This window comes from Trachemys scripta, chromosome 1 (genome assembly GCF_013100865.1).
Source record: "Trachemys scripta elegans isolate TJP31775 chromosome 1, CAS_Tse_1.0, whole genome shotgun sequence".
NCBI classification, from domain to species: domain Eukaryota; kingdom Metazoa; phylum Chordata; order Testudines; family Emydidae; genus Trachemys; species Trachemys scripta.
The window spans coordinates 29,424,914-29,496,025 of record NC_048298.1 but is presented as its reverse complement, the minus strand read 5'-3'; the positions used below and the strand labels follow the sequence as shown (position 1 = coordinate 29,496,025).

General features: G+C 42.1%; 3 protein-coding genes and 1 long non-coding RNA gene across 13 annotated transcripts in view; 2 read left to right on the top strand and 2 right to left on the bottom strand.

The window, feature by feature from the left end:
* Positions 1-3,119, bottom strand: part of GTSE1 (G2 and S-phase expressed 1) — a 21,519-nt gene extending 18,400 nt beyond the window's left edge. Inside the window, exons 1-2 of one of the 2 annotated variants that reach the window (XM_034767006.1) lie at positions 3,068-3,119; positions 1,662-1,745 (exon numbers count right to left, since the gene is read on the bottom strand). In XM_034767006.1, coding sequence (XP_034622897.1) covers positions 1,662-1,740 — 79 coding nt within the window. In that variant the 5' untranslated portion in view covers positions 1,741-1,745; positions 3,068-3,119. Of the gene's footprint in view, positions 1-1,661; positions 1,746-3,067 lie in introns of those variants that run through there. The other variant, XM_034767014.1, reaches the window with a different exon arrangement.
* Positions 3,120-14,558: 11,439 nt separating this feature from the next.
* On the top strand, positions 14,559-17,391 carry LOC117875654. Its single transcript, XR_004645312.1, has 2 exons — positions 14,559-15,085; positions 16,629-17,391. It is a non-coding gene; the product is annotated as an uncharacterized LOC117875654 (long non-coding RNA).
* Positions 17,392-34,950: 17,559 nt separating this feature from the next.
* Positions 34,951-42,339, bottom strand: TPRKB (TP53RK binding protein). 7 transcript variants are annotated; one of them, XM_034766999.1, is made up of 7 exons: positions 41,639-41,691; positions 41,428-41,492; positions 40,055-40,248; positions 39,863-39,931; positions 39,105-39,227; positions 37,760-37,936; positions 34,951-36,370 (listed from the first exon to the last, which is right to left on the bottom strand). In XM_034766999.1, exons 3-7 carry the CDS (start codon positions 40,196-40,198, stop codon positions 36,284-36,286), a joined length of 600 nt encoding a protein of 199 aa, XP_034622890.1. In that variant the 5' UTR covers positions 40,199-40,248; positions 41,428-41,492; positions 41,639-41,691; the 3' UTR covers positions 34,951-36,283. The 7 variants fall into 7 exon arrangements, with proteins under 7 accessions (XP_034622890.1, XP_034622869.1, XP_034622875.1 ...); XM_034766978.1 differs by lacking the exons at positions 41,428-41,492; positions 41,639-41,691 and adding an exon at positions 42,130-42,339; XM_034766984.1 differs by lacking the exons at positions 41,428-41,492; positions 41,639-41,691 and adding an exon at positions 41,945-42,067.
* LOC117875565 (putative Dol-P-Glc:Glc(2)Man(9)GlcNAc(2)-PP-Dol alpha-1,2-glucosyltransferase) lies at positions 41,852-53,743 on the top strand. Of its 3 annotated transcripts, XR_004645282.1 has the most exons (4): positions 41,852-42,046; positions 44,992-45,189; positions 46,915-52,501; positions 53,305-53,732. XR_004645282.1 is itself a non-coding variant. In XM_034766954.1 (3 exons), the coding sequence occupies exons 1-3, from the start codon at positions 41,882-41,884 to the stop codon at positions 53,311-53,313; spliced, it is 372 nt and encodes a 123-aa protein (XP_034622845.1). In that variant the 5' UTR covers positions 41,852-41,881; the 3' UTR covers positions 53,314-53,743. The 3 variants fall into 3 exon arrangements, 2 of the variants coding, with proteins under 2 accessions (XP_034622845.1, XP_034622835.1); XM_034766954.1 differs by lacking the exon at positions 46,915-52,501 and having other exon boundaries at positions 53,305-53,743; XM_034766944.1 differs by having other exon boundaries at positions 46,915-53,732.
* Positions 53,744-71,112: the final 17,369 nt, after the last annotated feature.

Sequence of the window (71,112 nt, the reverse complement as noted above, 5' to 3'; positions counted from 1 at the left end):
TTGGCACTGACAAGCACCTAAAAGGTTTGGGGGCAGCTGAGCAGGGGTTCTGTGAATCCAATTGGGGCCTGATTCTGGGATTTAGGTGCCAAAAGTGGCAGTTAGGCAGCTAAGTGCTTTTGTGAATCTAGCCCTTAGACACTAAAGTGGTAAGTGCCAAAGATAGAGGCATGGGAATCTGAATAGGAGTAGTAGCAACCTCTGGCGAAGGATGGTGTGTGGCAAGAGAGAATAAGCACTGAATTGAGGGAGACAGTTAATTATTAATCCACAGCAGAGGAGCTTTAACAGGAGAGATTGAGGAAGCTGCATAACGGTGTGACTTTCCCCAGTCATCCAATGGAACATGTGCAGGAACAAAAGGACACAGTTGAAGGGGTTAGAAAGACCCATGGGAATGACAAGTACCGTATATACTCGTTCATTAGCCCGTTCGTTTATAAGCCAACCCCCAAAAATGGATAGGTAAAAATAGCAAAAACTGTATGACCCTTTCATAAGCCAACCCTATATTTTAGGGGTTGGAAAACTTTGGCTCCCAGCCCATCAGGGTAAGCCGCTGGCGGGTTGGGACGTTTTATTTACCTGGAGCATCTGCAGGCATGGAGCCCCTCAGCTCCCTGTGGCTGTGGTTCGGCTGGGTTCTGCGGCCACAGGGAGCTGAGGGGCTCCATGCCTGGAGATGCTCCAGGTAAATAAAATGACAATGTATTAGATATTCAATTAAATGATTCCATAGAGTTTAAAATCATCAAATTTTGGTGTAGACCCGTTTATAAGCCGACCCCCATTCTTTGATGCGTCATTTTTTTACCAAAAATATTGTTCTTATGAACAAGTATATACAGTATCAGAGGGGTAGCCGAGTTAGTCTGAATCTGTAAAAAGCAACAGAGGGTCCTGTAGCTTGCATCTGAAGAAGTGAGGTTCTTACCCACGAAAGCTTATGCTCCCAATACTTCTGTTAGTCTCAAAGGTGCCACAGGACCCTCTGTTGCTTTTTATATACAGTATGTCAAGCATCAGGTATTTACATCAGTTAACAAGGAAGTTAAACTGATGGATGACAAACTCTGGGATATGGAAAGAAGAAATTGTTAGAGCAGACTTCAGAGTAGAAAAAGGAGGGAGATTAGAAAGCCCTAAATGCCGCCATCACCACATGTTGCAGAGGCTACCAGTGGTTCAAAGAACTCTTATAGAGCTCTGCAGTAAATCACTAAGATCTAAGTAGTGGGAAACAGCAGGTTATGGAACAGATGTGACAGAATCACTGATTTAAATAATCAGAACATGTGGGGTACATCTGCACTGTAGTTGGAGGTAGAATTTCCAGCTCAGGTTGACATACATGCTCTATCTTTGATCAAGCTAGCATGCTACAAACATTAGTGTTGCCATAGCTAAATAGCCCAAGTACAATCCCGTCCAAGACCGTAAGTATGTATTTGGGCAGCTAGCCTGTTCTGCTGCCTGCACTACTGTGACTACACTCCTATTTTTAGCCTATTAGCTCATTCAAATCCTGCGTGTGTATGTCTACCTGAGCTAGAAATTGCACCCCCAACTGCAGCGTAGCTGTATCTTAGAAAGTAGCTTAGGCTTGTATATCCCTTACTAAAAGTTATAATAAAATAATTAAACAATAGTTTTCCACCTACCACTGTTCTTGCAAACATCCAGTTTTTCTTCAGTCATATCACTTGACCAGCCTACTGACATTTCCTTTCCTTCCTCCATAGCGTCTGCAAAATAAGAGAGTTCAAAAAGGTTCACAAAAATTTAATTTTGCAGGCATGTTTTGAAGTACAGGAATCAAGTTGTTGACAAGGTTTGCATTTAGGGAATCACATGTAGTGCAGTTCAATGAAGTGCAAACTCTGAAATCCGTAATTTCAAATAGCTGGATTAACTTCAGCAATAGCCCTGCAAATGACTGCAAGGTTCAGAAATTCTACAAATCTCAAGTCTCCCTTCTTGTCAAATGAGATAGTGCTGAAGAACTTACAAATATAGTGGCGGGGACTCTGTAAAACAAAGCTCCAAGCCCAGCACACAGATGAGAGTTCATGGAGTTCTGCAATGTTACACCTAAGCAATTTGATCTCCAGTACAGAAATGCAGGTTTAAACTATTCATGTAATCTAAGTTAGTGTGACCATACCTCCCACTTTGACCAGGAGAGTCTCTTTTTTAAGCCCAACTTGATGAGTTGGCAAGAGTAAACAGGACATGCAGGGGGACAAGCGGTTCGGACCAGCCCAGGGGATGGGGACTCAGGCAAGCGGCTTGGGCCAGCTCCGCACAGTGTCCCCTTTCCCTTTGGGAACTATCTAAGTAGCTTCTGTGGGCTACCTAGATAGATATTTGTACTAAGTACCATGGTACTTATACATTGTCTTTTTTAAAAACATGTCTTAGTGAAAACTAAAGCAAGTGAGCCTCTGCACAGTAAAGATTAAACAGGGTCCATCGTATAGAAGATAGGTGCACTCCTTTAATTCATGGAAAGAAAAGCAGCAAATGTATCTCTCAGGTAAGCAAAGTTAGAATTGTCCCCCCAGCTTAGCAGAATTTAAACACTGGTTAGGGTTCGGTTATAAGTTGTTTTCTGAGGAAACTGTAGAGATTATGTGGCTAAGGCAAACAGTGCCTTAAACTCCCTCCTCTCTACTAGCTCGCAGCTCAGTCTGCGTATTAAGTCCCCATCCACTCGCCCCGCCTGGGGGGAGGCGGCCTGCCCTCGAGCCGCTCCTTCACCCCACGGCGGAGGGGGCCGCCGCGCCTTCAACCCGCTCCGGGGACCCCCCTCCCGCTCCTTGACCCCACCCGGAGGCCCCCCCCCCACTTTGCCCCTTCACCGCCGGTCACCCGCCGCAGCTGCCTCACTCCCCAGTCCGCCGCGTCAACCCACCCAGGGCCTCCCCACTGCCCCCGACAGGCCACCTGGCCACCCTCACCCTCACCCCCGGCTCTAGCCCTCCGGCCGCACCGTGCACCCCTAGGCCCGCTGGCGACCCCCGCTCCTTTAAAAGGGAAGCGGCGCGCAGCAGCACATTTGAATTACTCGCGGCCAAGCGCACGTAGAACTGTCACAGATCGAGCTTCCTCATTGGTAGGTTTAAACGAGGTCACAGCCTCGTGACCCTGGGCTGACGGCGTTCGGGTGGCGCGAGAACCCAATGCATGGTGGGACTCGTAGTTCAGGAGGGATGACTCTGCTGAGGCGCAGCGTCCCTGGCCCTGGTTTGCTCCAGGCTCCCCGGGGGTCCCTCGGTCCCTGCCCCAGCCAGCACCAGAGTGAGGCTCTCGCCGCCGTTACCCTCCACTCACGGCCTGGGCCGGCCCCAAGTCGGCGTACGGCGCGCCTGCCTGGCAGGCCTGCGCCAAGTCGAGGCTGTCATGAGAGCCAGCCTCTGTTCGTCTCATGTCGCAACGGTCTTCCAACCAGACCAGAGCGGGGCTCCTGCAGGTACACTTCGGCCTCGTGCCCTGAGGGCCTCGCTGACCCCACCCCCGGGTCCGCCCGCCCAGCGTGGGGACACACAGTCTGCGGGTGTCTGGCACCTGATGTGGAGACATCCTTTGCCTGCAGGGCCCATGGGCATCGTCGTGCTCCGTGGTGGCTATCCATGACCTCCGTCCTCCTGCACATGAGTCTACATCACCCCCTCCAGTGCTGGACTATGCAGCAGCGCGAGCCGGTGAGAGGAAGGGTGGCCAGTGGTCAGGGTGCAGCCGGGTGTGACTGGGGCCCTAGTGGGGAGCCAGCTATGGCCACTCAATTAGGGTGAACTGCAAAGAATGGGGCAGACAATCCCCATAAAGCTGGTGGATAGTCCAATACCTAGATTTACCAAGCCAGCATAAAATAGCTTCTTTATTACTTTACTCGTTACTCAGAAGTCCAAACAACACAATTCCCTTAAAGTGATCCAGCCTCAGGCCTCCATCCAGGTACCCACATCAAATATGATGACAATTTCTGTAAATCTTATTTCATCATATAAAAGAAAAGGTTCTACCAATCCCAAAGGATCGGACGCATTACCTCCCAGCTTAATGAATGTTTCAGATCTTACCCAAATACATGCTATGGCCAATTCTTACTAACTAAACTAAATGTTATTAAAAAACAATGGTTAAAATATTAATATACATACAGACATAAGTTCAATCCATTGAGGTGCAGATTTATAGCAGAGATGGTGAGCTTTGTAGTTGCAAAGAGTTCTTTCAGAAATAGTTCATAACTTATAGTCCAGTGTCCAAATCTCATATTCAGGGCGTATCAGTATAACTGGAACTTCATTCTTGTGACTCAAACTTCCCCTGATGCAGCCTAAGCAGATCTGAGATGACAGAATCAGGACCCAAGGATCTTTCATACAATTTCATGTCCTCTTTGACAAGTTGGGATTTCCTTGGGGAACAAAAGGTAATTAGGATGACTTTGAAGGACGTCCATCACCGGTACTTAGCTATACGAATTAACATAAGGCCATTTGCTTTTTCCTCCACCAATCACAATACTTTTCAAAGAGAGATGAATACCAAGATATCCTGTATTTACAATTCATTTAAATGATATCAGAATACAGCATAGACAGGGACTGTTGATTACATCGTTGCCCCTACTCATACATATATAAATACACAAAAACACAAACATCTCCACACATGTCTTTTGAGGGTTATTTATTTTGCAGGCTGTTTAACCCTTTCTAGCCATGTGTCACAGCGCCAACATGAGACTGGTGTGGAAGGGTGAAATTAGAGCTCCTGGATACACCTTAAGGACCTTCCAACATTGATATGAGCTGTGTTTATATTGAATTCTTTGTAAGGCCAAATTATTGATGCATGCTTTGGCCCCAGCCAAAAACTTAGTCCATACTTTGTGAAACACTTTAGTGATTCCAGGGTTTGGTCTATGTGTTAACATAGCCATTAATGTTCTTCAGAGAGCACTTACTCTGGTATTCAGCCATGAAGGCTGTGAGGTGTTGTACTTCAGTTTCCCTTTGTGCACAGCAGTTCAAGCTTGTAGTGTTTTTTCTGCTGTGGAAAGTTTTAGAAATACATCTATGCATTAGTTGTGAAGCCTCAACATTATTAGTCTTTTTAACACAAAGTGTGTTCTTGTTGAACCAAACAGCATAATCATAAATGCTTTGCTCTGGGGCATGCTTCCTGTGGGACTTGGGCAAGTTACTTAGTTTCTCTGGGTCTGTGTTCCATGTCGGTAAATGGGGGTAACAGTAGCCCCCTATGTCCCCGGTGTGGTCTGCAAATAAATACATTACAGATTGTTAGATGCTCAGCTACTGTGGTAATGGAGGTAACATAATGTCTATGAGAGCCTGAAGGGCTCGGGGAGTAAAAAATAAATCAAATAGATCAGCATCTGTCAGAGGTACAGAATTTACTAAAACAAAACTCTGAATGGTGTCCTCTGACCACACCTCTGTATTGGAGGTAAGGCTACGCAGGGGGCCATATCTGGCCTGACTAAGCCTACACTAGTAATGTACAGCCAATATTTTATCAAGCAGCTCCCACAAATGTGCTCCATTTCCCTGGTTGTGGATGGTGTAGAAAGGAGAGATGAGTGATTAGGGAATATATGCAGTGAGTTTTCACTCGGCACAATAGAGTGGCAAGTTGTAAGGGAGGATTTTACAGTTTCCCAATACTCCAGATATAGCTACACTACCCTAGCCCTGGTGTACACCAGTTAGCAATAGACCCTAAATGGCAGCTTTTGAAATCTGGCGCACCGCATGCTCTGGAGGTGCCTCTTCCCCACTTTGCCACTGAAATGCTCCCCATGCCAGGGCTGGATGAGGGGGATGGCACAAGCAATGCGTATGGTGCTTTTCTACAAGCTGAAAGTTTCCCCCATGTCTGGGAAATTCTCAACTGGCCAAGTCTGGTTGATTTCTGCCTAATCCCCGGACTACAGAGTCATTCCCACTCTCCCCCTGATCCAGTGACTTTTACATTATAAATAAATACTTAAATAGCCATTAGGCCAGAGGGAGGGGGAATGGGGAATGATTCTGTAGTCCAGGGATTAGGGCACCACCCACCTCAGAAGTGGGAGACCCTGAGTCCTGACCCCTTGCTCCAATCATACTTTCATTATTTATCCACAGTGGAACAGCTTCAATAGGAATGACTGAGAAAGACCCCTATCAGAATATCCATAGCTCAGTAGTTAGTGTACACTCCTAAGAGGCTGGAGACTCCCTGTTCAAATCCTTTGAATTGAATCTGGGTCTCCCATGTTCCAGGTGAACGCTCTAACTATTTGGCTGGAAATTATAAGGTGGAGGCACCACCTCTGTCTCCTCCGGCCATTTTGTGTGGAGTGAGGTAGGCACGTAAGTCATACCCATGAGAATTGCCTTAGGTGCCTAAACCTACCTGACTTCAGGAGGGAATTCCATTCATAGATTGCTAAGCAGAGATAGTCACCTTCCTGGAGCCTGGATTTAGGTGCTTATCTCCATGAGAGGTGTGGGGCTTAGGACACAAACCTCTTATCAGCATTTCCCATTGGCTACCTTAGGTGACTCCATGCTGGCTGTTGTGGATCACATTCTTAGGTGCCTATCTCTCCTCATTCATTATATAGGGAATCTAGACACTTAACTCAGCTCTGGGAATCTCAGTGTTGTTCCTGTGGTTTTCTAAGCACTTTAAGTTAGGTTCTGTGTGACTCTCAGCATTGCAACACCTAAGTCCCTTCATGGATCTCACCCTTAAACACAAGCTTAATTTTAAGCATGTGAATTATCCAATTGAACTCAATGGGACTACTCACATGCTTAAAGGTATGCATGTGCTTAAGTAACTTGCTGAACTGGGGCCTGAGTCAGCAAGTTGAGTTCAATGCAAGGATATATCAAAGTGGTATTAGAGCAGAATCTTCATGAGACATTTCTATTCCAGGTTTGAAAGTGTTGTAGGAAATTTCAAAGCATGCACTGTAGGGGGGAAGTCTTCCCGAAGTATGACTTGGTCAACTCAAGACAGCCTCAAACTCAAGTTTATCAGTGCATGTTGTCATGAAACTTCAGACATATGTATTTCTGGGGGAATTCAGCACCATTGCGTGTGCGCAGAATTCATGTTCCCCCAGATTTCTTTGCTTCCCCGCAGAAAAATAACTTTCTGACATGGAAGCTGCAAGAGCAATCACACACCACTCCCTAGCTGCGCAGGTATATTGTTTCAGGAACCCAGAGCAGCCAGCAGAGAGGTAAATCACCGCAGGGCTGGGGACAGCCCAGCCAGCGGCTCCTAACCTGAGCCGGGATCAGCTGCTAGTCCTGGCTGGGCTGGAGGCAGAAGAGGATGGGACGGTGACCGAACCCATCACAGTGGCGGGTTCGGTCACAGGGACTTCCTCTTCCCCTGCAAGGAGTGGCTGGGGCTGTGTCAGACACACCCCCATAAGCCTTCCTCAGATGCAGGAAGCTCAGCATCCTCCTCCGCTTCCTGCCCCCATCACTCAATTGCAGGGGAGGGGGTCACTGTACATGGAGCTGTTCCCTTATCCACCCCACCCCCATACATCCAGATCTCCCATACTCAGACAGTCCACCAAGCCTTACCCCATACACCTAGAACCCCCCTAACGCTCCATACCTGAACCCCACCTCATTGATCCTCAATCCCTGCACCCACAACCCCTGCCTCCGGATCCCAACGCCTGCACCCAGACCATCCCCCCACTGAGCTCCCTGCACTCAAACCTCCACCCTGACAAGCCCCACTCCTCTGCACCACCCTGAGCCCCCACATCCAGACCCCCATGCATCTGACCCCAAATTAGCTGCACCCAGACCTCCATCCCACTAAGTCCCACTCCCCCAGCACCCAGACTCCCCTGCTGAGACCCCCACACTCTGACCCCTCTGCTGAGCCCCAATCACTTTCACTTGGAAGACCCTGCAGAGTCCCATTGCCCCTGCACCTGGAACCTTCCCAATGAGCCTCTGTGCCTCCAGAGCTCCCCCCACCTAGACCCCCTATTGAGCTGCCTGCACCCCCCCAGATTTTTCCACATGGAATCCTCTCACCCCATACCTTAATCCCTCCACACTGAGCCCCTCCACACTTGGATCCTGCCTGGTTGAGCCTGCCTCACACCTGGTGCGCCTCGCGCAGAGGGGCAGGGCCCCAGGGTGTTTCTGGGGCAGTCCTAGGCCTTGTGCTGTGTCAGGGTCGGGTGCAGCCTCACCACTGAGTCCATGTCCCTGGGGTAGGAGTGGTGAGGCTATGCTGGCCACGACAAATAAAACTTGCAGAATTTTGCAGAATTTTAAAATATTGTGTGCAGAATTAAATATTTTTTGGTGCAGGATTTTTACTTTTTTGGCCTAGAATGCCCTCAGGACTAACATATAACATCCCTCAAAAAGCTTTGATCCAAGGCGTCGGGATTTTGTCAGAACATCAGGAGGCTCAGAGATAAATCAGTCTGCCCTTTTAAGGCGTTATGGGATGAACACATTTGTCATCTCTATAGGTTACATAGCCATCTATTCATGGTACTTCTTAGTATTTAATTTTTCTGTCTGTAAAAGGGAGATAATGATACTGCACTCCTTTGTAAAGCACTTGAGAGCTACTGATCAAAAGTGCTAAGTATTAGGAGGAGTAGCAGGCAGAGCCTCTAGCGCTATCATCTTACACATAAAAAAATAATAATAGTAGTACTATAGAAAATGCTGGACTTCACTATCCAGAATCCTCAACAGTATGTTAGATATGTCTGTTTTGTGAGTGGAAAATTGAAGTGTGATGGATGTTAACCGTACATTTCCAGATCTCTGACTTTCCTTACAAAAAATCAAATACTGCATGTGGAGAGTGTACCACAGTCATATTTTACGGTGCCAAGATACAATGATATAAGGCATTCATAGAATGACTGCCCAACACCACATTTTTGCTAGTGTGTGCATTATGAGCATAGTACGATGGAGGGCATTCGGTAATAAGGAAAAAACTAAACCTGATGCAGTGTCAGTTGAATCATTATACTTCTTTGATTGATATACTAATTGTTCCTTTGAAGTTTCTACAATATTATTTTTGTTGCATTTTAAATATTAATAAAATACAGCGTGGCATGGCATTTTTAATGACTCCTTTGGCCACGTGCTGACATTAGGAATTATATGCACTGGACATTTATATTGAAATTAGGGCTGTCAATTAATCGCAGTTAACTCACACGATTAACTAAAAAAAATGAATTGCACTGTTAAACAATAGAATACCAATTGAAATTTTAGTAAATATTTTGGATGTTTTTCTGTATTTTCATATATTGTATTCTGTGTTGTAATTGAAATCAAAGTGTGTATTTTTGATTACAAATATTTGCACTATAAAAATGATAAAAAAATAGTATTTTTCAATTAATCTCATTCAAATACTATAATGCAATCTCTTTATTGTGAAAGTGCAATTTACAAATGTAGATTTTTTTATTACATAACTGCACTCAAAAACAAAACAATGTAAAACGTCAGAGCCTACAAGTCCACTCAGTCCTACTTCTTGTTCAGCCAGTCGTTAAGGCAAACAAGTTTGTTTACATTTACAGGAGATAATACTGCCATCTTCTTATTTACAATGTCACCCTAGAAAGCGAGAACAGGCATTTCAATGGCACTTTTGTAAACGGCATTGCAAGGTATTTATGTGCCAGATATGCTAAATATTCGTATGCCCTTTCAAACTTCAGCCGCCATTCTAGAGGACATGCTTTCTGCTGATGACGGTCGTTAAAAAAATAATGCGTTAATTAAATTTGTGACTGAACTCCTTGGGGGAGAATTGTATGTCCCCTGCTCTGTTTTACCCGCATTCTGCCATATATTTCATGTTATAGCAGTCTCAGATGATGACTCAGCACATGTTGTTCATTTTAAGAACATTTTCACTGCAGATTTGACAAAACGCAAAGAAGGTACCAATGTGAGATTTATAAAGATAGCTACAGCTCTCAATCCAAGGTTTAAGAATCTGAAGTGTCTTCCAAAATCTGAGAGGGACAAGGTATGTAGCATGCTTTCAGAAGTCTTAAAAGAACAACATTCGGAAACCAATTTGCGGAAACTACAGAACCCAAACCACCAAAAAGGAAAATCAACCTTCTGCTGGTGGCATCTGACTCAGATAATGAAAATGAATATGTGTCGGTCCGCACTGCTTTAGATTGTTATCAAGCAGAACCATCAGGATGGATGCATGTCCCCTGGAATAGTGGTTGAAGCATGAAGGGTCATGTGAATCTTTAGTGCATCTGGCACGTAAATATCTTGCGATGCCGGCTACAACAGTGCCACCTTACTTTCAGGTGACATTGGAAAGAAGAAGTGGACAGCGTTATCTCCTGCAAATGTAAACAAACTTATTTGTCTCATGGTAGGCTTCTTATGCTACTCCTCCATGCTGGAGGTGTTTGAGGCGGCACAGGACCTCATGAGGCTCACGGCACCATCCTCCCCCTGAAGAGAGACAAGTCACTGGTGACTGCCCGATTCCTGATATCATAAGGGGCAAGCCGGCGATGATGGTGTGCCACTCTCCATCCCTTGCTCGCCACTCCCCGACTGTTGGGTGCTTTGCATGGTAGAGAGGGGATACTCCCTCCAATTCTCTGCCCTCCTACCCTTCTACTCCCCTTCCCCGTCCCTCTTCAGGGACGCTTCTCATGGGCAACTCCTCGTACAGGAGGTGCAATCTCTTCTATTGCTGGGGACAGTGGAGGAGGTTCCTCAGGAGCTAAAGGGCAAGGGCTTCTATTCCTGGTATTTTGTAATACCGAAAGCCAAAGGTGGCCTCAGGCCCATCCTAGACCTGCGAGATCTCAACAGATTCATGAAGGAACGGAAGTTCCGCATGGTCTCTTTGGCCTCCGTTATCTCTTCCTTGGATCCAGGGGACTGGTATGCCGCCCTCAACTTGAAGGATCCGTACTTTCATATAGCGATCAAACCATCCCACAGAAGATACCTCAGGTTTGTGGTCAACCACACCCATTACCAGTTCACAGTCCTCCCATTCAGCGTGTTAGCGGCACCTTGAGTGTTTGCCAAGTGCATGGCAGTCATGGCTGCATTCCTGTGCAAGTGGCAGGTACAGGTGTTTCCTTACCTCAATGACTGGCTGATCAAGGGCCACTCCAGGGTTCAAGTGGAGGCACAAGTCGACTTCACAAGAACGAAGTTCAACGAACTGGGCCTTCTCCTGAACATGGGGAAATCAAAACTGTCGCTGGTTCATCGGATAGAATTTATAGGGGTGGTGTTGACAACAGGGGGCACTATTACCCCTGAAATGGATCTTTACTGTCTCACAGTGGAGCAGATTACTGTCACAGTGAAAAAGGTTCACAGCAATTATCTTCAATACACAGCAGTTTATTGAGAAGGAATTACACACGCGGTAAAGGGTTATATTAAGCACATAATTCCTATGTTAGACATTAAAGCTATACATTCCTCTTGACGAGTCTCTCTTTCACAAACATATACAAACAGGCCCTACACTAGCCTCATGCAGTTCCTGCTTGGTAAACAGAGAAGGTGATTACCAATTTTATAGACAGCTTCTTTCCTCCAGGTCTGTTCTTCTCAACCCTCTGGTCTGTCTTGGATACCCTCGAGGCAAGGCCTTGGCTGCCTTGAGACCCCTCTGGTTCACAGTCCAACTTGAGCCCATAGAGCAGAGTTTTGGCTACTCTGTCTAACAGCATTGCTTCTTCAAGTGTTAATTAAGGAATCCCAACCACAGTAATTTACTTTGCTTGATTCTTATACTCTTTTTCCTCAAAGGAGTCACATGTCTTAAAAGCATGCCCAGTGGTGTGTGGTTATTAATTTTATCTGATCAGTATTTTAGAAGGGACTGTGGGGGTGGTACCAAAGGAAGATCACCCTATGTTTACTCACTCATCAATCATTCACTCTGGCTCTCTGCATGGTGTCCTTGCTGTATGGTCACTGTAACCATGCTGGAACATTATACATGGGATATTTACTTTTGCATGGGCCCATATTTGCTGACCAGTAGGTTCAATATTGATCGCACATGCAGGCTTTGCCAGTCCTTTATCAGATCTGCTTCTGCTTAAAAGGAACCCTGCTCCCAGGATCCTCTGAAGCCACTCAGCCACGTTTAAGTCATGTCAAGTTATGCTCAAACCATTCATTCTGTATGACCACACCAATTTGGCACCATCCCAACAGGCGGGACTGGACTGGACACAGGCCAGGGCATACCTCCCAGAAACGAGATTCTGGTCCCTAGGTGATATCATGCAAAATCTCAGGCTGTTCCCTACCACCACAGCACCAGATGTCATGAACACGGCACACGCACACCTAATTGGAATGGACATGAGCAACACATCTCAAACAACAACGGTTACTAGAAGGTTAGTAACGTTTTTTTATTGCATACAGTTATTTATTATGTTCTTCCCTCTCATTTCAAACATTACATATTTTATTGTAAATAATTATTATTTGAATTGTGGAAACACCTAGGAGCCCCAGTCGCCGATCAGGATCCCATTGCGCTCTGTGCTGAACAAATACAGAACAAAAAGATAGTCCCTGCCTCAAAAAGTTTACAAGCTAAGTATTAGACTAGTGACAGCAGGTGGATGTAGACAGATGGGGGAGCACAAACAAACAATGAGACAATACTGATAATTGTTTTAATAGTTCAAAAATGTTAAAAAATTACCCCTAAAGATTTAATTGCCTAATACTTTGTGGGTTTTTTGCATTTTAAAATTGTATATTAAAGGTATTGAAAGTGGAAAGTGGACTGAAGAATAAAGTTGGTAGACCTAAGGTACAAACACTGGGTGAAAAATCCACATTATGAGCTTATAGACTACTACTTTTTCTTCTTCTTTCACTCTTTGCTGTCCCTGCAGTTACTCACTACTCTCAGCTCCTTCCAACCCTTTTTACTGTTAACATTGCTTCCCATTTTCCCTCCTGCTGCCTTCTGCACTTCCTCATGCTGCCCTTTGTCTTTCACTTTGTGTTCTCAATCCAAACTTCTGCCACCATCTACTCTTACCGCAACCATCTGTCCGATTTTCTGTCCTTCCTCATCCTATCCTCTGTCAACTACTCTGTGCTCTCCATCCAACCTCCCTTCACCCTCTCTTCTTCCTGCTACAATCTACCTTTCATCTTTTTCCCAGCTACCTATTTCCCTGTCTTTCCTCATCACATTCCCCAATGCTGTGAACTACTGAGTAGAACAAAGAAAGTGGAGCATTTAGAGTCGGCATATGTTACACACAATGTAGTGCTTTCTCAAGCCAGTGACAAATTTAAATGAAAAGAAGGTTTCAAAACATGAGAATGAATTTGTAAATGTCTCAGTGAAACACATACATAGCACAGTCCTCCTTCCCAAAGCATGACAGATATGTGGACAGAGTTGGCAACGGGCTTTGTTGCAAGGATAGGTTCCTGGGTTAGTGTTTTAGTTGTGTGGTGTATGGTTGCTGGTGAGTACACCTCTACCCCAATATAACGCTGTCCTCGGGAGCCAAAAAATCTTACCATGTTATAGGTGAAACCGCGTTATATTGAACTTGCTTTGATCCACCGGAGTGCGCAGCCCTGCCCCCCTGAAGTGCTGCTTTACCACGTTATATCCGAATTCGTGTTATATTGGGTCGCGTTATATCGGCGTAGAGGTGTATTTGCTTCAGGTTGCCAATGCCTGAGATGATGGAGCGTCCAGGATTTCCAGGTTTATGGATCTTGGGTAGCAGATAGAATACCCATGGTCACTTACAGACAGCCCCCAACCTGAAGGAAATAAGCCCGTTGCCAACTCTGTCCATATATCTATTCAAAGGATACAATCATAGGACGTAATCACATCAGCCACACCATCAGAGGCTTGTTCACCTGCACATCTACCAATGTGATATATGCCATCATGTGTCAGCAACGCCCCTTTGCCATGTACATTGGCCAAACCGGACAGTCTCTACGCAAAAGAATAAATGGACACAAATCAGATGTCAAGAATTATAACATTCAAAAACCAGTCAGAGAACACTTCAACCTCCTTGGTCACTCAATTACAGACCTAAAAGTCGCAATTTTCCAACAAATTCAAACTTCAAAAACAGACTCCAACGAGAAACTGCAGAACTGGGAATTAATTTGCAAATTGGACACCATTAAAATAGGCTTGAATAAAGACTGGGAGTAGATGGGTCATTACACAAAGTAAAAACTATTTGCCCATGCTTATTTTTCCCCACTGTTACTCACACCTTCTTGTCAACTGTTTGAAATGGGCCATCCTGATTATCATTACAAAAGTTTTGTTCTCCTGCTGATAATAGCCCACCTTAATTGATTAGTCTCATTAAAGTTGGTATGGCAACACCGATTTTTTCATGTTCTCCGTGTATATATATCTTCCTACTGTATTTTCCCCTGCATGCATCCGATGAAGTGGGTTTCATCCCACGAAAGTGTATGCCCAAATAAATTTGTTAGTCTCTAAAGTGCCACAAGTACTCCTCGTTTATTTTAAAAGACAGGCTGCACTGTATTAGAGATCTGTTTAGGTTTTCACATGCTGTGTTTGGTTGGACTGAAACAGCTCTGAGCTACACTTCATCCTTCTGTATTTTCCATTTCTAGCACCCTCCCCTGCACATAACTCCATGGGGCGGGCTGCTTCTGCAAATTTGGCAACATCTTAGCTGCTTCTGTTTATAAGGAAAGATCCCAGCAGCTAGAAGGGAGAGAAAGCATGACTGAGATTGCTCATTATATTCCTCTTGAGCAGCTCCAGAGCATTTCCTGGGTGACTACCACGTTATTAAGTGCCAAGCTGGCTTTTTGTGTGCCAAGTGCAGATCGTTCCCTCATGTGGGAGGGAGCAAAGGGATAGAAAGGACATCTTTACCCACCTACACCACAAACACCTTCCCCCACCTCAGAGGGATTGGAAGCCTGTCTTCTTGAGAGCTTAATCACTGGGATATCATGAATGTTTCCAGGAGGTAAGTTACACATGTTACATTCCACCAGTCAGACAGGTAGCAGGGGAGGAGGGAGGACAAACTGCTTGATAAGGATAGCACTTTTCTTGTGCTCTTAAAAATGCTACTGGTAGGTATTATTATTAATTATTGGTATTTGTTGCTGTACAAGATAGAAGACAGTCCATGCCCATTAAATAGTTAATTTCAGGATAATAGGATCATTTTCCATCTATTGGAAAATAACGTATGCAGAGCTCTTGCTTCAAAGATGAAATTCCTTCAGCAGACTACATTTCCTATTAGCCTTCTGTCTTTAATCGTTAGCTCTAGAAACTCTTTCTGAGTGTATGATAGTCCTATATCTTTGTGCTTAAGAAGTCTTTACCCGAAGCCTGTGTCTGCATTGGCTTTTTTCTTAAATCTCCCTCTGTCGTACTACTTCTGGTGCCAGTGCTTAATTTGTAATAAAAGAGGTGCTGGGACTCCAGCAATTTTTTTTACTTTCATAACTGATGCGGCAAGCCCAGAGGTGCCGGGGCTATGAACTGCCAAGCCTAGAGCCCTGGCAACCCTGGCACAAATTAAGCACTACCTGGTGCTCTCGCACCAGTGCTAGTAATGGTGGGAACACTAGTGTAGACTAGAGTTTTACCACCATATCATCTAGTCCTTCTCAGGGCAATTTTAGGCATGATGATGGTTAAAACACTGGTGGCTGGTCTGCTCTGTCATTTCCATTGCATTGTATTCAGATGGAGTTGTGGATACTCAGCATTTCTCAAAATCAGGCCTATGGTATCTGTAGTGGCCACCTAAAACTGAGGCATCAGTAGTCATAAGTCATCTATGAAAAATTTAGCCTTAATATCCCTGTGCTTCAGGTTCCTTCTCTATAAAATGGGGATAATCATATCTCACAAAAGTGTTGCAACATTTAATGTCTGCAAAGTGTTTTGAAACCAGATGCGGAAGGTGGCATAAAAGTGCAAAATATTATAATTCTCAGTATAGTTACTAGTGGTTATGCTCACAGCGCAGTTGCCACTGACTGGTATCTTTGGCCAAGGATTACATTGGCATGGAGATTGAAGTCTTTTTTCAGGAGTGTCCCCTGTACAGTAGAATAGAGTTGGAAATACATTGCCAGGGCAGCATGGGGAAGCTTACATGGCAATGCTGTACCAGTTCCTGTGGATAAAAGAGGATTTTGGTTTCCAGAGCTGTCAATTTGATGAACACTGAAAAACAAAAGAAAGAAAAATGTGTCACAAAGTTGATTTGAATCAACAAAGAAATGAATAATAATTTTTGCCAAGAGTACGGTATGTCGACTAACATTTACTCAGCCTCTTCTGCCTGTCAGTGTTACAGATGTGCCAAATGGCTGGCAAATGTTCTATATTTCCAATTATGGAGATTTCCCAACTAACTCTGTACAGTTTGAGGAGCTGTTTACCAACTCTGTTTAGTGGTTTAATTTGTCTCCTGGACTTCACTATCGCACCCTAGTACTCTTAATAAAAAAGAGTTATTTTTAATCCTAATCTTTTTGTTTTGGCAGAATACATTCTCTCCGTGCTCACAGACAGAAAGCTCCAGCAAACACTGGGGAGAACTGGCAGAATTCCTGTGGCTCCAAACAGTGGTGTAAAGATGAACTAGCTACACTCCATACACTCCTCTACACAGTGATCATCATGGTTATCCTAATGGCAATTTGGGGAGCCTGGGCAAGGAAAGACGTCTACTCATAGCTGCAAAATGCTGTCTTTGATAAAAACTTAGAGACACTCATGAGGATTAAAAATACAAAGGAAGGGACATAACTCATGGTCTTTGCAAATTATAGCTCATCTTTAATTTAAAGGCAGAACTGCTTCTGCCAGTGGATTTGAACCAGTGAACCCACTTTGTGGACGAAGTACAGAACACAACTTCAATGAGAAAGTGGAATATTAGTAATGTAACACTGTTTGGTGTAACATATGTAAATGAAACTGTATGTTAAATACAGTCTGATGGGGAGAATGTGATTAATACTTTTGCTGATCAAAATATTTTTACATCTGTCCCACTTTCCATTTTTGACTTGAGTTGCTCGTTTGCTTGTTGTTTTATATTATAGCAGGGAGTTGTGATAATGCTGGAGGGGGCCTACCTGATTATGAGCAAGCAAAGACCTCTGATCTAGATGAGTTCCCAACTCAGTTGCTAGAGAGAAGCATTGTAGTTTGAGTTAGGTAGTTCTGTTTGATTTTATGTTTATGTAAACATCTCTTTTTGTTAAAATCTGCACAGCCTCAGGAATAAACTGTGGGGAAAACTATATTTGTAAGAGTCTTTTGTTAATGGACCAGCTAGCCCATTACCAGTTTATATCAATGTGTGTAATCTCATCCTTAACCACTGCCTGCTCTATACCAATGCTTTATTTACCTCAGCCAGGTAATAGTGGCCCACATACCAACAACACGTTAATACATTATATGCCTGCAAGACATTTTGAATACTTCATACACGAAACTTCAGAGATGTATGGTTATATAAGTATTTTAATAATTAATGATTAGCTATTGACATTTTTCTTCAGAGTTTGGACACACAAATTTACCTGCTTTAAAAGTATGACATTTTACATTTTGTTTCTTTACCCATCACTTGTTCCTTTTTTAATAGGTGTTAATTCGTTTGCACAGTACGTGTGTGTCATAAATATAAAGGGAAGGGTAACAACCTTTATGTATGCAGTAACATCAAATCCCTCCTGGCCAGAGGTACAGAATCACTTACCTGTAAGGGGTTAATCAGTTGAATTAACTTAGTTGGCAGCTGACCAGAAGGACCAATGGGGAAAGAAGATACTTTCAAGTCTGGGCAGGGGGAAGGTTTTGTTTGTACTCTTTGTTTTTGTTCCCTCTTGAGACAAAGAGAGAGACTAGGCAGGTAACCCAGCTTCTACTCAAATGATACATCTAAAATTACAGAAAATGTAAGTAATAGCAAGGAAATGCATTAGATTATCTTTTGTTTTAGCTTGTGAATTTTCCCTATGTTAAGAGGGAGGTTTATTCCTGTTTTGTAACTTTGAAGTTGAGCCTAGAGGGGAATCCTCTGTGTTTTAAATCTTTTTATTACCCTGTAAAATTACCTTCTATCCTGATTTTACAGAGGTGCTTCTTTTACTTTATAATAAAGTTCTTCTTTTAAGAACCTGGTTGGTTTTTAATATCCTAAAAACCCAAGGGTCTGGTCTGTGCTCACCTTGTTAACCTATTGGTTGGTATATTATTCTCAAGCCTCCCCAGGAAAGAAGGTGAAGAGGTTTGGGGGGATATTTTGGTGGGGATAGGGCTCCAAGTGGCCCCTCCCTGAATGTTTGTTTAAATCACTTGGTGATGGCAGCAATACCGTCCAAGGACGAGGAAAGGAATTTGTGCCTTGGGAAAGTTTTTAACCTAAGCTGGTGGAATATAAGCTTAGGGGGTCTTTCATGCGGGTCCCCACATCTGTACCCCAGAGCTCAAAGTGGTGAGGGAACCCTGACAGTGTGTATCAAACAGTATTAATATAGCCTCATGGAATTCAATGGAACATGAGCTCTTATACATCTATCTATCTGTGTGGCCATACAGCTGCTGATTTACTGGATGCATACCATGTATCCATAATACACTGAAAAGGAATAAAAACAGGAAGCAGGCAAAACTTCTTCGTGAAAGACAATATACATCAGGAAGAGTTTACCAAAACAGAGATACTGAAGTAAAAAGAAATATCAAGTAATTTCTGAACAGGAATAGAGGATAAGCTATGAAGAACAAATACATTAAAGTGAAGAAAACAAAGAATGGATATAATTGACCAAAGAGCCTTCTCTTGTTTCAAAGATCTTTGCTATTACTGTAGGTATAAATAGGCACATGAAATAATCCCACTTATAACTAGGCAAGCAGTTCAATCTTGCATTTAGAATAAGTGACTCCAGGCAGGATTTCTGGGTTCAGTTGTCAATTTATGGGTGTAAATCCTGCCTCAGGGGTAGTGGAGGGTGGTCCACAGGTCCAGAGAGTACTGCAAGAGCTCCTGATGCTTCAGAGGAAATGATTAGATTTCCAGGACTGCCTCTCTTCCTACCTCTGATTGGTCTTTGGAAGGGGAAAAGCATAGAAGTTCAGAGGAGACAGCAGAAGACCAGCAAGGTGCAGCAATAGCTTCCAGATCTATCTCATTGCAAGGATCTCTTTGCTGGTGCTGGAAAACAGATAAAGGCCTCTGGTAGTTTCTGTAAATTTCAGAGAAAATGGAGGCAGTACCACAAGCAACTTGGTGTGGAGAGGTGAGGAGAAGGTCAGAATCAGCAGGAACTGGTGGGGATGATATTTTGGGTTGGTGGTAAAAGAAACACAGCATGGGAAGAAGAGAATTCCAAAGTTATGCAGCAGAGGCCTACTATACTCTGTGCTTTCTGGCCCATCCAAATATAGCTACATCCATGTGGCATCTCTGCCGCTGACTCACTATATGGATCATGGGAAGTCACTTATCCTCTATGCTTCAGACTCCCCATCTAGAAAAAGTATTATATCTATATCATAAGACTGTTGTGAGGGTGAATTATTGAACAATAATAAATAACTTTGAATTTCTCTGAAAGCTAAGTTTTTTATTAATATTATATCTTTCTAGAGAATATGCTCTTAATTTGCTGTCTGGCTTTTGATCTCATCAGGGCAGACAATGTCCTTTATATTACGTAACTTTTTTAGAAATTCATAAACGCTAGGAAAAGATTACTTAACATTAGTATGATGATGAAATAATATTTGGCAGAAAAACAAATTATGGCAATGAAAAGACAAATGACTCAAGACAAATCCTATTAGTCTATGTGATTTAAAAGAATACCTTCAGAAGTATTGTAATAATAATGAAAGAATAATGTACTAGGTCAAATTCAGTTCACAGTTACAGTATTGCAATCCCATCAAAGCTCAGGGAGTTCCATCAGTGGAAATGAGAGCAAAATTGGTCCACAATTTTCAGTGCTTGCACTACAGTCTCAAATTAAATAAATTAATACCAATATTTTCAAGTGGCCTGATTTTGGGTGTCTCCTTTTTCTGATTGCCCAATTTGAGACACTCAGAGCCTGATTTTCAGAAGTGATGAGGCTCAACAACGCCAACTGAAGTAAATGGGAGCTGCAGGTGTTCAGGTCAAGGTGTCAGGTTGGATACCCAAAACATGGCACCAAAATAGTTTCCTATATGTGGGCTTAAGTGTTTCTTGATGGAGCACTTACTGAGAATATTCTTTTCTCAGGAAGCTGACCAACTGATTCACTACAGCCTACTTAGCATCAAACAAGTATGCAGCCAATATTCATAACACCACACACAGGCATAAAGAGCCAAGCCACTTAGGCCCCCTCCAATTCCCTCCTACTGCCCATAGGTGCTGGAACCAGGGGTGCTGGGGATGCTGCCACAACCCCTAGCTTGAAGTGGTTTCTATCATATACAGGGTTTACAGTTTGGTTCAATGGCTCTCAGCACCCCCACTATACAAATTGTTCCAGCACCCCTGCTGCCCATGGCAGTTGTTGGAGCTCTATCTCCTTGCTTCTGCAAATCTTTAGTCAAAACCTCTAAATAGTACCTGTTGTATAGTTAGGGTTATTCAGTAGTTAGTTAATTAAAAAAATATTGTTTTGTATGGTTCCTGCACCCAGTCTGCGTACCAGAGCCAGTACCAGAGATGTGCCATGCTTTCTGGGTTTCAAGCCCTACCACTCTTGTGATAAGGCAATGCCTAGTAGTGATCCACACTGGAGCTGCCTTAAGTGTTTGTGGGAAGCTCATATGAGCAACAAATGTGGCATTTATAAGGGTTTTAAGACCCATTCTAAAAAAGACATCCACCAGATTAAAGTATCTGCTGCTGGAATCGGCACTACATCTTCCATCTGAGACATCTACGTCAGTCTGAGCACATCAGCGTCAGTCAGTAGTGCACCTCCAGTGCTACTAGTACCGAGAAGCAGTTCAGCATTGCCAGTGCTGAGGAAGAGGCTTTGAAAATTAGGCTTGGTACTGGGTATGAAAGATGTGAAGTGGTCAAGCTCTTCTAAAGACTTAGGAGGGCATTCAAAGAGGAAGTGCTCCCCCAGAACACACCTCTAAACAGGAGAGTTCGTTGACTCCAAAGCCCAGAATAGCCCTGTGGAGACTGGCTTCCGAAGCACCTTCATCAGCATCTCCTCACGTGCCGGTGCTGCAGAGTGTCTTCCTGGTACCATCTTCTCCTGAAGCATTTGAGGCTGTGAGAGAGTTGTTAAACCTCTGGATGCCACAGTCATCAGCAGTTCAAGAGATTTGCCTGGCATGGGCGACCAAGGTACCTCCATCAGTGTCCCTCATCTCCACACTGGGCAGTTCTATCAGATTCAGCCATCAGGGTACTGATTAAGGCAGTACTATCTACAGGAAAACCATAAGTGATTTCCCCAGCTCCCCTTTCTTTGGAGTCTGAACATTCTTCACTGGTACATATGCGTACAGCATCACCATGGTCAGAAGAAAAGCTTTCCTCTTCATCAGACTCTGATATGGGATCCTATGTGCTCCAACCCAGCTGGTCCCATCATCAGGAGTATGTCATCTTCCTGCCCTGGTTTCAACCTCACTACCAGCAAGTGGTTTTTATAAGGGACCCTTGGGCTATGCACAGTTGGGGACATGCCAGTGGTGGTTTTGGAACCTGGGGGGGTGGGGTTTTCCCTCAATCAAGAGTGTCCCCAGAACCCCCTCAGGTAGCTACATTTATTGGTCATCGGGAGCATTGATGCAGCAAACACACTAGCAGCAGTACTGAGCGTGGCACTGAACAGATTCAGGATACCTCTCATGAGCAACCACAAGAGGAGCAGTTACTGGACCAGCCCCCAGTACTGTTGGCATACTTTTTCTCATCTTCTAATGAGGCAATTGTGGTAGAGCCTACTTCTCTGCCGCCTGAAGATTTTAAGACTCACCAGGAATTGTTGAGGAGGATGGCTGTGGCCCCAGACATCCACCCAGAGGAGGTCCAAGAAAAATCCCACAAGGTGATGGCCGTTTTGACATCTGTGGCTCCAGCTAGAATAGCCTATAAATGATGCTATTTTAGAGCCTACCAGGGTCCTCCAGCAGACCCCAGCTTCCCTGTCTCTGACTGCAAGAAGAGTGGAGAGGAGATACTATGTCTCCTCTCAGAGGTTCAAGCAGTTATATAATGAGGTTCCCTTGTAATGCTGGCAGCCAATGAGAAAGAAAGACAAGGGCACCAGGCATTAATCCCAAAAAATAAAGAGGGTATGAAGATAGATTTATTTGGGAGGAAGCTTTATTCCACAGGCAGATTACAGCTTCGTATTGCAAACCAGCAAGCTTTGCCGTGTCACTGTGATTTCACCCTGTGGAATACAGTTTCAAAGTTCAAAGACAAACTCTGAAATAAGGTGAAACAGCAGCTACAGTCTTTAATAGAATAGGGCAAGTTGGTCTCTAGAACAGCTCTATAGGCAAGCCTGGATGCAGCAAATTCTGCAGCTCACAGCATGACTCTGCTTTCACAATGAGGTGCTCATCCTGGTTACACTTTTCTGGCCGCCTTCCACAGGTGCAACAGACAGTCCAGGACTTACCTTTTGAAGAGGCATTGCTCTTCTCATAAAAGACGGATGAGACTCTGCATAGTCTCAAAGACTCTAGAGCAACCCTAAAATCGCCCCAGCAGTGAAGCAAAAGGTGTTCTGTTCTCATCGGTCCCAGTATTTTCAGGGATTTGCCTCTTGAGTCCAAGGCCTGTCAAGCAGAAGGAGCAGGGGTTACAAAAGATGTTCACCATCTCCCCCTGCTTTGGCAGCCGCTGGTTCATCAAAGCAGGTAGTATCTTCCAAGAGCTCATTTTGATGCGCAGGTCAAGAGCAGACTACCAGGTCTAAGAGTGCCATCTTGTTCTTTTCCAATTTTTTGCAAACCACCATTCCAACTTCTGTCATGCTTGGGCCCACATCACAATATATTGGTGGGTTCTAAGCATGGTGAAAGTGGGATATACGCTCCAATTTATTTCTACGCCCACCCTTCCCTGTCCCTCTTCAGTGATGTCTCACATAAGGCAGTGTTATTCCAAGAGATACAACTGCTCCTCCTAGTCAGAGCTATAGAAGAGGTCTCTCCTTTGTTCGGGAGAAAGGGGTTTTACTCCCGATACTTCCTGACCCTGAAGGCAAAAGGGAATCTCAGGCCTATTTTAGATGTAAGACAGTTAAACAAGTCCCTGAAAAAATTCCAGATAGTCCCCCTAGCTTCCATTATTTCTTCCTTGGAGCTGGAGGACTGGTATGCTGCTCTTGACTTAAAGGACACCTACCTTCACATGGCAATTCATCAGAGACACAGACAATTTCTGAGATTTACTGACAGTGGTCACCATTATCAGTTCACAGTGCTCCCCTTTTGGCTCTCTGCTGCCCCATGTGTTTTTACAAAGTGTATGGCAGTGATAGCAGCTTTCCTTCATAAGTCAGCGGTCCGTATCTTTCCTTACCTGGATGACTGGCTGATAAAATGTCGATCCATGTCACAGATGGCATACAACATAAGCATAATCCAATCCACCTGCAATGTGCTCGGCTACTGATCAACACAGACAAATCAGTTCAGTCTTCAGTACAGAAAATAGAATTTATTGGTGAAGTCCTGGACTCAACAATGGCTAGGGCCTCACTACCTCAGGCCAGTTTTCATGCAATGCAAAGCCTCATTCTGGATTTAAAGGTTTACCCTTTCACCAACTTGAGAAACTGTTTAAGGCGGCTGGGGTACATGGCAGCGTGCACTTGTGCAGTCCAGTATGCCAGACTGCATTTCATAAGGCTGGTTGGCAGAGGTGTATTCTCCATGAAGGCACCACATAGTGCACATGTTAATGCATGTTCCAAGTCATATCTTATCCTCCCTAGATTGGTGGATAGACCCAACCAATGTCTGCAAAGGCGTTCCTTTTGCCCCACCTCAAGCTCTTACCTTAGTCATGGATGCCTTGGACCTTAGTTGGGGGGCTTACCTGGAACCCCTGCAGAATTAAGGTCTTTGGTCTCCCCAAGATCTCTATCATCAGGGAGTTGTTTATTAGTTTGCATGGTGTTCTTTCCTCATCAGGGGAACGGGTGTATTGGTGCTGACTGACAATATGACTGCAATATTTTATGTAAACAAGAAGTGGGGAGTCCATTCCTCAGTACTGAGTCGGGAAGCAATACTACTCTGGGATTTCTGCATTGACAACTCTATACTTCTGAAAGCGGCTTACCTCTTGGGGATTCAGAATACAGTAACAGATCACCTGAGGAGGTTGTTTATCAATCACAGAGAGTGTTCCCTTCACCCAAACATATTAAGTTTCATTTTCCAGCTCTGGGGAACTCCCCAAGTGCACCCTGGGTTTGTTGATGGACCTTTTTCTACTGCCATAGTGAGAGGGTCTGCTGTATGCTTTCCCCCATCCCTCTTCTGCCCAGAGTTCTAGGCAAGGCCATGCAGGACAAGGCCCATCTTACACTGATTGCTCCAGCATGGCTCCATCAACAGTGGTCTCAATCAGTCCCCTACCATCACTCTCATTTTACACAGACCTAATTTTACATAATTGCAGTTGCCTCCTTCTCCACCCCAATCTTCAGGCCCTTCACCTGATGGCCTGAAGGCTTCATGGTTAGCATCAGCAGAGAATTTCTACTCTAGAAAGGTGCAGGAGGTATTGCTGAATAGTAGAACACAGTCAACTAGGACAACTTACTTTGCTAAAGGGAAGAGGTTTTCCATCTGGTCACGGCTTAAATGAGTCTCCCCTATTCTTGCTTATATTCAGTACACGCTGGACTATCTTCTGAATTTGGTGATTAGCTTGATCAAGGTACACCTATCAGCTATATCGGCATTTCACCCTCCTGTGGATAACCGCTCCCTTTTTTCCAACTCAATGGCTGTAAGATTTTTAAAGGGTTTGGATAGACTGTTGCCATATATACAGAACCCTATTCCACCATGGAGCCCCTTACCACAGCTGATGGGTCTTAACACAGCTGATGAATCTAGTCTTAACATAGCTGATGGGTCCTTCCTTTTAGCGGCTCTCTTTCAATGAAGGTAGCATTTTTAGTAGCCATTACATTGACCAGGAGAGTGGGGGAGTTGAGGGCACTAGTATCAGATCCTCTATATACGTTTTTTACGCAGATAAAGTTTACCTTCATCTCCATCCAAGTTTTTTTATGAAAGCAGTCTCCACTTTTCATATCAACCAAGCAATTTTCTTACCGACCTTCCAAAGCCTCATGGTAATAAGGGGGATGCGAGACTGCATACTGTAGACACTAGAAGAGCTTTAGAGTTTTGTCTGGAATGGTCTAAACTTTCAGGTCTTCATCTCAATTGTTCATTGCATTTGAAGACAGAAAGAAGGGCAATCCTGTTTCCACGCAAAGGATTTTTTCATGGATATCTGGCTATATTTACCTGTGTTACTTTTTGGCTAATGTGAAGCCGCTGGATAGAGTATTGGGTCGTTCGACTAGATCCCAAGCGACCTCTGCAGCATTTCTGATTAACATGCCCATATTAGACATTTGCAAAGTGGCAACCTGGTCATCATGTCACTTCACACGTTTACCTCTCACTACACTTATCTCTCAAAAATCTAGAGACAATGCTAAATTTGAACAAGAGATCCTCCAGTCCATGTCCAAATAGACTCTGAACCTGTGACATCCCCCATCCAGGATGCCACCTGATGTGCTGGAGTTTCATTGAGCCTGCCTGCTCCACTAGCGTGGGCTCCCTCTCCATGTTTTGCTGAATCAGGCTCTCCGGCCTCTGGCAGCACACACACACAGGTAGGGAAGCACCAGCTGTAGAATCGCGCAGAGTCTGCAAGCAGCTTTCTATGGGGAGATTCAGCTAGGAAATTTCCCAGCACTCAAGTGCACACCCCCTTTTGGGGAGTAAACCCAAAATAATATTGTCTTGAACTGTATAGAAAGTTCTGCACAGCACAAGCTCATAAAAATTCACCCTCTCCCTCAATTCGGAGAGAGATATGCACAGCTTCTTGCCCTCCTCGCCTCCAGATATGAATTACACAATCTAGGTTATGTTATAAACAAGAAATAAGTTTATTAACTATAAAGGTCAATTTTAAGTAATTATAAGGGATAGCAAAGAAAACAAAGCAGATTACCAAGCAAATAAAACAAAACACGCATACCAAGCTTAAGATCTTAAAGAGACTGGTTTCAAAAAGTAATTTCTAACCCTAAATGTTGTTTTACGCAAGTTGCAGAGTTTCTGTAGCTTAGAGTTCCAGTTATTTTTCTTTACAGACTAGACTCCTGTCTTAGGATGGACTCAGCCCTTGCCTTTCCCACTGCCCAGTTCCTTTGTCTCTTCAGGTACTTTCAGCAGTCTTTCTTCTTGGGCAGGAAGGCAATGGAGAAGAGTCCTGTTTGTGTTACTCCCCAGCCTTAAATAGAATTTAAGAAATAAGGCGGGAAGCCTTTGTTTCCAGTGGAAAAGTACCAGCAGTGTCCAAGTTGGTGTTTAGTACCAGGTGACATGACCACCTGACCTTGTAGTGTCAAAGCAACATATCAGGATGCTTCTCAGGAAGGAGAGAGATTAGTATCTTCAGAGTCTTATTGTTTCTTCCTAATGGCCCATCAAGGCTGATGGACTGTTGTCTGGTGGGTATTTCCCAAGTTTACACCCAGTTGTAATTGTTACATAGCCAATATTCCTAACTTTAGATATAGAAATGATACATGCATACAAATTGGATAATCACATTCAGTAAATTATAACCATTCGGATGATATCTTATAAGACCCATCTTGCATAAAATATATCTCAGTTATGCCATATCCATATCATAAACATATTTCCATAAAGAATATGGGGTGTAACGTCAGGTGTGGCTCGGCCCTTTATGCCTGCGCATGATGCATGAGGCAGCTGAGGGTGCTCATGCTGCCCTGACAGGTACCACTAAAGGAAAAACTCTCTGACAACTGTGCACTGGAGCACACAAACACCTACAGTGGAATGGGCATGTGCAACACATCTTGAAGAACAATGTTACGGAAAGATTGGTAACCATTTTTTTTTCTCTTTGAAAGGATTGGATTTCATGATATTTTCCAACTTTACTTCACTCTTTCATTCCTCTTTAATCTGAGGACTAACTGCTCCTGGCTGAGGGGTTACTGTTGGGTATCAGATACTCTTCTCAAGGAGGTGAGGGCACTCCCTGATGAATATCCTCTCTGTTTTGTAAAGAAGAGTGTCTGCGTATTGATTAATGACTCCTGTTCTATTTCTACATTACTGCATCATTCCCTGCTGGATGGGAGGCTGGCAGTGCAGTGGAATGGCCAGAAATGTCAATTCTCAAAGAAGCCTTAGAGCTGCAGGTTCTCATAGATTGTGGCCTTTCCATGCTTCTCCAGGCCCTGCAGCACAGCTGTCTGCCCTGGCTAGAAGGCACACACTTATACCCTCAACTGTTATGCTGTCCTGAAAAGGGAACACGTTGTGTTGAGCATCTGGTACCTGACTTTTAACCATACTGGCCAGACATGCCACGTAACATGCAGAGATGAATTTTCACATTGTGGCCACAGCAGTGGTAGACGTGACTGTAATAGCTACTGTGTGACACCTATCCCATTCTCCTGACCTAACTCTCCTTTCACAGGTTTTGTGGAGGGGAGCGTTAAGCTCTTTAGGAGAGTTCCAAGCCTGAGCCCAGACCGGGACTCAAATCCAAGTCACATGGTGAAACCATATGTTTGGATTTTTGCTTGAGGGGATCAATAGGAGGTGTGTGAAAATCTGTGTTATATTTAACAGCTGAATTCTGGATTTCAGGCTATTCGTGTCTAGTGTATCAGCCACCCAAACATAACTATTCTGGATGTGTTTCTTTTAAAATTGATAAATAAATACATGAAATAAATAAATCTCATGCCCCCCAGCGCAAAAATTTCCACTGGGCTCTAACATTTGATTCTATAAAGAATTTATTGCCTTTTTTTGTTAAAAGGATAAAATACATCATTCAGTTCTCAGAGCAAATCATAATACACCACTTAAACCCAAGAGACACAACAGCAGCATAATTTAAATATTATTAAAATGGTTCATAAAAATGCACACAATCATAAGCTGTTTATACTTTTCTCACCTATGGACATGACTGACGAAAAAGAGAAAATGTGAACACAAGTTTGGAAAGTATGTGTCAGTTATTACGTAGTGATCTTGTTATTAATTCGTCTGTTTATGTTAAACAGGCTTGGACTGATTTTTTGCACATGTTCAAAAAAGGATGTGATTTGAACATACCTGTCTGCTGTTATTTTAAACTACCAAAAACGACGTCAGCACTTCAGCCAACAAGCCTGGTGATATATTCCATGTACCATTCGCTTTGTCAGACAATGAAAACAAGTCTTTAATTTTCCACAATAATAGTCCCAGGCTGCTCTTGTGAATGTTTTATTTCAGAAGCTTCAAACTCTTCCCTACACCATCTTCAAATACTGTCTTCTCCCTTTTTTAAAAAAGACAGCATGTTCCAAAACATAATATTTAGCACAAAAATAGGTATGGTTCTTTTCTGTTTGTACCTTTTCTTTTGCCAAAACTTTGTTGTCATCTTTGTACGTGGGTCCTAATTTATAAATATTGTCTCTCAGGGCCCTCTGCATTTCTATTTGTTTCCCGAGACCAAGATTTTCAAAAATAGGAGCTTATTTTTTTCTACTGAAGTGAATGGGAACCATGTCAGCATTGGAAAATCACTTATTTAGGTGCCTAAATAGGGATTTAGGAGCCTAATATTAGGGTCTTATTTTTGAAAATCTTGGCTTTACTTTGGAACTAATATGAAATGAGTTTTAAATTTGTTAATCATCTAATTTCATGATACTTATTTTGTTCTGTGTAAATTGACATGTCTTTCATGCACCTGAGATGTGATGCAAATCAAATCAATGGCAAGTTCAACAAAAAGGAGGACACGTTATGTTCTGTTTAATTAAAAGGTGGGGGAAGAGGAGACCCTAACAGATTTCAGATCACAAAAACAGGAGAGTTGTTAGAAATCCGGAAGGGAGAGAGTTCCATATTAAATATAGGAATAGAAGATGCACCCTAACCAGATCAGGACATCAGTTCATTACTTTCAGCAGCAGCCAGTGCTCAGACTAGAAAAAGAAAAGTGAGAATAAGCTTCACTGCATTCCTATCTCCTTCTCCCTCAACACACACACCCTTTTTCAACCATTAGCAGTCAAAAAGTTGAGGCATGACCCATTCATCTGCACCTTCCTGTTAGCCTGTCAGTATCTACTTCTCAGTGCCTCAGAGAATGGGGGGAATGGAAAAAAATGCAGACAATTGTGCAGTCGCTATACATGACCTTTTATAAGGAAAGAAATACAGCCTAATGATACTCAATCATAGAATATCAGGGTTGGAAGGGACCTCAGGAGGTCATCTAGTCTAACCCCCTGCTCAAAGCAGGACCAATCTCCAACTAAATCATCCCAGCCAGGGCTTTGTCAAGCCGGGCCTTAAAAACCTCTAAGGAAGGAGATTCCACCACCTCCCTAGGTAACCCATTCCAGTGCTTCACTACCCTCCTAGTGAAAAAGTTTTTCCTAATATCCAACCTAGACCTCCCCCACTGCAACTTGAGACCATTACTCCTTGTTCTGTCATCTGCTATCACTGAGAACAGTCTAGATCCATCCTCTTTGGAACCCCCTTTCAGGTAGTTGAAAGCAGCTATCAAATCCCCCCTCATTCTTCTCTTCTGCAGACTAAACAATCCCAGTTACGCCAGCCTCTCCTGATAAGTCATGTGCTCCAGCCCCCTAATCATTTTTGTTGCCCTCCGCTGGACTCTTTCCAATTTTTTCACATCCTTCTTGTAGTGTGGGGCCCAAAACTGGACACAGGACTTCAGATGAGGCCTCACCGGTGTCGAAAGAGGGGAACGATCACGTCCCTTGATCTGCTGGCAATGCCCCTACTTATACAGCCCAAAATGTCGTTAGCCTTCTTGGCAACAAGGGCACACTGTCGACTCATATCCAGCTTCTCGTCCACTGTAACCCCTAGGTCCTTTTCTGCAGAACTGCTGCCAAGTCACTCAGTCCCTAGTCTGTAGCAGTGCATAGGATACTTCCATCCTAAGTGCAGGACTCTGCACTTGTCCTTGTTGAACCTCATCAGATTTCTTTCGCCCAATCCTCTAATTTGTCTAGGTCTCTCTGTATCCTATCCCTACCCTCCAGCGTATCTACCACTCCTCCCAGTTTAGTGTAATCTGCAAACTTGCTGAGGGTGCAGTCCACGCCATCCTCCAAATCATTAACGGTAAGGACTGCTGCCTAAATAGAGATACCTCCATATGATAGGTGGTGTTGACATAGGGACTTGGTGACTATTGAAAACAAATGGTCTTTCCTCTAAAGACCCTTTCTAATACAGGTTCAATTAAACAAAATTACTTCAATGACCCTTTCCAAGCATCATTTAAAATCAGCTCACTTTAAGACTTTTCAGATACTCTATGGTGGTGGATTTCTCTCCATCAATTCTATTTCATCTCCTTTCGGGGAACAAACACTTTAAGCCTTTTGTCAGTGGGAGACCTTTCAGTCTTTAGTGAGCTATCAGGTTTGATGTGAATGAAATAAGGGAATTTGAGAATCATTTTTGATTTAAAAAAAGGCATCTTCTCTCAATAGGGAAATCTGATTAATTAGGATTAGGATAATCAGGACACCCCCACTTAAAAGAATTTTACTATATAATCAAAACATTTGTCTTTGAAAATTAGGGTGAAAAGCATTTGTAGTGCCATCAGCTAGAATGTGATGGAATCTCTCCCCCTCCTCCTTCCCCAGATATTATTCATGTGAGGCTGACAATTTGCTATTCAACTTCAAAGATGCTTTACAGAATGCTATGCTGAACAGTTTGGATTTGTGCATTCTTCCCTCATTGTTAACTATATAAGTTAAAATTTGAGGTCTAATTCTTAGATCTGCTATGGCCATTTCTTGTGCTGCTCTGACCATGAAAGGAGCCTAGTTTAACTGGCGTCCCAGCATTTTCCCCAGTACAGGAGAAATCCCCATTTGGTGTGGAGCAAGTCAGCCACCCTACTAACTCTCTGGCATACAAAGTGTGGCTTGAGCCTCACCGTGCTCTGATTATTCATGGCCCCTTATCCGCCCCAGAATCGATAAGTTGCCAAGGTGATGCAAGGCAAATCCTGGGCAGACTGCAGCTTGCAAGAATCAGAGCCTAAAGTTATCTACAGACAGAAGTGATGCTGGTGAGCAGAGGAAAACATTTAAAGAGTTTGCAACCCCAATGCAGCCTCCTTTGGTTGAAGGTGCATTCCCACAAATGGTTAATTCAGTCTGTAGTTTAGGAGTCCTTTTCACTTCCCACTGACATTTGATTTCACCTGGTACCAACGATTAATGCTTCCTCCAGTTAGTTAGGAGACTGTTCCATCCTGACACAGGATGCCCTGGCCTCAGTTAGTCACAACTTTGTCACTTCTTGGCTGGACGACAGCAGAGCAATATAGCTGGACATGAAGCTTTTGGCACTCAGGGCCGCCCGGGGTGTGGGGGGAGGGCAAGTGGGGCAATTTGCCCTAGGCCCCGGGCCCCACAGGGGCTCCCATGAAAATATAGTATTCTATAGTATTGCAACTTTTTTTTATGGAAGGGGCCCCCGAAATTGCTTTGCCCCAGGCCCCCTGAATCCTCTGGGCAGCCCTGTCGGCACTGCAGAAACTCCAACTAGTACAGAATGCTGCAGTGCACCTCCTGAGCAATACAGGTGACAGTGAGCACGTCCAACTTATTCTCCACTCCCTAAACTGGATTCCCATAGAAATTTGAATTAAATTCAAGGCCTCGGTCCTTACCTTCAGGGTGCTCCATTGCCTGGGCCCAGGATATCTAAAAGACTGCCTAATGCTCCAGCACGAAGACTGTGTTCAACAACTATGCTCCTCTGGCACAATAGAATTCTTTACTAAAAGGCTAAAGCTCATCTGTGCAGGAAATAGAACTTCCTTGGGAGCTGATCCAAGACCGTAATGAACTCCCCCAGAAACAAAGAACCATCCCAAATCTCACTACCTTCCAGGTGTTTTCTTCGACCTCACCTTTTAAAAATATAAATACACAGCAAAATGTATACACAATAGATTCTTCTGGTTGATGGCTACATTCTTCTGGGAACCAAGCCCCTCCCATTAACATCAGTGTTAATAGGATTCCGATATTGGCAATGGCATATTGCTTATTAACAACGTTTTGGGCATGGGTGGCCATTGGGGGAGGCTAGTCCCTGGCCCCTCCCCTTATGCCCAAGGCCCTGCCTCTCCCTCTCTCCATTTGTCCCCCTCCCCTTCAGTAGCCCAAAGCACCCCCACTGCAGCCCCCAACCCAGCGCCTGGTGGCACAGCTGCAGCGCCCCCTGCCCAGGTGCACCAGGCGGCCAGCCCCAGAGTGCTGGGCAGCAGCGCCGTCAGCCCCTGTGCGCTGGATGGCACGGCCACAGTGCCCCAGTTCCAGTGCGCTGGGCAGCACAGTCCAAGCACCAGCCGCCCTGAGTCCCTGCAGCAGGCCAGCCAGCCCCAGCAGAGGGCCAGGAACTGCAGGAGGGGACCTGGGCATGGAGCCTCTCCCAGCCTATGATACCTGCTACCCATCTTTTTGGGGGAAGAAAGGCCCCAACTGCAGGCAGAGAAGGAGACACTAGGACATGCCTTACTAGGCTGCAGCCCTGCAAACTTGCCTGCTACCAGTGCTCAGCGCTTCTTTCTGGGGCTGTGTGATGCTGGCAGACCAGGTGCCAGCGCTTGCCAAGGCTTTAGGCGTCAGTTGCACACTGACAAAATTCATTTATGGAAACTAATCTGTTTCACCTGTGTGTTAGTATGGTTGAGATGGATACTGAACTTGTAACAATGTTTAGACTTTATGAAATGCTTGTAAATTGCTGCATGCAATAATCTCACTTATTATTTCTTTATCACATGCTATAAGGTAATATTTAAGTTCCTGCTTTATAACTGTAAAAAAACATTTGCTTTGAAACTGTGAACCAAGTCAGGAGAAATTGTCTTCTAACCATCAAGGAGGCCTATCAAAACTAAATGAGCCACTGTAGGACATCGCAATACAAAGGCTTTGTTAATTGCCCTTTCAAACCCATGAAGAAGCTATGTGCAAAAGGGCTCTTCCCACCAGCTTGAATTCTGGAAAAAGGAAATAAAATCAGCTCACAAGAAAATTTTTACTTTTTTTGTTTTGTTTGCTGTTTGGACTCTCACTGGGCCAGAGCTATGAAAGAGAAACACAGATCCCCGCACTCAGCCTGGCTTAGCCCTAAAAGAGATTCAGAGCTAACAGATTACTATAGCTGTCACCTTTTAAAACCACAAAACGTAACTCATTTGCTTGCTTTAACTTTTTAACAACTCTCAAATTTCTTTTTCCTAGTTAATAAATCTTTATTACAGAATTGGCTACAAGCATTGTCTTTGGTGAGAGATTGAAGCTACACATTAGCTTACCTGGGGTAAGTGACTGATCCCTTAGGACTGAAAGCAACTTTAATTTTTTGTGATTTTTGGTATATAGCAACCAACTACCACAAAGTCCAACGTTCTTGGGAGGCAAGATAGACTGGAATGCCCAAGGAGACTGTCTGTGACTCCACAGTAAAACTGTTATAGTGCTTTAGGAGTAAACATTTGTTACTGGACTGGTGAAATCTAATTATAGAACATACAACCAGCCTGGGGTGTCTGCCCTGCTTCTTGACAGTGTGTCCTGAGGTTGGCACTCACGCTCGTGAACCACTCCGGACAGCGTGGCAATTGACTGCAGCTAAGCAAACTTGCCCATGTAGAGGAACTACAGAGGAGGTAAGGTAAGGGAGGGGAGGCTGTGGGCAGGGCAGTAGCAGAAAAGGAGGCTGCAGCTTGGATGCTGAGCTCCATGGTAACTCTCATTGCATCTTGCCAGGAGACCACATGCAGGGGAGCAAGTGATGGGACATGCTGAGCCCCAACGCATAGAGAAAGGAGAGGTACTGTATAGCCCAATGGGACCCCTAGCACCTTTCCTCCCCACCGAGAACCCTGGCATCCAGGCTGCTGTCCTCCTTCCTACTGATGCTTTGCCTGAGCTGGTTTGCAGCCAGGGAAAGCACATCCCAGAGCTACCTTCCCCGGCGGCAGTCCTGCAAACCTGCCGTCCACTTATTAGCAACTGCTGGGTAATAACTTTTTGCTGAAGACTGAGGACTTGCTAATATGTGGAATCTACTGTATTTAAAAACAAAACCGTAAAACTCTACCAAAATAAGACATTCCACAGGACGTGTTTCTCCCCTTGGGAGAGGATGAGAGAATAAATACCTGACAAATGCATAGTCACATTGCTTAATGCACAACTGCAGAGTGCTCAGGTACTACCGTGATGACTGCAGTATAAGAACTATATAGAATAGAATACTTACCCAAGCACCAAAACAAAGGCAGAGAAAGGAGTTAATAAAGGATGATGAAACAGGCACCTGAGGGAACTCAAGCAGTGTGTCTTCATTTCAAAGACATCTTTGGAGAAAAATTATTAATAATGGGATATATGGGAGGAACAAAACTGCAACTATGAGCAATTCATATGGGAGTGGTGTTGGAGAAATAAATTGTCAAAGAATGATATGACAAAGGCATAGAAAGAAGATAATTATTTATTCAAAAAAGCAGAGCAAGCAGAATGTCATGGGTGAAACTGCAGGCGCCCTTAGAAGTTTAGATGGATTAGTAGAAGATCCTCTGGCTTTCTTACTACATGCTATTCTAGTTTTGCTACAGATATATTGAAGGCAAGAACCCTCCAACTTTCTTTTTGCATGCTTCTACATTCTTCTGCTTCTTTCATTACAAGCTGAAGGGAAAAAAAAATATTTACCCATGTCTATCCTGACTATTTTGAGTTCTCAAATGGTGAGCCACAATAGCTGTATAGCTAGACTGCAGAGAAAACCTTCCATGACAGGTTGTATCAGCTCCTGACCTTTCACTGACACCAGCCTCAATACCCCTTGCATCTCCTCTTGCAAACATCTCTGTGGCTTCTTCCTTGTTAGCCCTTCTGCTTGGAATGTCTTCCAAAAAGTTGTTCAAGCCTCCACAATTACCTCATTCAAATCCTTCCTAAAAACTAACTTCTGCAATATCATCAACAAATAAATGAGTGCATTTACATGAAGTAGTTTATGAACCAACTAAATGTGCATAACAGAATAGCAATGTAAATACATCCCCATGACCTGGTTCCTTCCTCACCTCTCCCCCTTCCATAGTGTACAGGTTATCCTCATTTGTCAAATCTCTCATTTGGATTGTAAGCTCCTTGGGGCAGGTACCCATTTTCTATGTGTTTTTGACATACAGTTGTGAGTGCTCGGAAATCACAAGAGGCAGTTTGTATATGCTCTCCTAGTGCATGATGGTTAGACAAGTATGATACATACATAAACACTAAGCAGCTAAAAATGTCTCCGTATCATCCTTTATTCTCCATGCTCATGCAAACCAAGTCATTGCAGGCCTTGGGGATAATAAAAATAGTTTGCACCATTAGTGGCATATCTGATTATCTTAAAGCACTTTACAACAAAGGTAAAGTAGTAATAGATTTTGAAACCTTATGTTTATGACCAGTTAAAAGATATTGGGAAAAATTATTTTAAAAAATATTTGTAAATAAAACAATGGGTAGAATATGTACAAGTTGCAATATGTACTCTGCTCAGTACTGCACTATGTGACGCATTTCTGAAGTTGAATGAAGCTTAAGATAAAATATTGCTTCAGTGTTCCTTTAGTGGTTTATGTCCTGTCAGTTTCTTTCACAGAATGTTTTAGTGACTCTTCCAAGCAAAATAAAATAAAGGAGTGCAAAGTACTTTAGTATTGAGACAGAGTCCAAAACTAATAAGAATGGTTGCAATAGTTGTTCCTGTAGCTTTAAAGTGGATTTTTTCTTTTATTTGAATGTTTTCATGCAATATCTTTTGTCGACATTCTGCAAATGATGCCATCAAGTAAGGTGCCAATTTTTTCTTCCTGTGGAGTAAGTTTGTACATCTGTGGAAACAAAACAAAAAACATGTAAAGATTATACAGAGAAGAAAAAAATTGGGCATGTACCCTTTTTCTTAAAAAAAAACAAAAACAAAAACAAAAACAAAAAAAACCCAAAACAACAAAACACATTTCTTTATAAAGAAGATATTTAAGTATTTTTGAAGATTTTTTTCCTTTTTTTTTTTTTACATTAGAAATGTAGATCTTGTCTTTCAGGCTAGACTTAATGGAGATTGAGGACCTAGACACATTTTTACATCGCAGGAGGCAAGAATGAAAGGTAAGAAATGGAGGGAATGGGACTTTTAGCCCGCACTTAAAAGCTCTATTTTTTTTGGTTTGCATCTAATTAACTTTATTAACATAATCAGCATTCTGGAAACTGGGACTGAAATCTTCACCTCGCAAAACTCCTACTGTATTCAATGGGACCAGGATTCCACACAGGATCAAATATTTAAGATTGACACCTTTGCCCTTCATTTGAGAGGGCTCCCAACACACATCTCAAAAATTTATTAAAGTTTCTCCAGCAAAAGCAAGGAATACTAGACTTGACATTCTTGATATTTCTAAAGGTTAAAAAAATAAGGAGATTTAAAAAAAAAAAAAATAGCCCAAGCCTTCTTTACTTATTATAGAAAAGAAAAAGGGGCACGAACACAGTTTAAGTGTCCTTTGCTGGTCAGGTTTAAATATGAAAATTGGTTTGCAACCATTAATTTAAATAGAATTTCAGGTACCGAACATCTATTTTATTTTCTAGCATAGTTAACTAGACTTCTGTTTTGGTTTCCAGAAGTCTATAACACATCAAAAACAAGCAGCAAGGACTTAAAATAAAGGCTATGACATTATTGCAAAATCTTTTTATTTCTAAAGCAACTGCCAGCAGCCTGTCAACTCAATACTACTATTTTAGGGCCCTCCAATTGGATTATTCACATGCTTAAAGTTAAGACATTGTGTAAATCTTCGCAGTATTTGGGCCTTATTTTTAATTCCATGCATCTTCCCTAGAGAAAAACAGAAGGTGCAAACCTGCTGTTGTGAGAAACCTCAAAAGGACTCAACCTAGCATTCCTCATGTACCCAAAACTCCCATTGAAGCCAGTGACAGTTTTGGATGTTGCTGGATCAACATCCATTGAAAAATGAAATTCCCTGAATAGAAAACAGAAGCAGCAGCAAACAAATACTCCATTTCCACTTAAAATAAAAGTTTCCAATCACTTACACAAAAATCCACAAGGTTAAAGAAAAGTAATGAGTACTCACACTACAGATTTGGGAATCTTTAGAAGCCAATTTGGATTTAATGAGCTAGTTAAGTAAAATATCCCAGCCTTAGTCATATTTCACATATTCCTAAAACAAGCCTTTACAAACCTTTTTAACTTTGGCTATGTCTGTTATTTTGTGGAGTTCTGCTAGAGAAACCTGCTGGCCTTCCACTTGAGATATTATGCTTTCCAGATTTACAGTTTTTTCTTTATCTTCAATCAGAACAATGAGCACTGCAGAATCATTGTCTGAAATACCAAACTTTTTCAATGCATCTGAAATCTAAGATAAAATGAGAAATATTGAAATTGTATTGGTCATTTTCTTATTACATGGAAGCCAATGACCAATATAATCTTTTCAGTCATTTTGCTAAATTTTCCAATTGTGTAAACTGGCATAGTTCCACATCTGTGGAGCAGTGCCAGTTTATAGCAGCAGAGAATATAGACCCAATTTTTACTTTGGTAAGTGATATGGTTTTGGTGTCCCAAATACCTTTGTGTCTGAAGTGTTTGTTAAGAAATTTTAGGGGTTATTTTTTTGTCAACAGGACAGTATGTCCATAAATGATCAGAAAACTAAAGTAATTACCTTTGGCCACAGACCAAAGTTGCGTAAATAGACAATGACCACTGTATTGAACAAATCAAGTCCTTTTCTTATCTGGGCATTTTGTTTTACATGCCGCAATGAATAGGATAAGCATATACAGAAGGTTAAGGAGCATGCCTTAAAGTCTATACAAGCAGTTCTTTATTTTTTTCATATGTATAGAGATAATTTAATTGCTTCAGTGCACAGAGTGTTTAGGGCAAAGTTTGTGCTCAAATATTCAGTGGTACAAAAATTTGGGACTAGAAAATTGTTCTGAGGTCATTAGAGATAGTGCAAAATATATTTTTGAGGGAAATGTTTGGTCTTCCTAATTCTGTCCCAACTCTTTTACTTACGGCAGAGGTGAGTGAATGCTTTATCTCAACCAAAAACACAATGCCTCTATATTACTGACTGGTTATGCATTCAGAATGTGAATTTACATTCTGGAGGAACACCTTCATAAGTCTAAAACTTTAAAATTGCCCTTGCTTTTGCAAGTCCACTAATTTTTGCATTCCTGGAGTTTTCTGGAACTTAGGATATAATAGAGAAATATGTGGAAATCTTAATAATAAGCTAACTAGAAACACAATTTTCAAACAAAGGGGGCTTTCTTAAAAAGGAAGTGAGCTCGCACTGAGAGGCACAATTGTTTATGCACATGTAGGTCTAGCCATGTTGAAGATTTGCCCAATTACTTATTATTTTGTAGCGTTTATTGTCATCAGAGAAATAAAAGTTTTTCCAATTTTGGCTCAAGTCAAGTGAATGCTTATTTTCAGCTTGGCTAGGTGGATTTTGGAAAGCTCTTCTGGCAACAGAGACATTTGCTCAGCAAAGAAAATCTTACATTGTTGTTTGGGGAAAGGTTGAAAATAATTTCTGCATTAAGAGTTCTAGTCTTCATTTTACCAATCCTGTGTAGGTGAACTGCTTTGTTTGTTGCCACAAGAATCTGAAATGGATCAACAATCTGCAGAACAGAATAGGAAAAGATTAAAACTATAAAGAATTAGTTCCCCCCCACAGTCAAAATCATATCATCTTAATAATGTAAACTTTCTCTCAATTACTTCTTTTTTACTGTCCTAAAATCTGCCATCCTTACATTGAGCAATAGATTATTCTGTGAGTTGTCCCACTGAAGTTAATGGGACTACTCACTGAGACAGGTAGTACTCAACCTGTTAGGATGACTGACTGTGTCCCTTAGTGATCAATGAATAACATCACTGATTAAACTGTCTCAAATCAAAGAATTTAAAGGAATCAAATCCAGCAATCTAGTGGGTCAAGGTTGTTTAATAAAGTTCTTTTTCTCTCCAGTAACCATTGCTTTGCTATTTCTAACAAAAGGTAGTGGCGGGTTCTGAAAATAGTTATGGAGTGAAAGAAGAACAAAGGATCCAGATGTTAGATATTAGGACATGAAGACTATTCAAACTATTTCTGGAACTAAATCTTTAAATGATTAGCATTTACTTTGACAGATGGAAATAAATCATTCAAATAGCTACATCTTCTAGGAGGTGAAGTGAATCAAAGACAGACGGCTGTAAACTCTTAAAGCCCAATCCTACAATCAGATCTGCATGGGTGGACCCTTACACTTGTATGAAGTCCAAGTGAAGTCCATGGGGCTGTGGATAGGCACAGAAGTCCAACCATGTGCAGAAGCTTGCGGGAATACAAACATACTGAGTTTCGTATACAGTTCTTAACAGAGGAGGAATTATAGCTTACAAAACTGTAATACAATAGAAACAGTTACAATGGGCAATTATTTGGTGATTTGCTTACCATTGCAGGATTTATTAATGCGCCATCAATAGATCCTTCCATTGCTTTTTTTCTTAGAGCAACAGCATTTTTGACATCGTTAAACAAAACAAGAGTCACACGACAGTCAGGAAATAGTTCCAGTTGATGTGTGAAATGCTGCATCTTGTAACAAAAGAGTGAGTTTGCCTTGAACCAGTATAAAACAGCCAAACCTAGAGTATTTATAAACATAATTAATGCACAGGATTCATAATACTTAAGATAACTTTGTCTCTTTCAGAATAATGTTTCTTAATGAAGCTTAAGTAGCAAATACCATAAAATATGGGTCACTTCACCTTGAATGGTTCCTTGAAATATGTGTTTATTACTTATGCTAAACCAATGGTTTTCAATGTTTTTTCATTTGCGGACCCCTACAAAATGTTGAATGGAGGTGTGGACCCCTTTAAAATCTTAGACATAGTCTGCGGACCTAGGCAGGTCTGCAGACCACAGGTTGAAAACCACTGTTCTATGGACAACCTTTCGCAGAGCCCTTAGATATAGTCTGCAGACTCCCAGAGGTCCACGGATCACAGGTTGAAAATCACTGTGCTAAACAATCTATTCCACTTTGTATTTAGCTGTGACGCTCTGATTAAGATTCCCAGAGCTGAAGAAGAACTCTGTGTAAGCTAAAAAGCTTGTCTCACACACCAATAAAAGATATTACCTCACCAACCTGGCCTCTCTATCATCCTGGGATCAACACAGATACAAAAAACATTGCATAAAATAACCACTCCTGTGTGTTAAGACACAAATTTTCAAATATTTTCTTAGTATGGACCACATTTTAATACAAAAATTGTCTCATGGACCACCACCTCTCCTATTCAGGATTACAAATCGCTTCCCCAGCCATTCACAATCAGATGACATCTCAGTCGTTTATATGGAAAAAATATTAAGAAAGTTGGGAGACAAAAGTTTTGCAGATGGAAACAAGAAGGAAGCCTAGGCACCAGTACATGACCAGTCACTTGTCCACTGGAAGGTCCCAGATCTTAATAAGGTGCTGCCATGCCCTTCTCCTAAATGGGAGTTGAAGGCACTCCGGGACCTTGTAAGAGAGGCCTTTGGTGACTATGGTCTGATTCAGTTTTACACATGCTTTCTTTCCTCCTTTTATCTCTTCTTTAATAAAATAAGTAAATGCAATCATTATGCAAAAGTTAACACATTGTAAAAAGATTTGTAAAATGTTGCACTTATTATTTTTACTCCGACAAAAAAGTTAAAAATTAACTTTAGCAATTGAATCCATTGTATGTGATTAATCTGAATATGCCCAAGAAAAAAATACCCCCAAACCAGAAAGAAGTTTAAACAATATTGGCTCCAACTACCATCAGCTCCAGGCCGCGGGCGGTTGTAGGTGGGTGTGTCTGAGCCGAGGTGGCTCTGCAATGCTCTGGCAGGGACAAAGAGAAACGCTTTATGTCTTTACAGCCCCTGTCACACTTCACCCCAGGCGCCTCCCATCATGGGACACGGAGGGACACTCAGACCTGCACAGTACCCAGCCCTCTCCAGGCCCCTGTCTGAGGCATCACCCACCCCGGAGCGCTCCCGCAGGGGCTGCTCAGAGCAGGGGCAGCTTCAGCAGCCAGCCCGCGTGGGCACCTCTCCCCCCGCTCTCCGCGTCCAGCTCAGCAACTCCTTCCCGGCGCGTCTATCCGTCCGACCCGCTTCCTCCTCCGCGTGCTGCGGGCAATCCCTTCCCGTCCTTCCCCGGAAACCCAGGCTCGCCCCCCGCCCCGAGCTCCGGCTCGGCAGGCTCCGTTCCGGCCGGCCCGCGCCATGGAGCGCTCCGAGGCCTATGGCTTCTCCGCCGCCATCAGCGGCGCCTTCCTGCTCTCGTGCCTGCTCTTCTCGGCGCTGAACCGCGAGCAGCGCGCGCCCTACATGGACGAGGCCTTCCACGTCCCGCAGGCGCAGGCCTACTGCGAGGGCCTCTTCCAGCAGGTGCGTACGGGGCTCCCCGGCGGCCCGGCCCCGCCCCGCTTCCGACCGGGCGCTGCCGAGCCCCGGACTAGTGTCACCCCTACCCAGGGTGCCGCCTGCCCCGCTAGGCGGGCCCCAGCTCCCCCGTGGCTGGCGGGATCCCGGCAGCCCCTCCAGCAGGGGCACGGGTCGCCCTCATGACTTCCTCCCTGCGGAGAGCCGGCTGGTGCCCTCGGTTTGTCAGGGGGCAAATACCGCCCAAACCCGAGTGTTTCCATTTCCACCAACGTGTGTGGAAACAGAGCCCTGCCATAGAATAGAATGGCAGGGCCCTCAGGAGGTCATCTAGTCCAACCCCCCTGCTCAAAGCAGGACCAATACAGATATTTGCCCCAGATCCCTAAGTGGCCCCCTTAAGGATTGAACTCACAACTCTGGGTTTAGCAGGCCAATGCTCAAACCACTGAGCTGCGTGCTGTGTGGCTGGGAGCATAGTGCTCAGACAGGCCTGGGAGTTGCGGCTGTCACACGGGTGCCAGGCTGCAAGCCCTGGACCCCTCGCAAGGTGCCCTGTTCCTTACCTCCTCTCCCTCTCCAGTTACACTCAAGTGAAGGGAATGACAATACTCAGAGCACTATCCTCCTGTAGTTTCTCTGTCGCCATCCCGGCATGATATAATACAATGTGTTATGGTACCTCCATAGATGTTGGGGATGCTGCAGCACCCCCTGGCTTGCAGTGGTTTCCATCATATACAGGGTTAAAGTTTGATGCAAGGGCTCTCAGCACCCCCCACTATACAAATTGTTCCCGCATCCCTGAATACCTCTTTGTTTTTTGGTATCAGTCATTGGTCTTTTTGGATGGGAGTGTTGGAGCTGTCTTTGGCTATGTCTACACACTAAACACCACAGGCGGGGTTAGGGTGACCAGATGTCCCGATTTTATAGGGACAGTCACGATTTTTGGGTCTTTTTCTTATATAGGCTCCTATTACCCCCCACCCCCGTCCCGATTTTTCACATTTGCTGTCTGGTCACCCTAGGCGGGGTGTGTAGGGTGTATTTAGCTACAGGGCACAGTGGAAAGCAGACTTCACCCACAGTATGGTGTATATAGCTATGCATATCAGTAAAAGGCTCTGGTGGCATTGGCAGGAAAAGGCTTCAGCAGTTCACCACTGCGGCAGCTGTTCACTGTGATGAGGAAAGACTCGGGGGGGGGGGGGGATGCAATAGGAAAAGTAGGCTTTCCCTGCTGCCTCCTCCCTGCTGGAGTCCTTCCTAGCTGCAGGGAAAGACACTAGCAATGGGGAGCCGGAGGAGCCTTTCCCTGCTCCTGAAATCTCTCCCTGTGGCAGGGAAAGGCTCCAGCAGCAGTGATGCCGGGTTCTTTCCTCACTGCCTCCCCCCTGCCAGAACCTTTCCCTGCTGCGAGAGTCTTTTCCTGTGGCCGGTAGAGGCTCCAGCAGCAGTGATGCATGGCTTGGGCAAGTAGAGAGCCATGCAGGGTATGTACTCGGGTACTTACTAACACCGTTTAGGTGTGTCTTTACTTGCCTGAGCCGTATCTTACCGTCTGTGCTGCTATATATACCCGTTCTAGGGGGGCTACCTGTGTATTTATTCTATATGCCACAGAAAGAAATGTGCAGTGTAGAATATATGCCTCCTATCTGCTGGAGCACATTAAACTGATTTGGCACTCAAATGATGTGATAAGTGGAGATGAGCTTTTAACAATTCTTGCTGGTTGGTGGACTGCACAAATTATTTCTGAGGGGGAGCAATTGTCAGGCCTTAGCTATCGACAGAAAAATGTGATATAATTATAGTCATAATTTTCCAGCTAATAAGTGCTTGTTAATAACAATAGTTTGAGGAATGCATGCACAGTACTTATGTTTCATTTAAGGGTGACCACAAAGAAGGAAAATATTGCTTGGGCCCTTTTTTGTTTATGATATATAAAGAAAGCTTGGAATTCTTTTTTAAATTAAGGATTTTTTCATGCTTGTTATTTTTACTTAAGATATATCAGCAATACCAAGAATGGTCTGCCCTGAGTTTGTATAAACTGGGGAAATAGATGGGAATTGTTCTCAGAGGTTACAGAGGGGTAGAAAAAAATGGAGGGGAAAAAAAGATAAAGTAAAAACGAAAGAGAATAAATCTACTCTAGACATCATTGACAAAGAGAAATAAAGGACAAAGGTAGAGGGAATGGGGAAAAAAGAAAACAAAATCAAAACCATTTAGTCCACCTTCTGCTAGGATTGCAGGGTTATTCCATTTAGAAAATCTATCCAGTCAATCTCCAAAGCAACTAGGCATCTACCAGTTATCTCTCTCTTTTCTTCTAGTTGTCTGTTAGGTATTAACAAAAACTAAGATTTTAAACAGTCTGAATAGATGTCTGGTTTCTACTTGCAGTCAAGTTTCACTTGCTTGGTGCACTTGATGACATAGTCTTCTGGTTGGTTAGTTGGTTGTCCATAAAGTTTTTAAGAAAACTATTATGGTAGGGAAACTAAATGTCTAGTCATGTTAAAAAAACAAAACAAGCAGAAAAATATACTATTTTATGGATGGGTTAGTGAAGAGGGAAACATTTGTATATAGCATAAAGAAGCAAAAAAAGGGCACAGGTGCAATTTCTTTTCCTTTTCATGTTGTCTTTAGCCCTTCCAGACAAAAATGATTGTTTTTTTATAAACCAAAATCCATAGAATCCTAAAAAAAAATTAAAACTTTTTTTTTGTGATTGAATGTAGAGTGAGACTGTTTTTGTTTACTGATCTGACTAATATTGACTATAAAGATAACCAATAACTTAATGGAAAATTAATGAGTTGGAGAGTAAGATAGAACTGCTTATCAACCTATTATTGTTTTTAATTGTTTCTGTGATGCATCTTTGGGTTTTCCCAATCCTTTAATCCCCTGTTTGTTTGTTTGTTTTTAAGTGGGACCCCATGATCACTACATTGCCTGGCTTATACTTGATGTCTGTTGGAATAGTGAAACCTGCAGTTTGGCTCTTTGGATGGTCTGGAAGTGTAGTGTGCTCTACGGGAATGCTCCGATTTATTAACCTCCTTTTCAGTGTTGGGAACTTCTACTTACTGTATTTGCTTTTGTGCAAGATTCATCATAAAAACAAGGTACACTCTGAATCCATTAGAATTACATACAGTAATACATACAGTTTTTTTGATGAGACTCTAAGCTATTCCCTTACTGTATGAGGAGTTTCAGATCTCTTCAGTTTTATGCAACAAATATTTATATCATTTAGATTATTTTACCGGTCTCCTTCCTTTTTCTCTAAAAACAGGTTTTTCACCCTCCCTTAAGGCTTGATCCTGTAAAGTTTTACACTTTACACATTTGAATAGTCCTATTCAAGTTAATGGGACTACTGTATTTATAAAGTTAATATTAATAGATTTTTATAGCCTGAAAGGGACCATTATTATAATCTAGTCTGACCTGCATTCCATAGGCCTTAGAACTTCACGGAGTAATTCCTTCATCAAGCCCATAACTTGGGGTTGAGCTAGACTAGTGATACTCAGATTGAGGCTTGTGAGACCCAAGTGTCTTTTTAATGTGTCTTCTCTGACTCTTTGCAGCACATAATATTAAAACACTGTGTGATTTAATTATTAACCAATCTAAGCTATTAACCAATCAGGATGCTTTTACTATGTCATTAACCAATTGTAGTTGATAAAATAATAATACTTGGTCAGTCATTTTGCTGTGAGAATAATTTTATATATACATACACACACATACACAATATTTCCCGTCATACTATTTAAATATGAATATATAAAACTATAACAAACAAAACAATGAATTCACACTAGTGTGGTTCTTTGGGATAATGTTAATCACTAATTTGGCTCCTGAACCACTGAGGTCTGAGTATTAGAGAGCTAGAACTTACTGTCTGGAAAAACATCTAATTTTGATATAAAGATTTCAAGTGACATTCCTGGGTAAATTGTGCCAGTGGTTAATTACCCTAATTAAAAACGTGCACCTTAGTTCTAGTCTGAATTTGCCTAGCTTCAGCTTCCAGCCTTGAGATCAGTTTATGCCTTTGTTGGCTAGGTTAAGGATCCTTTTATCATAGAAATCATCTCTCCATGTAGATATTCTCAATCCAGGATAAAGTCATCTCTTTAAAAACACATGCATAAATCTTTACAAGGTCAGGGTCTAATTGAATTATTTATTAATTCTTTTGGGATAGCTTTGATTTTATATTTGTAGGTGGAAATATAAATATAAAGTAACTTGTATAAGTGAAAGCGTTGGCTTTAGTATTTTCAACTGGACTATTTTTTTCAAAGTTTCTTTACTAGTTTATAAAATAATAATGAAAAGGAAAATAACCACAGATTAAATAGGCTTAAATGACGCTCTATGGCCAGTTTCAGCAGAAGTTATGGTAACTGTGCTGTCAGAGAATGGTGCATTTTGGATGCCATAGGGAACTGGAGTAAGATAGTTGCAGGATAGGGGCCTTAGATATGCCATGACAGACACTATATAAACACCTAAGATAGAATTGAAATTAATGTAATTTTCGTATTTTCTTCACAGTTTACTTTTAAATCACCAGCAGTGCTCTAATATTCTACATTCTCATATTTCTCTTACGCTTTATTGTCTTATGTTCCATATTAGTGTAGCAGAAGGTTGACAATAAATTGAGTGCAGTGTGCATACTGGTGTAATAAAAACTGATTCTACTCAGAAGATATGCTGTTTTATGGTACTGAGGATTCTAAAGAATGGTACCCTTTAAATAATTGTGATTTTTGTTCTTTAATGGAAGTAATATTACTGATAGTTTTTTTTCTCCCTTTCTCTAGACTGTGTCTGGTTTCCAGAGAATCTTATCTACGTTAACCCTTGCAATGTTTCCTACCCTCTATTTTTTTACATTCCTTTATTATACAGACACAGGATCAGTGTTTTTTACTCTGTTTGCATATTTAATGTGCCTTTATGGTAACCATAAAACTTCAGCCCTACTTGGGTTTTGTGGCTTTATGTTTCGTCAAACAAATATTATATGGACTGTTTTCTGTGGGGGAAGTGTGGTTGCACAAAAGCTAAGTGAAGCCTGGAAGACAGAATTACAGAAGAAAAAAGAAGAAAGGATTTCAGCCATGAAGGGATCATTTTCAGAATTAATCAAAGTATTACAATTTCTTACTGAGTACATCATGTCATTTAAAAACCTAGTAACTCTTATTGTTCTGACCTGGCCGTACATCCTCTTAGTAATTGTGTTCTTTGCTTTTGTGGTAATCAATGGTGGAATAGTTGTTGGTGACAGGAGTAGCCATGAAGCCTGTTTCCACATCCCTCAGCTGTTCTACTTTTTTTCCTTTACTCTCTTTTTTTCCTTTCCTCATCTAATGACACTTAATAAAATTGGAAATTTCCTTCAATCAGTACGGAAGTACTTGATTCAATATAGCATACTCATTGCCATCTCTTTATTCCTGGTCTGGAAATTTACATATGTTCATAAATACTTGATTGGAGATAACAGACATTACACATTTTATGTATGGAGAAAAGTCTTCCAAAGACATGACCTTGTGAAATACATATTTGTTCCAGCCTATATATTTGCTGGCTGGAGTTTGGCTGACTCTCTGAAATCAAAATCTATTTTCTGGAACTTAATATATTTTGTATGTGTGTTTGCTGTCACAGTTCCTCAAAAGCTACTGGAATTTCGTTACTTCATTTTGCCATTTTTGATATATAGGCTCAATATTCCAGTTCCACCTCTTTCCAGGCTTCTTCTTGAGCTGACTTTATATGTTGTTGTGAATGCAGTAACCTTTCATCTATTTCTGAACAAAACATTTCAGTGGCCAAATAGTGAAGAAATCCAGAGGTTTATGTGGTGATTTTGTACTCCTAAGAAGACTCAATTCTGTGCCTTTTCTGCAATGAATAAGTGACTACAGGCCCTAAAATTAAGTAAAGTGTATTGCTATGTGTAACTTTTCTGTGGACAGCGTAGGGCAGGGATCGGCAACCTTTGGCCCGTGGCCCGTCAGGGAAATCTGGTGGCGGGCCGGGACAGTTTGTTTATCGGCAGCGTCCGCAGGTTCGGCCAATTGCAGCTCCCACTGGCCGCGGTTCACTGTTCCAAGCCAATGGGGGCTGTGGGAAGTGGTGCAGGCCGAGGCATTTGCTGGTTGCGTGCCAAAGGTTGTCGATCCCTGGTGTAGGGACTGAAGTGAGTTGGATGTTTATATTCCTGGAAATGAATATGAGATCCGATTTACTCTTTCTAAATTATAGGGTATTACACCAAATTTATAAGGCTATAGGGTCCTGGATTTAATAAATATGGCATCAGGGAAAATTCAGAAGTGTCCAAACATTCTGCAATTAATGTGAAATGAAGAAGATGTTTACAGTCATAATTCATAATAATCATGTTGTTCTATGGTAAATACTTATAAAACTGTGTTTCCTCTAGTGGGGGCTCTGGAAAAAGATTTATCTGCTATTAGACACCAAGGAAAAAAGTAACTGATACTTGGAAATGTTGGAGTAAACGTTAAATTCTTGGTTGGAGACCAGCACAAATAAAACTTAAAAAAAAAATTGCAAATTAATTGGTAAGCATTCTGATTTCAGGTTGTAGGGTTTTTTCCAAAGTATTTCAGCAGTTAAATATTTATCTAAGTTATGACCTGGTTTCATAAACAGTAAAAATCTGCAGCGTAGATCATTTCCATCCATATCTGTTAGAGATCAGGGGTTAAATCCAGGGAAGCCAGGATTTCACCCCAGATTCTTCAGGGGTAAAAATTTTAAAGTTCCTACTTCCCAATGACTTTCAGTGAGATTTAGGCTGCTAAGTGCCTAAGTCACTCTTGAAAATGTGACCTAGGCTCCTAAGTCACTTAGGTGTTTTGAACATTTTACCCCAGATCAATATTTATAAACTCATAATGCATGAGCCTTCTTTCTGAGAAATAAATGTAATTGTACAACAAAAGATAAATTGCATTTGATAACATGACGTGTTCAAAAGGGAGCAGTTTCTAAAACACATCATTACACTGTGGAGCTTAGTATAATGAACACTCTTTAAAATAATAGGCTTTCTATGTCCTGAGGTTATGTGCTTAACAAGTTTGCACTTAAGTGGGATGTAAGTGTTCTCCCAAGTAGAACTGATTGTTTCTAAGATCTGACATATAATCTTAAAAAAGTACCAATGGCATTATTTAATTGTACTTTTACATGTTTTTCATATATATAGAAAGGTGTACTGTATATGGAAATTTTTGTTTTTAAAAAAGCACCTTTGTGTATTTTCAGAATCAAAGAATGCTGTGTCTTTTCCCCTCAGTAAATTACTTGAATTAGACTTGCAAGTATTCTTTGGACATTTCTAATAGCTTATAAAGCAGCTTTATAAATAAAATGCCCAAGAGTGAAGTGACTCCAAGCTACTCTCTGTTCTGGGACTGAAATATTGCAGTCAGGTCTGTGTACTCACAGCAAATTCAGCCTATAAAACCTATACGACCGCCATTCCAGTTATTCTGAAATGGAATTGTTTCTCAGAAGGTCAGAGCTGTGTAGTTACTGACCCACAGCTGTCCTTTCTCAGCTGTGCAGTATGCCAAATGTTGCACTCTGTCTCGGAATCCTATCCCATACTCGCCCACCACTGCCCCACTTCTCTTGAGAAAGGCTTAGAGCCACCCTTCAGTGAGTAATTTCTTTGAGTATTGTATTTAAAGCACTCCCCTGCTTCCTGCTTTCTTTCTTGCCCTGCCTCCAATAACAGTAATTTATTGTTAATCTGTATGTAGCATTTGAATAAGGAAGCCCACTCAGATACTTCCACATGACAGAGCCAACTAGGAAAGAGATAGCAGAAGCATGAGCTGGGTTGCATTTCAAGCACCTCCACACATCATTACCTCCAAGCCCAGCCCATACCACTGTCTTAATTTATTATTTCAGTTTGACAGTTTATGGGAGAGATTCATTCATGGCTCCCATCATTCTGCTTGTTTAATTAAAACAGTAATTAATGTTATTATGTAAAAGGTGTGTGTGTAAGCTTTAAATATATCTTTAAACACACACTCCTTAATTTTGGTGTGGGGGGAATGGAAGGGCTAACCAAAGGGGTTCAAGTAGTTTTTTGGTTAGAATTCTAACCTCTTCCTGATAGAGCTTTTGTGAATGTATGGGTTATGGGAGAGCTGGCTTTTCCTTGATTAGATTAAAGGAGAGTGGGTCTGAATTTAAATAGTCCATGTACACTTATTTTCTGTGTAGATCTCTCTTGATATTGTGATATCTGAATGCCTTTCAGATAAACATAAGGATGGATAGTTTTTGTGCCCTCTTTTCTCCTTATCCTTAATTGAGAGAGCTCAGTTGGGTTTCAGCTGTAAATTTAAATATCGAAAAATTGTGATGCAGTCATATTCTTCTGGTCCCAATATAGAAGCCCCCTGAACTCCGAGCACCATACATTTTCTGATGAGCCTTTTAGTACAGGATATTAGTAATCAAGCAGTTCATGAATGACTTATACATAGGTCTTAGGAACTACTTAAAATAAAAAGGATGAAGTTTACAAACTGAAACATCTCAACATTTTAACACCATGGATTTTCTTCCCCAGTGAAATGTGTTAATTGCATTTTGAATGAATACTATAGGGTGCTACTTCCTGTTCTTGAGGCTCGGAAGTCTCCCTAGTCTGTTTGCCAGAGGCTGGGAATGGGCAAAAGGATGGATCACTTGATGATTACCTGTTCTGTTCATCCCTCTGAACCATCTGGCATTGGCCACTGTCGGAAGGCAGGATACTAGCTAGATGGACCATTGGTCTGACCCAGAATGGCCGTACTTATGTATCTTACTAATTTAGAAACAGGATTGATTTGAAATACTTATTTTTTCATTAAAAAAAAAAAAAGGCACTTGGCATTCTTAACAGCTCACTGTTCTTTCCAATAATGTTCCCAACCAGGGGAGTTTTGGTATTCATGCATTAGTAAGTTACTAAAACAGAAAATGAGAGAGAGACATTAAGGCTTTCAAAATACATTCACTTTGTATACATATGTATACATATACATCACTTTTGCTGATGAGCTAAAAGCTCTTTATTGAATTTAATTCAGTTTCTTCCTGAACAGCAAATTTAGAAAACAAATGTAACATTATTTTAGCAATATTGTATTTTTCAGAATTAGAGATGGTCGTAGTCACAGTGCTATCAGTTATAAGGAAAGGTTTCAAGACTTACTGAAATCACATTTGAAATTCTGCAACTACCATTAACAATGGCATTGTTTTAATCTATTTTTAGTGGACCAAGGTTCCCTGATTTTAATAATCCTGGAAAAGAATAGTTTCTGTTTTGAAAAATTCTAATCTTTGTCTTTTGCCCCTAAAATATTTCAGTTTTTGAAATTTATTGTGGGAGATAATGCCAGCCTGTAATTTTAAAAACAGAGGGGCGCATCCTCAGCCCCAAAATATCTTGTAGGTGAAATGATTTACTGAAGCATTATAAAAATGAATTACTGTAAATGTTTCTAATGAGGCATCCATTTAAAAAATAATTTCATCATGCTAATTTGTTGAAGCAGGTGATTTTGTCCAGGGTGGCAGCTAACGTCGTGTTTTAACAGCATCCAAAAGCGGTAGCTCTAGATTGATTTTTTTTTTAATTAACTAGGAAAGTGAAGGGTGATCTTCCACAGTCAATATTAGGAAAATCAAAATAACTTGCATCTCAGACAACAGAGAAATATATAGAGAAAAGACTGAGTTTTGAACCTTTGAGGTTACTTCTGCTGAACATTGGTTAATTTCGGATGCAAAATCTACTATAGATAGGTGCATTTGTAAAATTTTCTTTATTGGAGACTATACTAATAACTTTTGATAGTAAATAGCTCATACCATGTACATAATTTCTGTTCAGAATTATTCTCTGAAAATGATGTAGCCCATTTCTGTAATCTTTGAGGAGGTATGGTTAATTTTGTTTTGTGATACACACTTTTAAAAATCCTCACAAGGTGGCAGTCTTGAACCATCTTTTTCAAATTACCAGATATTTATTTTAATGATATTTTGAATTACAGTGTCATGTTTCCTACCTTAGTACGTGTTCGAGAGTTAAAACATTTAAAGTTCTTTAGCATATATCCTTATATAACTTTTTCAATAACTTGTGTAGCTACAATGTTTGTGTTCTTAATTTGTTAACTTTTTTTGTTAGGATTTTAAAAGCCATGTATTTTTGCTTATTATTTTAAAAATATTTGTTTTAATTCTAGCAAGATTTGGTATATTGTGTCTGTGAAATCCTTGATCTTTTTTCATACTTGATATTAGAAGAAACAGAAATTAAGCCTGAAAGCTCACTGTTGAAATGAGGTACTTACCTTACATAGTATTTTATGGTGTGTAATGTCAAAATAGCTTTTAATAGGAAACCTGTTTCATTTCCTAACTGATTTCTTGAATTAACTGTTTCCCCCATCTATATTTTAGACAGAGAGCCATTCTTCCATACCTGAGATACAAATACAGCAAACAGACACATTGAGAAAAGAAAGCAAAGTAATTGTGTTTGTAAGACTGGCACAGGTGGTGTCTTCTTTTGGTTGGACTATGTGCTTTTGAAAAATGTATACTCAAAGGGCTTTGAGACATATGGTAGATTTATTATGTGTTAAATGTCACTTAATTTTGGATGAACTTGAAATATGTAGAGCCAGGGAGTTCTCAAGAATATTTGCCTGCATATCTCTAACTCTTGTGCTGTATTAACATTCTTAATTTTTTTAAAAAGTTTTGGCTCACTAATGTATATATTTTGCTTTAGTGTCTGCCCCTTATGTGCATTTCAGTGAATTGTACAATATTTGCTTACAAAATATCCTTAGTAAGAGTGGTTTAGAGCTCAGCCAGCATAACCAGATGGGTTCTGCTCACCCTTTCTAGCAATAAAGTGTTTGTTTATAAGGCATGAATGCTTTCCTAGCCCAGGCATATTGACATTTGGATCTGGATAAAATGCCTGTGGGGCTTCACTTTTCATCTCTAAGGACTTTGCAATGTGCTGAACTCTTTGAACTTCCTTTGTCTTCAGTGAGAGTTTGAGATGCTCCTTGCAGGAGCTAAAAGGAAAGAATGAGATTTTTCAGAAGGAAAACATTATTGTAATCTTGTTACAGATGGAATGAGAGTTGGTACTAGGAGCAGAAGTGCAAGGAGGTGATTCATGCTGGTTTTCGGATACCTTCTCCCATTGGTGGTGCACAATGATTGGGTCATGTATATAACCACATAGGGGAATTTGTCAATCTACTTGTGGTTGAGAGCATCTGGAACTTTCCCTTTGGAATGGGAAATACTCCTGGAACAGGTCTGCTCACTTGTGTGACTGACCTCACTGAATGTTTGTTTTGTAATAGTTCATCAGATTATTTTTCTTGTATTTAACTATAGTTGTTTTAGTAATCTGCCTCTTTGCTTTCAAGAAAAGTAGTATGCTAATTGGACTTGTGACTGCCATGTTTTTGTTATATATTTTTTCATAGTGTTCATCATCCAAAGACTAATGTTGGTGTTTTATAAAGTAATAAATAAATACAAATTCCAAGTCTATTTTTATATATATGTGTGTGTGTGTATATATATATATATATAATCTCCCTTTCAAAAATGCCTAGCCATGAGCATATCGTTTTTCTGTGTTTTTAAGTAAATAAATGGTTCTTTGCATATTTTACCAATTTTTGGCATTGTGTGCACTGTATGTTTGATTAAAATTGCACTGAATTCATTAACAATATTGTTGTACATCTTTTCAGTGATGTAATCACTCTTTAGCTACCTTCATATCTGTTTTAATAAGATGTGAATTCCATTTGTCCCCATCAGGTCTCCAAAATATATTGTTGTGGTGGGGTAGTCTGCCCCTTAAGGGCATTTCCGCTACCAGTTAGTCCTCCCTATCACATGCATGGCTTTTAAGAGCTTGGGGGTGGTCTTACACATAAGGACTGAGAAGATAGGATAGAGAGGAAGAGGATCCTGGGGAAAAATAGCAGTTAAAAGGAATCCCATTAGTGTATCTTTAAGGACCTGGAGCCTTGCAGAGAAGGTGAGGCAGGGATCCCCACTCACCCAGGCTATAAGAAATGATGTGAGAGCAGGAGCCCGCATTGTGCTGTCTCCTCCCACACACAGCAGGGCAGGTGACTAGACACTGTAGGGAGAAATAAGGCTTCTGCAGGGCCCCTGAATTAGCAGGGAGAAGACAGCCTCAGGGAAAGGTCTGCCTGTTGAGCCCTTACAGCCTGAGGAGGAAGGACTGATTTGTAAGTAGGCCCAGCTGGAGGAGAAGCTGGCTTAAGCCCTGCAGCTGGCATGAACCACAGCTCCAGCTCTGTAGAAGAGAACTGTGAGAAACTATAAGCACAGTTTTGAAGACAGTCTAGTAGGTGCCAGAGAAGCTGAGGGGAGGTCTATTTTTGTCGTGATCTGCTTTTGGGGTTGAATAAACTAGACACTTGAAGGGTGCTGTTCAATGTACAAGCCTCATGGGACTAATTAAAAACACCTGGGAAACTGAGGTAGAGTTGCAATGGCAGCCCTGTACTGAGCTGCTGGGGGGTGCTCCAGAGGTGAGGGGCCCCCACTACAATTGCTATAGAAAAGCTTGTCATTTACCCAATGTAAATAGAATATTTTTGATGATTAAAATTACAGCCTTTGTGGATAGCAGAGTATCGCTTAAAACCCAGCTTGATTTAGAATACACAAGTCATGTCAATTTTATTGGGATCTCTTCAGATATCTAAAAATGAGCAGTGACTGGTGGAATTAGTATTTAGAGGGGGCTTCAAGAGAACACCAGTAAGGGATGTTGTTGATTTCAGAGCTGGCACTCTGTTCTCTGAACTGAAGAAGTGCTACGACATTGTGTTATGGAGCATGCTTTTTGTAGGAGTAAGAACATTAACCCCTGTCTTAGGCTAATTGCAACTTGGGTAATTAGGCTTTTTAAATTACACTTGCAGTTTGTTGGCTCTTTTTCACTTCCTGCTGTAAGCAGTTATATACAGTTACATTGCTGACACATTTCACCCCAGAGGTTCTACATTTCAGTAGTGTTTATTATAACAGTGCCCAAAAGCACTGATCAGGATGTGGGCACATATGGTACCTGCTAAAGTAACACAGAGGAAGACACAGTCCCTTCCCCAAAGGACTAAGGCCCAGATCCACCAAGGAATTTAGGCACCAAAGTACCAGATTTAAGCACTACTGTAATCCACAAGCCCTCTGTTCAGCTGCTACCTGACCCTGTAGGTGCCTAAAGTCACTTGGGGCCTAAGTTTTCTTAATAAAGTTCCTCAAATGTCTAAGTTGCTGCCTCATGCTAGGTGTCCAGATGCCTTTCTCGTGCTTAAGTCCCAGTGCAGTCCACAAACAATGGAAATATTAAATGTTCCTCTGCCTAACTCATGTGTGATCTAATGGGCATGCCTTCCAGAGTGGGCCCCATTCAAAATCTGCTCAGAGGTAGAGGTGTCATGTGATACTATGTCCTATATTCTTCATAGAAATATTGTTATATGATTATAGCATATCTAAGATATATTTTATGTAAGATGGGTCATGTGAGATATCATTGGAAAGGTTATGATTTACTGATTATGATTATTATATTTGTATGCATGTATCATTTTTGTATCTGACAATAGAAATATTGTCTATGCACCTATTACAAATGTGTTTACATCTGGGGAAAGCCCACTAGACAGAATGCAATCAGTCTAGATTGTGGGCTGGAAAGAGCCATTAGGAAAAAAATAGATGCTAATCTCTCACCTTCCTGGAAAGCCTTCCTGTGGACACTGCAAACAGACTTTGAATTGGGGCTGCAGGGTCATGTGATCACATCACCTGATACTGGACTCAATGATAAAATAGTACTTTTCCACTGACCTGGGGTGGGAATCACACTGGAAGACAAAGGATTCCCGCCATATGTAAAACCTGTTTAAGGCAGGGAAGTGCCATAATTGAGGTTTGTTCTTCACTGAATCCCGACCAAGGATGACTGCTGTTAACATCTAAGAAACAAAGAAGGAGGGAGGGGAGAGAAGGACTGAGCTCGGGCTGGAAGGGTGTCTAGCCTGTGAATGAAATATCTGAAGTTTTAAGCTGCAGGTCCGTGCAGCTGGCCTTCAAGAATCTCTGCAATCTGCCTAAAACAACATTTAGGGTGAGAATTTGCTACTTATACCAGTTTCTCTAGTATCTTAAGCTCAGTTTGCAGTTTTGTTTATTTCCTAAGGTGATCTGCTTTGATCTGTTTGCTAACCCTTGTAATCACTTAAAATCTATCTTTTGCAGTTAATAAACTTGTTTTTGTTTGATCTAAAATCAGTTTGTGGAATTCATAACTGGGGGAGGGGGCAAAAGGCTGTGCATATCTTCCTCCACATTGAGGGAGGGGGCAAATTTCAATGAGTTTATGCTGTATAGTTCTCTATGCAGTGCAAGATGACACAATCTTGGTTTTACACTCTAGAGGGGGTGTGCACTTGAGTGCTGGGAAATTTCTTAGCTGAGTTTCCCATGCAGTGCTGATCTCAGCATCTGTGTGAAACTGCAGCTGGGTGTGTCCCTACGTGTATGTGTGCTGGTAAAGTGCAGTCTGAAGCCTGAGGGCTTGGCTGGCTTGCCTCAGCAATATAGTGTGAAGGGAGCCCAGGCTGGTGGAACAGGTGGGCTCAGTGGTACCCCAGTTTCAAGTGGCATCCTTGGGGAGCCCATCACATGTCCCACCTTACAACTTTTTTCCTCAGTGCTCTAAATCACTGGGAAACACAGGTTCAATTTCCCCCTCTGCTGAAGAAGGAAGAAAGGCTTTGAACAGGGATTTTCTACCTCTTAGAGGAGTGTTCTAACCACTGAGCTATAGGATATTCTGATGTGGGAGTTCTCCCAGTTCCTCTTGTTGAAGCTGTTCCACTGTGTATGAATTAGTTATTGGGCCAGAGAGAGAGAGAGAGAATGACTCTGGCCTGGTGGTTTGGGTGCCCACCTTGGAGATGGGACACCAAGAGTCCAGACCTGCTCCAAATACTGTTTCATTATTTATCCACAGTGGAACAGCTTAATCAGGAGAGACTGAGGGAGCTCCACATCAGAATATCCCATAGCTCAGTGGTTAGAGCACTTATTTGAAGGTGAGGAGCAGGGATCATAGAAGATTAGGATTGGAAGAGACCTCAGGAGGTCATCTAGTCCAACCCCCTGTTCAAAGCAGGACCAACCCCAACTAAATCATCCCAGCCGGGCCTTGAAAACCTCTAAGGATAGAGATTCCACCATCTCCCTATGTAAGGTGACCAGATGTCCCGATTTTATAGGGACAGTCCTGATTTTTGGGTCTTTTTCTTATATAGGCTCCTATTACCCCCCACCCCTGGCCCGATTTTTCACACTTGCTATCTGGTCACCCTATCCGAAGATAACCCATTCCAGTGCTTCACCATCCTTCTAGTGAAATAGTTTTTCTTAATATCCAACCCAGACCTCCCGAACTGCAACTTGAGACCATTACTCCTTGTTCTGTCATCTGCCACCACTGAAAACAGCCTAGCTCCATCCTCTTTGGAACCCCCCTTCAGGTAGTTGAAGGCTGCTATCAAATCTCCCCTCCCTCTTTTCTACAGACTAAATAAGCCTAGTTCCCTTAGCCTCTCATAAATCATGTGCCCCAACCCCCTAATCATTTTCATTGCCCTCTGCTGGACTCTCTCCAATTTGTCCACATCCTTTCTGTAGTGGGGGCCCCAAAATTGGACACAATACTCCAGATGTGGCCTCACCAGTGTTGAATAGAGGGGAATAATCACTTCCCTTGATCTGCTGGAAATGCCCCTACTAATGCAGTCCAATATGCTGTTAGCCTTCTTGGCAACAAGGGCACACTGTTCTTGTCCACTGTAATCCCCAGATCCAACTTCTCATTCACTGTAATCCCCAGGTCCTTTTCTGCAGAACTGCTGCCTAACCAGTCGGTCCCCAGCCTGTAGCAGTGTATGGGATTCTTGCGTCCTAAGTGCAGGACTCTGCACTTGTCCTTGTTGAACCTCATCAGATTTCTTGTGGTCCAATCCTCCAATTTGTCTCGGTCACTCTGGACTCTATCCCTACCCTCCAGCATACCTACTTCTCCCCCCAGTTTAGTGTCATCCACAAACTTGCTGAGGGTGCAATCCATCCCATCATCCAGATCATTAATGAAAATGCTGAACAAAACCAGCCCCAGGACAGACCCCTGGGGCACTCTGCTTGATACCGGCTCCCAGCTAGACATGGAGCCATTGATCACTACCCGTTGAGCCTGACAATCTAGCCAGCTTTCTATCCACCTTATAGTCCAAGGGGTCGGCAACCTTTCAGAAGTGGTGTGCCGATTCTTCATTTATTCACTTCAATTTAAGGTTTCGCATGCCGGTAATACATTTTAATGTTTTTTAGAAGGTCTCTCTCGATAAGTCTATATATCATATAACTAAACTACTGTTGTATGTAAAGTAAACAAGGTTTTCAAAATGTTTAAGAAGCTTCATTTAAAATTAAATTAAAATGCCCAGAAAGGTGGCTGGGTGAGGAAACCCTAGAGTTCCAGACAAGGTTTTATTAGGGAGGAAAGAGTTAATAGGTAGGGCTTTGCAGCAGCTGGGGCCCATTAGGCCCTCAAAAAGACAGCCTGGAGCATATTAAAGGAAGAGGAAGTTCTGTGATTGCTGTGAGAAGGAGTTACATACTTATGCTGAAAGAAGACAGTTGTAATTCTTCTCCAACAGTTGTGGACTCTGTTTAACTCCTGATGAAAAGGGAGGTTTTTCCTACTGTCCTTTCCGGAAGCAAGAAGGAGTGATAGGCTATTAGCTGAAAACATTTTTAGGAAGTATTATAAATGTTTAACTATGTCATTGTTTGGGTTTCTTTGTAATTGATTCATGTTTGTCCTTTTGCTCTTTCCTGATGAATAGGAGAAACCAGAGACTTTGCTTGACTCTTAATAAAAGGTTTGGGGATTTTTTTTTTTGTTGGTCTTATGCTCAAGGGGGAACTTTAGGCTTGTGTTCAGCTAAATGCTACAATTTTTCTGTGTTGATTATAAAATGTTTTTGTTTTGTTTTTTTAAATACCAGAAAGTAGTGCTAAGATTGAGTCTTATCTCCTGCATAACACTAGGCCTTCTTGACTTGAGTTATTTCCACATTATGTAAGTGAGTGTGTAATGCTGACAGACACTGGTCCTCCGCAGGCAGGATCAAACCTGGGACTCCTGGAGTTAAATGCATGAGCTTATGGCCATATGGCTCTTAGCCAAGACTGTAGCATACTCATCAATCTCTTGTTGGGCTACGTGTCCCTAGAGGGGGACAGAGCACCATGACAAGCAGGCATGGGTTACATGTACTGAGCTTTAATATCTTATGGCTGAGATAGAGCATATCTTCTAGACAAGCATGCACCAAATTTGAAGACTCCAAGTAATGATGAATTCACTATATCACGAAGTATAGATGCTTAATGTTCATTGGCTTGGCCTCTAAGTGCTTCAGCACTTAAAAGTTAATGCACATAAAAAACTTAAGTGCTTCTTTGGCTGACCGATCAGCCACTTTACCTTTATAAGCCTCAGAAGACCTATGCAAGAGAGGAATCCTCCAGTGTAACTCTGAACAATCTGGAAATCTACATGATTGAAATGCTTGTTTTTGTGTGTGTGTTCATTTTTGTTTGGTTAACCATCGAATGGTATACATTTTCAGAGTTCCTTTAGTTCCTACAGAGGCATCCAGCACGCCCAACTATAACATTTAATTTTATACTTAAGGTTGCCTTCTGAACATAAGGATTATTTGATTAAAAATTCCTATTAACATTATTAAAGAAACGTTAGTATATAAGTATTGAAATGACCAGTGTATGTAACTGGAATACTTTAGCTTTTTATAGTTGATTAATTCAGTTCATGACTATATTGATATAGAACTTCACCATATACATTCTAGTAACTGTAACGCTGACCTGCATTTTGCTTCTGACTTGTCATGTACATACATTTCAGATCTTGCACCATACTATATTATGGAAGTCCAAAACTCAATTTTGCTTTTGATGAATTCTATAAGTTATCTATATTTGCTCCTGAGGTGTCAAAACATTTTAGTAAGTAGTATAAAAGTTTTTGATCTGGATTTCTTTGCAGTTGATTCACGTCTTGTCTTTACTCTTTACCACAAAGATGTTAGAAACTTTCAAAAAGCTGTTACTTATTATGGAAGTTGCAAATAATTTACTGTGCAAGTCATATGTTATAGCAAACTTGATTCATCCAAATTTTCTTGCTAAACTCTTGGCAGTAAACAAACGTTTAAAGCCTGATGTATGAACTCTTGTAGTCTGCAGCTAACTCTGAAAGCAACTTCTTGTAGTGAAGGCTTTTCTTTAAGCAAATAGGTTTAAAATTTCTGACAGCTTTTGCTATGATGGATTTCCAGTGGTGAATGCTCTTTGATAGTAGTTTTCTGAGCTCTGTTTCGCAGAACATTACTTTCCTTACTGAAGTTATATATGGTGGCTCTCAGACAAAGAATTGCATATTTTTATGTTTTTAAAGTGAAAAAGTGAAGTGTATCTGCACATATAGAGAATGTATTACTGTGTGGGCATTTTTAAATCATTAGAACTGTCCTAATGCATAGTGCAGGCATTCATAGATTCTAGGACTGGAAGGGACCTCGAGAGGTCATCAAGTCCAGTCCCCTGCCCGCATGGCAGGACCAAATACTGTCTAGACCATCCCTGATAGACATTTATCTAACCTACTCTTAAATATCTCCAGAGATGGAGATCGCACAACCTCCCTAGGCAATTTATTCTAGTGTTTAACCACCCTGAGAGTTAGGAACTTTTTCCTAATGTCCAACCTAGACCTCCCTTGCTGCAGTTTAAACCCATTGCTTCTTGTTCCACCCTTAGAGGCTAAGGTGAACAAGTTTTCTCCCTCCTCCTTATGACACCTTTTAAATACCTGAAAACTGCTATCATGTCCCCTCTCAGTCTTCTCTTTTCCAAACTAAACAAACCGAGTTCTTTCAGCCTTCCTTCATAGGTCATGTTCTCAAGACCTTTAATCATTCTTGTTGCTCTTCTCTGGACCCTTTCCAATTTCTCCACATCTTTTTTAAAATGCGGTGCCCAGAACTGGACACAATACTCCAGCTGAGGCCTAACCAGAGCAGAGTAGAGCGGAAGAATGACTTCTCGTGTCTTGCTCACAACACACGTGTTAATACATCCCAGAATCACGTTTGCTTTTTTTGCAACAGCCTCACACTGTTGACTCATATTTAGCTTGTGGTCCCCTATAACCCCTAGATCCCTTTCTGCCGTACTCCTTCCTAGACAGACTCTTCCCATTCTGTATGTGTGAAACTGATTTTTTCTTCCTAAGTGGAGCACTTTGCATTTGTCTTTGTTACACTTCATCCTGTTTATCTCAGACCATTTCTCCAATTTGTCCAGATCATTTTGAATTATGACCCTGTCCTCCAAAGCAGTTGCAATCCCTCCCAGTTTGGTATCATCCGCAAACTTAATAAGCGTACTTTCTAAGTCGTTGATGAAGATATTGAACAGAGCCGGTCCCAAAACAGACCCCTGCAGCACCCCACTCGTTATGCCTTTCCAGCAGGATTGGGAACCATTAAATAACAACTCTCTGAGTACCGTTATCCAGCCAGTTTTGCACCCACCTTATAGTAGCCCCATCTAAATTGTATTTGCCTAGTTTATCGATAAGAATATCATCAGACAAAACATTTAACTAAAATAATACTAATGGTCCAACCTAAAATGTCAAAGGATATAGATAAAAGCCCCTTCTCCAACCTTGCTTCACCCTATGTTCACAGATACATCATAATGATCTTGTATTGCATTTAAAGAACCTAATCATGCTCCTTTTAAAGTCAGTGATGAACTTCTTAGAATTAGGCCCATAAACTGCAACAGGGAAGAACAATGGTCTAACAGGTTGGAGAAACATTTTAAAGCATAGTTCAGGCTTTAAGTTATGTAATGTTCACTACAATCAATAGGAATCATAGTTAAAATGTGTATAAATAAAATATGTACAAATATCTTCTTGCTGTATGTTTCAGTCTATGCATCCAATGAAGTGGGCTGTAGCCCACGAAAGCTTATGCTCAAATAAATTTGTTAGTCTCTTAGGTGCCACAAGTACTCCTGTTCTTTTTGTGGATACAGACTAACACAGCTGCTACTCTGAAACCAGTTAAAATTTTGTTACTCTGAAAACATATGTGCATTTATAATATGAGCCATCTTCTAGAGCAGGGGTAGAAAAACTTTTTGGCCTAAGGGCCACATTGGGGTTGCAAAACTGGATGGAGAGCTGGGTTGGGAAAGCTGTGCCTCCGCAAACAGCCTGGCTCCCGCCCCCTATCCGCCCTGTCCCACTTCCTGCCCCCTGACTGCCCCCCTCAGAACCCCCAACCCATTCAACCCACCCTGCTCCTTGTCCCCTAACTGCCCCCTCCTGGGACCCCCCGCCCCTAACTGCCCCCTCAGATCCCACTCCCTATCCAATCCCCCCTGCTCCTAGGCCCCTGACTGCCCTGACCCCATCTACATTCCCACCCCTTGACAGGCCCCCTGGGACCCCACACCTATCCAACCACCCCTGTTCCCCGTCCCCTGACCACCCCCCAGAACCTCTGCCCCATTCAACTGCTCCCTGTCTCCTAACTGCCCCCTGGGACTCCTCGCCCCTTATACAATCCCCGGCCCGCTTACCACTTACCATGCAGAGCAGCATGTCTGGCTGCCACGCTGGCTGGAGCCAGACACGCTGCCACTCTGCTCGGCAGGAGCGCGCAGCTCCGCTGCCCAGAATGCTGCCCGTCTGGTGGCGTGGCTGTGGGGGAGGGGGAACAGCGGGAGAGGGGCCAGGGGTTAGCCTCCGCGGCTGGGAGCTCAGGGGCCGGGCAGGACAGTCCAGCGGACCGTAGTTTGCCTACCTCTGTTCTAGAGCCCTGAACATCCACACCAAAGCAGGGGAAAAGAAAGTACAAATTAAGTTGTCTTTCCCAGCATCCCCACAGGAACTCGCCTGAAAGCCTCCTGGATCTGTCGTATTCATGGTATTTGAGGTTGCATGTTTCTCTTTCTCAGATGTTTAACTGCCCATGTATTTCCAGTAATGTATCCATTGGTATACACTACTTTTTCTTCTAGAAAATACTTTGCAAGTAACAATAGAAACTTGCTAAATTTTAGTTCTATGCAAAATATGGAATCACTGGGTCCAAGCAAATAAAATGTCAATGCAGTTCTACCATCATTTGTAATGGTTTCTCATGAGATGGATCTATTAGCATTGCAATGTTATTTTCGCTAATGATGTTATATAATGCAAATCTAAATTAATAGAAACTTGCCCTCTAAAAATGTAATATACAGCATTGTCAACAATTCCCCTTTCAGATACCCCTTCACATTTTTAGATTGCAGGCACAAAGCCCCCCCCCGACCAACGGAGAAGGACATTACAAATTTTGGACTTGCTGTGTCCAATTCAGGGTGTATAATGGTCACACCATAATGGAAATAGAAGTCACAGCAGAGAATCTTTGAAATAATACTAGTACTATGTACAAATACTGACAAGTGCAAAAGAAATACAGAAAATTAAAATGGGTACTTAGCAGCTTTTCATCTGTTAGCTTGGGAGATAACAGACAAAGGAAATACCTTTTGGGTCAGATTTTTAAATGTATTTAGGCACCTAAAGATGCAGATAGAGGCCTAGCTGTGTGCTTAAATACATTTGCATATCTGACCCTCTGTGGCTGCTTCCTCGCTGGTAGGAGCAAAGCTTTCAGATAGGAAGCTCTCCGGTGTCTTGATTTTCATAGCTGTAGTAGTCTTCCCCAGCTGTCTGTCTGGCCCATTTCACCTATGATGAGCTGACAGCCCCTTTGCCATATTCACTGAACAATACAGTCATACATGATGATTGGGCTGAGATTCCACCCTCAAGTAGTGTTATAGGCAGCCATGAAATTAGCTTAGGGGCTGTCTATGCTGCAGCCAGAGGTGTAATTTTCAGTTCAAGATAGGGTGGCCAGGTGCCCAGTTTCTGACTGGAAAGTCTGGTTGAAAAGGGGATCTGACCATGTCCGGTCAAATCTACTGACCAGACTCCAAAAGTCCAGTTACTCTGCATGGGAGAGGCAGGGAGGCACCGGGTCATCACCCATGCCAGCCCCTACTCAGCTGAGGCTGCCTCCTACCTGGGTTGGGTGGCTGCAGCTCCCAGCTGCAGCTCCGCAGGTGGGTCTCTCCTGACCCGGGGGGGGGGGGAAAGCAGCGAGTGCCATAGGAAGTAGGGGAAGAGGAGTTTGACAGGGAGCGGGCCTTGGGAAAGAGGCGGGGCTGGGGAGGTTGCAGCACTGCTGCTGGAGTGTCCATCTTTAAATATTACAAAGTTGGCAACCATAGAAGCCTCAAGCAGACACACCTGTGTTAGCTTCAGTCAAGCTAGCATGCTTAAAAATAGCACTGTGGCTGCAGCTATGCCTGTGGGGCATGGTGAAATATTGGAACGGCCTTCCGAGGGAAACGGTGGGGGCGACGGACCTGTCTGGTTTTAAGATTAAGTTAGATAAATTTATGGAGGGAATGGTTTAATGGTAAAACATAGTAGTCAAGGAAAACCAAGCAATGGTAGGTAAATTGGATAATGGCTGACAGGGGTCAGGCTGGAGACTCTTGCCTATATGCTCGGGGTCTTACTGATCGCCATATTTGGGGTCGGGAAGGAATTTTCCTCCAGGGCAGATTGGCTGAGCCTCTGGAGGTTTTTCGCCTTCCTCCGCAGCATGGGGCAGGGATCTCTAGCAGGAGGGTTTCTGCCGATTGAAGTCACCTAAAACAGGATTGGGGACTTCAACAGCAGAGTCCAGGGAAGGGTAGGGACGGTTTTATGGCCTGCAGCATGCAGGGGGTCAGACCAGATGATCATAATGGTCCCTTCTGACCTTAAAGTCTATGAGTCTATGAGTCTATGAGCTGTCCAAATTCCTACCATGGGGATCAGGTAGGATTGTAGTCAGGTGGCGTGCAGCTATGCTGCTATTTTTAAATATGCTAGCCTGATCAAAGATACCATAGGTACATCTACATGAGCTGGAAATTCTACCCTCGGCTGCAATGTAGGTGCACCCTTAGATGATCATGACCCAAGCCTGGCTTCCTCATCTGAATCAGGCACAACTTCTACAGCTGCTTACTCTGTCCCATTTTTAGGTGCCATGGCAATCTACCAAATTTCACTTGACTGTCACGAGACCCTAGATGCCTGAACTCACTCACCACCTAAGTTTTGCAATACACGTTCCCTCAGTGCCTAAGTTTCTGCCTCTGAGGATGTGTGCTGCTGTTTCATTGTAGGCATCCAGCCGCTTATCTCCCACCAAAGCCCCAGAGCGCTTCACAAACTGTGGGGGAAATAGATGGAGGACTGCCTGTCTCCCCCATGAAATCTTGTCTGGTAGATGTTCTCAGAGCTGCCTAGACCTAAGCAAAACAGCTTGGCTGGGGGGGGGGGGGCAGGGAAGAGAAGGCCCTCTCTTACAATGTTTAGCCCAGTGGTTAGGTACTTAGCTGGGAGGTGGGCGACTCCTACTTCAAGTCCCCTGTGCCCCTTCTGCCTGATGAGAAGGAATTTGAACAGGGTTCTGCTACCTCTTAGGTGAGTGCCCTAACCACTAGAGCAGGGGTTCCCAAACTATGGTACGTGTACCCCTGGGGTATGTGAGACATCTTTGGGGGGGTACACGGGAGATATTGTTTAATGGTGGATTTAATCTATTAATTTTATTTATTGCATTTTCATAATAGAGCTTTAAAACTATGGGAATTTATTATATAAAATACAGTAGTTAATTTACGTCAAGATGTACCAATGCGAACACAGATACACTGATGTACAGAGCCCTACTTCCAATCACCGTACAGCGTGGGTTCAGTTGCCCAGCAACTGTCCATTCTAACCTAGATCAGAACTTAGTCAGTGTTTTTTTCAGTTGTATACGTCGTATTATAACTATATCTGTTCGTAACAGTGAAATATGGACAGGTGGCTAAAAACAGGTAGTGTTAAGAAGAACACACAAAGTGTCAGTGATGAGAAGGGATGGGGTATGTGGTCAGCTGGTAGGTCTGGAAGGGGGTACACAATAAAAAAAAGTTTGGGAACCTCTACACTAGAGTATAGAGTGATTCTCACTCTTCTCTGGCCCAATTAATATTTTAATTATTTAATTAAAGTGGAATTGCTTCAATAGAAGAGATTGAGGAAACCCCACACCAAAATGACTAGAGGGCAGGGATTAGGGCACTCATCTCAGATATAACAGATCCCTTTTCATATCCCTTCTCCTTATGAGGCAGAAGGGGAATTGAATCTAGGTTTCCCACATCTCAGGTGAGTGCTCTAACCACTGGACTAAAGGTTTTAAGGGAGGTTAGTCTCATCTGTTTTCCCCCAGCTGTTTTGTCCTACTGGAGCAGATGCCACACAGGCGTTAGGCAGTCAAACACCTATCTTCCCTGGGTTTGTGGATTGCAAGCAGAGATAGGTGCCTCCCTTCAGCCTGGATTTAGGCATCTAGCTCTGTGAGGGGGCAGAGTTTAGGGCACAAGCTTCTTGTCAGCACAGCTCTTTCACTAGCTTAGGCAGCTCCACACCTAGCATGCTGTCTTGTGGATTGTGTTCCGAGGTACCTATCTCTCTCCATTCATCAAATAGGCAACCTAAGTGCCTAATTCTGATTTAGTGAATCACAGTGTTATTCTTGTGACTTTCCCCACCCCCCGGTGCCTAAAAGCATCTCAACACTTAACTCTCATCTGTAACTTTGAAAAACACCCTTTTAGTCATCTTTGAAAACCTCAGCTTTATGGCCTTATGCAAGCAAAAAGCAACTTCTGGGTCTCAAAAGATTCACCAAACTCCATTGAAAATAATAGCAGTTTTGTGGCTAAATCTCCTAGTCAAGTTTGAAAATCTCAACCTAAATTAGCCAAATCTGAAATACTGTCTTAAAATCCTCAGTCAATATGATTCCTATTATAAGAGCACCATACAGTCAGCAACATGATCATATTTCATCTCAGTAACTCCAGAAGTGGATAAATATAGAGAGACTATAGGGCAGAGTGAAAGAGGGGGAGTTGTAAGGGCTGTGAAGGAAAAGAAAAGCTAAAATAAATTCCAGTGGCCCCAACTTGCTCAGAGCAAATAGACAATTAGATCCCGGTGCTGTTTTTGTGATTGTGTTTTTGAGGCTCTGATGTTAGGACAATGAAGTGTAGGGAAATCTAGCCAGAATGTTCATGAAAATCAAAGGAGCAAATGACTTTAGCTGGCCCTTCTCTTAATGTCTCTGTCTAAAACAGAATATGCTAAATGCTGCTCAAATAGAGTGAAAATGGATATGGGCGGCAAAGATATGTCAAGTAAGCACACAATGCTTTTGTTCTTTCTCCGTACTGCTGTTATTGTTTGAGTCCTGCATTGTTTCCTACTCAACAGTTGATACTAGATGATATTTATGCACACAAGGACATTTTTGCCTTACAAATATTAGTAGAAAATCAAAACTACTTTGCATTGCTGCATATACATATGCCCTTATATGTGGGATAAAAGAAAATATACTGTTTCTCCTATCTCAAGGTTCTCTGGACTGTCTCACTATGAGTTGCTACCCTTTACAATACATGATTGCAGAGCAGGCTGACTTCAGTAAACAATAGGGTTTTTGGTTTTTTGCCAGCTACTTTTTGCTTACACTCCATCCTAACTGCCTGCTTCTTTAATATATTTTACTTACACTATATGGCAAATTGCTGTCCCTGCATGTATCCTTTCTTGAATACATATTCTTACTAAAGCTAACATTTTCCCAAATGTTTTTTTGGCTAACATTATTTTTTCCCCCATTGATTACAGCAGGGATTGGCAACCTTTGGCCCACGGCCCGCCAGGGTACTTACCTTGTTTACCTGCCGTGTCCACAGGTTCGGCCGATCGCGGCTCCCACTTTGTTAAAGCACAGGCTGGAGTTGTGTCATATAAGGGCTTTTCAGAGAGTATTAGAGTCCAACCTAGTGCTATTGGGCCTGATTTTTCAGAAGTGTTGAGCACCTACAATTCTATTTAAAGTCAAAATTTGGCCCATTTTATTTCAACTCTGGTATTTTAGGTCTCATTAGAAGCTCTGTCAAAGAAAGAATATTGCACAATTGCTTAGTATATAATTATTCATATTAAATACAAATAAAGAAAACATTATCTACAATACTCTTTAAACCAAAGCTGTTGAGGGTAGCTTCCTTATGCAGACTTGAAGAAAATATTGGCTCACCAGCAGTGCTGGTAAGACACTGAGCTTCAGCTTCTGTCTTTTATTGCATGACAAAAGTCAGTTACCAAAAATTATACCCCTCTCACATGGCAGGGATCAATATCCCCTGACTCCTATGGCTTCTGTTGCACCTTCCCATTTAAAATATATTTTAAACAAGAAATCCTGTGCAAAGAAAACACATCAACCAGATGCAAGGCATAATTTTTTTTAACAGTGAGGGCAGTTAACTATTGGAACAATTTTCCAAGGGTTGCAGTGAATGTACCATCACTGGCAATTTTAAAATCAAGATTGGATGTTTTTCCTAAAATATATTTTAAAGTTTTGTGGACTGAGTTATACAGGAGGTCAGTCTAGAAGATCACAATGGTCCCTTCTGGGTTTGGAGCCTATGAACCAAAAATAATAACCACAAACCAGTACAGCCAATTAATAAAATAGAGACATCTAGGATGACAGTCAGAGTACTGGACATCTGTCAATAAGTATTTCTGAACCTCAGTCACTTTCTGAGAATATAGTCACTACTTGTTCTCAAAATAGTTCCTTCTGTGGTAGCTTGTTCAGCTACTGAGGTGGCTGTGCCACCTGGAGCCTGTTTTCTAGTCATGGTTATGGTGTATGATCTGAATGCAGCCAGTTAGTTTTGCAGGTTGGCAGCCATTTTCTCGCTGAAATGTACCATTTTCTCCTACTTCCAATGGGGTTATTACCTGTTGGGCATTTTTGCTGTGGTATTTCTTCTGACCTATCTTTTTGGCATATAGCTCTTCTACAACTTCTCCGGGATTAATTGGTTTGGTGCAAGAAGCTTGTTGGATGTTTGCATTAAGGTTTTTGTCCTTCTGCCCATAACTACCAAACAATAACTCTATAGTGTATGCATTCTGATTGGCCACTTTTCTCAGAATACCTCATCCATATGCCCATAACAAGCATGGCTCCTCTACCTACTGATCTCCCCACATCCTGACCCTGTCACCACACTTAATGCAAGATAAGAAGTAACATTACTTTTAAAAAGGAATTGCTCTAATGATAGAAGGGCACGGTCAGACCATGTCTTCCTAAATAATGGGCTGGTGGTACGTTTATCCTGGGCTAAGCAATAGATTGACCTTCAGGTGAAGAGTTTGTTTAGCTCAGGACACTGTTATTAACTAATAATAAAAGTCACCTCCTCCGATTATTATTTAAATAGCTGTATGGTTGTTATGCAAATCAGTCAGCTACAACCAATCTGAGTGCAGGAAACTTAAGGAACTGTATAATTCATCAGCAGCTGTGAAGCATCCCTCCACTCTGACTGGCAGAGATGATTTCACATCCGTGTAATTTAAAATAACTGCTGACAGCTCAAATCTGTGTGAGGGTCGGAGACATATTGCTGAAGGCCACAGGCACGCTGACACTTCAAAACTGACACTTCATTTCCTCTCCTCAGTGCTACTGTAATAATAAGAGATAAACCGACACCTATACAACAAACCTGTCAGCCCAGTTGTCCAGTTCATTGTAAAACATACTATATTTCCCTTCAATGTATGAGCAGTTCTATAGCATGTCCGTGCTACAAAATCTGATTTGTCTCCACCAAAAAGCAATCCATGCTCAAAAAGTGTTAATTTTTTGGTCCTAATGACAATGAGATCCTGGTATCTACTGTATGCATTGGAGCCCGTCATTCACTAAATAGGACCCCATGAATGGAAATTCCTTAACAGAGCTGATGATCAGGGTTTTTTTCTCCTGTGGAGAACAGTATAAGATTTTCATTTAACATGGCATGTGTTGTGATAAGTCCTATCTGTTCTGCAAATACCTTGTTTCCCATAGGCAGGACCCAAGGCATTTTAGTGAGCCAGAAAGAGCTGGTCAGGCAGAGCTTGTCTGAGCAAGGACACTAAGCATGCATTAGAATGTCACTGGTGTCAGAGTGGTCCTTGCTGCCACTGAACCTATTCTTCTTCAGTCTTATTCATTAAAAAAGATTGAAGGAAGACAGGTTTGTCATGTCTCCATGGTCAGAAGCCGTGCATAGCTCATTTCTGGTGACTTAAATGACTTGTAAGAGATTTTTTTAGTATGTATATGTATTTTTTAAAAATTTAATAGGAGGTAAAAATTTTAGCGAGTACCACTTTAGTCATTCTATTTTTATCACCTACAAAATAGTGTAGAAAAAACCTTGTATCATATCATCATCACAATTGCTAGAAGAAACAATCTCAGAGCTATTTTTAAAGGCATATTGTGTGTGTGTGTGGGGGGGAAATACTCTTTTGAGGAAGACACACAGAAAAGGCAGGAAATAGTTTACAAGACTAGATTTTATATTTTTTATAAATTTCTTCATGTTCTGATTCTTTGAAGTTATCACAGTGTGGGTAGGTGATTTGTTTTCCATTTGATGTTTATTATTGCTACTTTTTATTTCACTCCTTACAAAACATGATCTTTCAAGGATCTTAAAAT

Coding starts and splice junctions, on each gene's coding strand:
- TPRKB (XM_034766960.1), bottom strand. CDS start 40,267: ATGTTTATAAATACTCTAGGTTTGGCTGTTTTATACTGGTTCAAGGCA. Junction 37,937..39,104: donor ACCTTTCCCCAAACAACAAT/GTAAGATTTTCT, acceptor ATTTTATCTTAG/ATTTCAGATGCATTGAAAAA. Junction 36,371..37,759: donor ACATAGCCAAAGTTAAAAAG/GTTTGTAAAGGC, acceptor TTGTTTCCACAG/ATGTACAAACTTACTCCACA.
- LOC117875565 (XM_034766944.1), top strand. CDS start 41,882: ATGGAGCGCTCCGAGGCCTATGGCTTCTCCGCCGCCATCAGCGGCGCC. Junction 42,047..44,991: donor GCGAGGGCCTCTTCCAGCAG/GTGCGTACGGGG, acceptor TTTGTTTTTAAG/TGGGACCCCATGATCACTAC. Junction 45,190..46,914: donor AGATTCATCATAAAAACAAG/GTACACTCTGAA, acceptor CCCTTTCTCTAG/ACTGTGTCTGGTTTCCAGAG.